The sequence below is a fragment of the Quercus lobata genome, chromosome 2 (genome assembly GCF_001633185.2).
Source record: "Quercus lobata isolate SW786 chromosome 2, ValleyOak3.0 Primary Assembly, whole genome shotgun sequence".
Lineage (NCBI taxonomy): Eukaryota > Viridiplantae > Streptophyta > Magnoliopsida > Fagales > Fagaceae > Quercus > Quercus lobata.
Genome location: NC_044905.1, coordinates 51,103,993 through 51,159,913, shown reverse-complemented (window position 1 = coordinate 51,159,913; position 55,921 = coordinate 51,103,993). Strand labels below are relative to the sequence as shown.

At 35.8% G+C, this 55,921-nt stretch overlaps 2 protein-coding genes across 3 annotated transcripts; both read right to left on the bottom strand.

Annotated features, from left to right (window-relative positions):
• Positions 1-17,540: 17,540 nt before the first annotated feature.
• Positions 17,541-19,584, bottom strand: LOC115975783 (7-deoxyloganetin glucosyltransferase-like). Its single transcript, XM_031096758.1, has 2 exons — positions 18,902-19,584; positions 17,541-18,800 (listed from the first exon to the last, which is right to left on the bottom strand). The coding sequence occupies exons 1-2, from the start codon at positions 19,422-19,424 to the stop codon at positions 17,866-17,868; spliced, it is 1,458 nt and encodes a 485-aa protein (XP_030952618.1). The 5' UTR covers positions 19,425-19,584; the 3' UTR covers positions 17,541-17,865.
• Positions 19,585-37,098: 17,514 nt separating this feature from the next.
• Positions 37,099-52,021, bottom strand: LOC115975782. Of its 2 annotated transcripts, XM_031096757.1 has the most exons (11): positions 51,627-52,021; positions 49,548-49,643; positions 41,188-41,272; positions 39,990-40,111; positions 39,770-39,794; positions 39,590-39,673; positions 39,441-39,470; positions 39,251-39,356; positions 39,049-39,113; positions 37,853-37,891; positions 37,099-37,350 (listed from the first exon to the last, which is right to left on the bottom strand). In XM_031096757.1, the coding sequence occupies exons 1-9, from the start codon at positions 51,714-51,716 to the stop codon at positions 39,050-39,052; spliced, it is 702 nt and encodes a 233-aa protein (XP_030952617.1). In that variant the 5' UTR covers positions 51,717-52,021; the 3' UTR covers positions 37,099-37,350; positions 37,853-37,891; position 39,049. The 2 variants fall into 2 exon arrangements, with proteins under 2 accessions (XP_030952617.1, XP_030952616.1); XM_031096756.1 differs by lacking the exon at positions 37,853-37,891.
• Positions 52,022-55,921: the final 3,900 nt, after the last annotated feature.

Genomic DNA, 55,921 nt, shown 5'->3' with positions numbered 1-55,921 from the left:
ATATGAAGCTAAGCATTTAAGAAAAATTTAGGAAATTTTGGTTCGAGATAAAATTAAAAAGAAACCCAATGAGACTCTGATGGCAAAAGTTTCAAAATTCATCTCACATGGATTGTGCAATATTCTGTTTTGTCTGTTTTTTTATATGTTCAAATATGCAAGAATTTGGAATTTTTTTTCTAAATAACAATAAATATTAAAAAATTTAGTTAGTTGTCACGTTTCAAAACAATGTTGAAAACTAGCATCTCGAGTGTCTAAAACTCGAGTTCCAAGATAAAACTCGAGTTTTTAAGTTTCGATTTGTAAGCGGATGGGTCTAATGTGGAAAAAAATCTACGTGGAAATCGAGTTTTAAAGACTCGATTTCTATAAATTGCATAAAAACGCCACTCTATGACTTTAAAACATCACTATAGGGCTTAAAAACGACACTATAGGGCTCCCAGAACCTAGTATGGGGTGATCACACTTATAAAAAAAAATTGCAGGAAAACGCTGCTATAGGGTTTTAAAACGTCACTATAGGACTTAAAAACGTCACTATAGGGGAAATTTTTTTTGCATGGAACTCAAGTCTTAAAGACTCAAGATCTATGTGGCATTTTCAGTCCAAATCATCCAGCCAAACACTTGCAAAGCGAGTCTTTAGGACTCGGGTTTGAATATGGATCTCAAGTTTCTAAAACTCGAGATGCTATTTTCCTTAAAACTTTGAAACGTTGCCTAACTTACTACATACTTGCCCATCACACTGCTACTCTGCCCATTCCCTCCAAGAATTTGAGCATATGTTGCACAATGATTGTAAATACCCGGCCCACCAAATTGAGACAGAAACCAATTATATCCATCAAAGATCTCATCCATATTCGTATGAATCAATTCGTTAGATTGCATTATCTCCTCATATCTTCTATTAAAATTTCAGTTTTTATTTTTATTTTTCTAACTTTAAAAATATATAAAGACATGAGTTTGTATATTAGATTGTAATTAGCATCTTATTGACATGAAGTCTAATATGTATATCAAGAGCAATGGAAGTATATAATTCAAGAATAATGCTAGAGATACAAAATATTTTACAAATTGCTGATGTGGTGAGTAATTATTGGTAAATAAAAAAATGATATTAATGGTGGGCCTAAATAAAAATTAATAAGAGATAGCCACATCAGCATTTTGTAAAGATGTTGTGTCAGTAGCATTACTCATAATTCAATGATAGAATTTTCAAAATATTAATATAATAAAAAATTAAGAACTAGCATAAATTGCAAATAATTACACCAAATAATCCTAACCCATAAATATATAATCAACTGTTCAGATTCTCTCTCTTGGTTTCATAATTTTTCCACTGTATATAATGGTTCTAAGGAATAGAACGGGGTCAATATGTAGTTTAGTAATTGACAATATAGAAGCAGGGCCTCCATAATTTCGCATGTAAATTTGCTTTCTAAAGTTGTTTTTTATTTTTTAAGAATTAGACATTTTAAAATATTTTGCCGTAATTGCTAGTTTGAAACTATTTACTTTAAATCAAGGGAACAGTTAATATGTGTAGCTATTCATTTTACTTTACACAAAAGTCTAATATGTAAGATGAGATTTAAAGTAATAAAAAGAATCAAATCTTCCAATCCCTTTTCTAAATAAATGAAACACATTTTATTTGACCTTAGTCATCGTTTTGACCTTGATCCGAAATGTTCTTGGGTGTAGGTTTCAAAACCTTCTTACAGAAATTGGTTTAAATTGGACTCGCATATATAGATACATCCCTTCAGTATTCTCTTAACCATGCCAATCATGTCACCTAGCTATAAACCTAATTAGTTCGGCCGAGTCAAGTCAAGCAATCTACTCAACTAGATTATTTAACTCTTCAGTGTGTGATAACGGTAATTGTGTGGTATTGATAAACTCGTCCATATTAGGCAAAGGCGATGGTCCTAATGAACTCGTCAGCCTCACTTGCGTGTTCATAGCCAAACAACAATAGGATAAAGTCGACGGTTCCACCTCAAAGCTGATGGCTTCACCTTGTGGTCAACAAACACCTAAACAAGACGACTAGAATATATAGACGGGATAAGAAGTTGACGGAAGGAAGTTGAAGGGGATAAGCGAACCTTTGACGAGTCTGACATGGCCTTACTTGGCCTCCATGCATGAGTCTATAAGGAAATATTTTTTGCCCCACGATTAACCCTAATCAAGGGAGTCCTATAAGGAAAGGATCCCGTAAGATACGCGAAATAAAGAAGATCTCTCCCACAAGGAAAGATCTTCTAAACCAAGGAACGAATGTCAACCCCATGTTACTATAAAAACCCTAAGACCCTCACAAACTGAGGTACGCATAATTTCTCCAGCTCTGGCACTCTAGAGTTGTGAAAGTTCTCTAACTTAACCTTCGAAAGGTCTTTGGTTGGTACCACACCAGTACTCCCCTAGGGTCTTCTTTGTTTTTGTTTCACAGGTGTTGTCTTGAGCACATGAGGATTATGTGACTTATTGACGATTTTCGGCATTATCAGTTGGTGCTGTCTGTGGGAAATTGCAACTTGTAAGCCATGCTATCGCTTTCTAGACAAAGAGTTGCATGGTACTTACTCGCTTGATGGCGACCACCAACAATGTTCAAGGAGATGAACCACACACAAACGCCCTCGAGAGACAGGTTCAAACTCTCACCACTGCCGTGGAGCGCCTCACCAAGTAAAACTATGATTTGGAAAAGTAGCTGCGCCAAAAGAACGCAGGGCTTAACACTCAGGAGGAGGACCAAGAAGGCACCAACACTGAGAGAAGGGACCAAGAAGGGCCGGAAGGTAGCAACGCCCCAAGCAGACCAGAGCGACAGGACATGAGTTGACCATCCGTCACAGATATGGCTCCACCTCACATAGTCGCAGAGATGCAAATGATGAAGGAATGGATGGACTTTATGATGAATGCCCTCAGAGGACGGGTGTCTAGCGACCTCGATGACCTGGTCCATTGAACTGACTCGCCATTCACGGCGTTCGTCACTTTGTTCCCCTTTCTACCAAACTTCCGTGTGCCACAGTTGGAGACCTACGATGGATTTAAGGATCCCCTAGACCATCTAGAGTCTTTCAAGACCCTGATGCACCTGCAAGGAGTGGCGGATGAGATCATATGCAAGGCCTTCCCCATAACGCTGAAGGGACCCACAAGAGTTTGGTTCAATTGGTTAATGCCCAACTCCATTAGTACCTTCAAGGAGTTAAGCGTCCAATTTGCCTCACACTTTATCAGGGGACATAGGCATAAGAAGTCTACTACATGCTTGATGAACATTAAGTAACGGGAGGATGAGACATTGAGATCTTACATAACTCATTTTAACAAGAAGGCCCTCTTGATCGATGAAACTGACGACAAGATACTCATGGCTGCATTCACAAATGGGCTACAGAAGGGTAAGTTCCTATTTTCTCTATATAAGAACGACCCAAAAACTATGTCGGATGTGCTTTACAGGGTGACTAAGTACATGAACGCGGAAGACACATTGCTGGCCAGAGAAGAGAATCCCAAGAAGAGGGAAAGACAAGAAGACGTATGGCAGGATAGGGGGCGGAAGATGGCTAGGACCAAAGAACGACAAGAGGACAGGCGCTCCAAGCCCCCTACAGGGAGGTTTGTAAGCTTCACCCAACTAACTGCCCCAATCGACCAAGTCTTGATGCAAATCAAGGACGAAGGAGCCTTAATATTTCCTGGCGAGCTGAAGGGAGATCCCAATAAGAGGTCTAGAGACAGGTACTGCCGCTTCCACCGTGACCACGGTCATGACACAGCCGACTGCTGCAACTTGAAGCAACAAATAGAAGCTTTCATCAAATAAGGAAAGTTGCAGAGGTTCGTCAGTAAGGAAAGAGCAGACCCACTACAAGAGTAGGTTCCCTAACGGGAGAACGAGCATCCTAGGCTGCCCACGGGAGAGATAAGAATGATTGTGGGGGGTACTACGGCCTCTGGCTCATCCAAAAACGCCTGTAAGACTTACCTCAGGATGGTTCCGAACGTCCAGTTAACGGGTTTCGTCCCAAAGATGGCGCGGATCGACAACCCCGTCATCAAATTCTCAGAAGAAGATGCTCAACGTCTCCACAACCCGCATGACAACGTACTCATCGTTAACATCCGGGTAGGGGACTACAACACACACCAGGTCCTGGTCGATAACAAAAGCTCTGCTGACATCCTCTACTACCCGACGTACTAGCAAATGAGGATTGACAAAGAACGGCTAGTCCCGACCAACACCCCACTCGTTGGTTTTGAAGGGACTAAAGTATACCCCTTCGGCGTCGTCACACTGCCCATTACGGTTGGTGATTACCCTCAGCAAATCACTAAAAATGTTACATTCCTTGTTGTTGATTGCTTGTCCGCCTATAATGCCATCCTCAGACAACCTACCCTTAACTCGTGGAAGGCCGTATCTTCGACCTACCACCTAATGATCAAATTCCCCACCGAGTACGGAGTAGGAAAAGTACGTGGAGATCAAGTGGCTGCACGTAAATGTTATATCGCAATGTTAGAGATGGACGATCATCTACAGGCAATGAACATAGAAGAGCCACGGACGGTGGCAAAACCCATTAAAAGACTTGAAGAGATACTTCTTGACAACACCAAGCCAGATCGAACAACAAAGATCGACACCCTCGTCGGCCCAACGGTCCACCAAGCACTCGCAACTTTTCTCAAAGAGAACGAGGATGTATTTTCTTGGAGCCATGAAGACATGCCAAGAATTGACCCTTTGGTCATGGTGCACAGGTTGAATGTGTCGTCTTCCTTTCCACCCATCCGTCAGAAGAAGCAGGTGTTCGCCCAAGAATGAGACCGAGCTATAGTGGAAGAAATTCGCAAATTACAAGAGGTAGGCTTCATCAGGGAAGTTTACTACCTCGACTGGCTGGCGAATGTGGTGATTGTCAAAAAGGCCAACAAGAAGTGAAGAATGTGCATGGACTTTACAGACCTAAACAAAGCATGCCCCAAGGATAGCTAGCCCCTCCTGCGGGTTGACATCCTAGTAGACTCCACGTCTCAACACCAGTTACTGAGATTCATGGACACTTTTTCAGGCTATAACCAGATCAAAATGGACGAGGCGAATCAGGAGAAGACTTCATTTGTTACCAGCCAAGACCTCTTCTACTACAAAGTAATGCCATTCAGCCTCAAGAATGCTGGCGTGACATATCAAAGGCTCATGAACAAGATGTTCGTAAACCAGATTGGAAGAAATGTCCAAGTATACATTAACGACATGCTGGTAAAAAGTTGAAGGAAGGACGATCATTTGGATGATCTTAGGGAAACGTTCGACACCCTTTGCTCTTACAACATAAAGCTCAACTCATACAAATGTGCATTTAGGGTAACAGCTAGAAAGTTCCTAGGGTTCATGGTGTCCTAGAGGGGTATTGAGGCTAACCTGGATAAGATTCGGGCCATAGTAGAGATGGTACCCCCAAAGAACGTGAAAGAAGGGCAAAGCCTCAATGGCAAGGTAGTCGCGCTTAATAGATTCGTGTCGAGGGCAACGGATAAGTGTCTATCTTTCTTCTGCACACTGAATAAATCTTTTGAATGGATGATCGAGCATCAGCAAGCATTTGAGGATCTGAAGGCCTACCTCTCTTCACCGCCATTGCTAAGTCCCTCAAAACCAGGGGAAGAATTGTTCCTCTACTTGGCTGTATCCTCGGCTGCCATCAGTGCGGCCTTGATCAAAAAAGAAAATAAGGTGCAGAAACTCGTATACTACATCAGTCGAGCACTTCGAGATGCAGAGGAGAGGTATCCACCGATGAAGAAGCTTGCCTTCACTTTGATTACAGAAGCCCACAAGCTCAAGCCCTACTTCCAAGCTTGTACAGTAGTTATCCTAACCGACAAGCCTTTACGGTGAGCAATGAGCAATCCGAAAGCTGCTAGATGAATGGCACTATGGGCAATTGAGTTGAATGAGTTCGACATACAATATCACCCGCGTACTGCCATTAAGGGGCAGGTGGTCGCTGATTTCATCCCGGAGTTCACTAACGTGGAAGACTAGGGGGCAGAAAAGTATCCTCAGTGGAGTATACACACGAACGAATCATCCAACAGACAGGCTGGGGGAGTGGGTGTTGTACTTCGTTCTCCAAAAGAGGACGAGATCAAATGCATGATTAGCCTTAACTTCCCTACAACTAACAATGAAGCGAAATACAAAACTCTAGTGGCGGGACTAGATCTCACTAAAGTAGTAGGGGCTGTGAGTATGGTTATTCATTGTGACTCCCAGGTCGTTACAAATCAAGTAAATGGAGACTACGGCTGTAAGGGCAAGAGGATGAAGAAGTACCTAGAGCAAGTAAAGAGAAGGGTGGACGACCTATAGGCCAGGATTGTTCAAATCCCCAGAGAGAGAACGAGCAAGCCGACCACCTTGCCAAGGCCGCATCAGCAAAACATATGATCATCCCTAACAAGGTACTCTCCTTTACTTAGTGTTCACCATTAATAGACTCCATTGATGTGTAGGAGATAGGTTCTGAAAGCAACTGGACCACACCAATAGTCTCCTACTTAAAAAACGGCGCATGACTTGACGGAAGGGGAACCGCAAGGAAGTTGAAGGTCCAAGCAGCATGATTCGTTTTGATAAAGGATGTCTTGCACAAAAGAAGCTTCTCCCGCCCGTACCTGAGGTGCTTAAGCCCCGAAGAAGCAGACTATGTTATGAGAGAAGTCCATGAAGGGATCTGTGGGAACCACTCAAGGTTGCGATCGTTGGTGCACAAACTAATTAGAGCTGGATACTACTGGCCTACTATGCAAAAGGATGCCCAGGCTTATGTCAAAGCCTATGACAAATGCCAAAGGTTTAGCAACAACATTAGACAACCGACGGAAGAGCTCACCCCAATGACAGCCCCGTGGCCATTCGCTCAATGGAGACTGGACATCATGAGCCCATTCCCGATAATGATATGACAACTAAAGTTCCTTATAGTCGGCATAGACTATTTCACTAAATGGGTAGAAGTTGAAACCTTGACCACTATAACAGAAACAAACGTGAGAAGTTTCGTCTGGAAAAACATCATCTGTAGGTATGGGATCCTTAGAGTCTTGGTCTTAGATAATGGGAAACAGTTCGACAACGACTCCTTCAGGGATTTTTGCTCACAGTTGGGAATCAAGAACCACTACTCCTCCCCCGCCCACCCTCAAGTCAACGGGTAGGTTGAGGTCACGAACCAATCCTTACTTAAAATCATCAAGACTCGGCTCGAGGGGGAAAAATGTATATGGCCAGAAGAGCTGCCAAGCGTACTATGGGCATATAGGACGACAACCAGAACACCCACAAGGGAGACACCGTTTCGACTAGCTTACGGGAGTGAGGCAGTTATCCCGACTGAGGTCGGACTCACAAGTTATAGGGTGGATAGTTATGACGAAACGAGGAACGACGAGGCCATGCGTCTAAAGCTCAATCTAGTGGATGAAGTCAGGATGATAGTTGAACAAAGACTCGCACGATACCAGGACCTCATGGCCAAGCATTACAACTCCAAAGTCAGGCACAGAGACTTTAAGGTTGGAAACCTCATCTTGAAGAAGGTAATGGGCACCACTAGAGACCCCACCCAAGGAAAGCTCGGTCCTAACTGGGAGGGACCCTACAGAATCACTTCATGGCAGAGGAAAGGCACCTACCACCTGGAGATGCTAGACGGACAGAAGTTGCACCATCCATGGAATACCGAGCATATCAGGAGATATTACCAGTAGATGGCAGCATAAAGAGCGACACTCCTCATTTTCTAGTTTATTTCCTTATTTAATTTTTGCCTATAGTACTTTCTAAGCCCAAAGGGCAAGTTTTTATCTTATTTGAAAAGAAAATTTTTTTTACTTACACACGCATTTATCGCAATAAGAGGAGTTTTTCAGATATAACCTATGTATTTATCTATCTCTACAAAACTACTTTCATTACCAAGTCCACAAGTGTACGAGTTTATTATTAAGTCCACAAGTGGACGAGTTCATCCTAAGAGGATGCCTTAAAATTATCAAGTCCACAAGTAGACGAGTTCATTATTAAGTCCATAAGTGAACGAGTTCATCCTAAGAGGATGCCTTAGAATTATCAAGTCCACAAAATGGACGTATTAAAAATACCAAATCCATAAGTGGACGAGTTCATTATTAAGTCTTTAAGTGGACGAGTTCTTTACCAAGTAAACAAAATGGACGTATTAAAATTACCAAGTCCATAAGTGGATGAGTTCAATGTTAAGCCCAAAAGTGGACGAGTTCTTTACCAAGTCCACAAAGTGGACAAAGTCATTGCTAAGTCCACTAAAGCAGACGAGTTCATGCTAGCTATCTACCAAGAGTGGACGGACATACACATATCAACAAATAAAGATCCACACACATGATGAAAAGTGATGGATATAAAATAATAAATAGAGTAAATCTTTACAAAAAAAAAGGCCTAAAACACAAAGGGGCACTTAGCATTGTTTGAACATTGGACGAAAAGCACATAACAAGATAACATTAAAAATAAAAAAGAGGGAAGCTAGACTAAGGCAGCTAGGGCATCTTGAGGGTTCACGTCATCCCTGGGAGGAGGGTCCTGGGCGTCCTGAGCAGATGGGTTCTCAGTCTTTTGAGCTTTGTTGGACGGGATCAGAGGGGTGACGGGCTTATCCACAGCAGGCTGAGCAAGGACAACACTATCATCTTTTGGATCCAACTCTGACTAAGTGGAGTCGTCGGTCTCCTCAAAGATAGTTTCACCACTAGGTGTCGACGGCAGGGGGTCGTCCATAGTGACCTTTGATAAATCCAAGTGTGGGTAGACGAACTTAACCTGCTTGAAGTAGTCCTCAAACCTATCACCATAGTAAGAGGCATATGAGTCAATAAAAGGTTGTGAAACCTTAAATTCTATCACAGCGTCAGCCCTCATCGTCTCCACCTGCTCAAGGAGAGCCGTAAGCTCTTTCTCCAAGGATGCCTTGGCCTCTTACTCTTTCACCCGTTGACGGGTCTCCTCCTTCAGCTTCTCATTCAACTCCGTCACCTCCTTGTTGAGGGTGCGGAGGGCCTCCTTATACTGATCTTGTTCATTAGTCAGGGTCTCATTGTGTTTCCTAAGATAGCTGATTACCCCCTCCTCAGTGATGCACCTGTCTTGGAGCGCCTTAATGCGTACCAACACCTGAAAATGGAACACAACCATCAGTTTATGAACAAACAATAAAGTAAAGTTGTATTGAGAGAAAGGTGTACCCTGGAGAGATAAAAAAGACCTGACACTTCTAGGTCCTCCGTCTCCTGCTCAGCGCAAGGGTCCACATCCACCTAATCAAAACAATGATGCAGCATATAACTTTTCAAATATATTGCTATACTTTTAGTAGTAAATTAACCTGTGTATAGAAATAAAATTACATTATACATATATTAGCTTATTAGCTTTTGTATGACGATTGCATTATTATATATTTGTTTCTTTAATTTTATCTAATATCGATTAACTTTTCAAGATTAATTTTGTTTCCAATCTGTCCTTCCTGAACTAAAATTTTGGCTCCACCGCCAGCAATACATACCCACAAATAAAACATAAAATTTGAAAACAACGTTACAAGAATGAAACCAAGAGGCAAACCAATTTCAGAGTCTAAACACAAGTAACATTCACATAGACAACTAGCTAGCAGGGTACCTTGTTATTCTTGTTGTTAGGATTTAGGCCCTGGTTGTCACAAAAATTAATGAACTTTTGACCAATTAATTAATTAATTATGCTCTTGATTAAATTTATTAAAATATCAAACAAGCACAAATCATACAGACACCAAAAATGACGACCCAGGAAAACCAATGAAACTTTTTTTTCACACTAAAAAACCTAGAAAGGATTTAACCTAAACAATTCTCAAGGAAACATATCCATTAATAGAATTGAAGTTTGTACAATAGACTTAACTCTAAATCTACTGATACCTTATGTAGTACTTATTGATGTGACCACTTAGCTTTGAATCCACTCTTTTATATGGATTTTTACACACACTGAGAACTTTGTTCAAAGATTTGATTAACAACTGTGGTTAACTAATTGCAACAACTTTGCTTTATAATTGGATATGATGTTTGCATGTACGTAGTCTGTAGTTATAGCTTGAAAAGGGTTTGGAAAAATTCCATATCTATGTATAGAACACTACCCTATTATGTATTCAAAAACGTGCTCTAGGGTTTGTATTTATATGTACTTAAGATCCATCAAAACCTTATATCAACGGCTGAGAAAAGAAGCTGAGATTCAATTCTGCCTAAGTCTCAATTGGTCAAGACTTGCAGTTCAACTGGTCGAATAAGTAAGTGGATTTCGACTTGTCGAGCTTATAGTCATAATGCAGTCTTCCAACTTTATCTTTTCTGCAATATTGAGTCTTCACTTGTTCTGAAATTGATTTTCTTGTTCCAATTTTATGGGTCATACTTGTAAATTAGCATATCTTGACATAGAACACACTTTTCATATATTTGAGTCTTAGTTTTTGGTCTATTGAAGAAGATCTTAAATTTAACAAACAAGGGGTAATATTGAAGATGTAAGAACAGTCAAGGAACTGCTCAAGAAAAGTTGAAATTGCTATATCGATACATGTCGATCTATCAAGATTTAATGAACCTTGATACTTGCTTGACAACACTCAATCTATCGAGCCTCGAGTAGATTGAATTCAAAGTTCTGTTCTTCGTCCATGATGACAAGGATTCCAAGGGATTTGTGTACTAAGGTTCCAGAGTATATAAAGTGCATACTTAATAGCCGTCATCATAGGTATAGAGAAACATAGAGAGATACACACTTAATAGGAGTTGCTGCAACATTATGTTGGGTGCCTTAGAGTCAAGCCTATAGCAAAGGTAAAATAAAATTGTCCAAAATAAAATAATTAATATTTGAAATTACATAGAATTTTTATTATTATATCCCATTGTTAATGTATCTATTAACATCATAAAATACCTAAATGGCCCACAATATCCAAAATACCCTTGCACCTGTTTTTAGCCAAAAAATAGAAAAAATGAATTTGTTTACACTAAAATTGAGAGGGAAAAAATAATTTATCTAATTCTTTGTCCAATATTTATTGTGCCAATAAATATTAAACAAATAAGAGGTAGCTATCAATACTGTATTTTGTCCGGCCTCGATTCACGCGTCAAAACAAATACCAAAATAAAAATAAATAAATAAAAAAGGTACAAAATTACAAGTTTTAAAGCCAAAAATGGTAAAAATAAATACAACATGATTGGATAGTGGATCAAATGGTCACAACATTCAAAAACCCCTTTTATAGCAATTAAGGCCAAAACCCTAACTGGTTATGGTCAAAAAGTTGACTTTTTGATCCAACCATTAGATCAAATTGAATTTTGGACCATCTTGTAGGGCATATTTTTACCTTTGAAATGATAGTTTATGGGCCAAAATTGGAATTAAAATGGATGAGATATCACCAAAATACCAAAAGCCCTAATAAATACTTTATTTTCAGGAAAACAGGCAGTTTTTAGGCCAACTTTGCACAATAAATTGTTCCGATTGGGCAGGAACTAGAGCAATCTGGATGAACCAACTCGAAGAATGAGATCTTTACTACCTTTCATAAAAAGGGCTCGATGATATCTAGCCCAAAATGGAAAATACAAATTTTTTAAGGAAAAAACATTACAAAATTTTTCAACACTGCGTCATCTTCCTTCTGGATGCCATATCTCGACAACCATGGCTCTAAATCTTGCAAGGCCAGAACCATTAGAAACTAGACACCCAGAGCTTTCGAAGCTTATAAATTTTGAAGAAAACGGAGTTAGGCGAAGCCTCCAAACAGCTGCACGAAGATCGGACCAGAAATCGAGAAAAAGACAAAATAGCACGATGAGGTGACAAAAAATATAGGGCTAGGTGTAGTGTATCAGGATACACTCACTAGCATGTGAAGCATGGTAAGGATGCAAGAAACTAGATCTAAGCATACAAGCATGGATCTAAAGAATGAACATCAATCTAAGCATGAAGCATCCAAACATAGCATCACAAAGCAATGGATCTAGAAATCAAATACACAAAAAGCATGTAAAATAGGCAAACAAGCATAAACATGCATATAAGACTTTAATCCAAACCCTTTATTGTACTTGGGTATTTGGATGTGTACCTTGACCAATAGATCAAGATCTAAATCCTACCCATGACAAAAGACACAAGGAAAAGGCATAAATACTTTATTTAAAGCTATAAAGCACTCAAGCGTAGCTTCCAACATGTAGATATGGCACAAACAAGAAATTTAGGCATATCCTAACCTAAGAAGGCTAGGCCAACATCATCAAAGCAATAAGAACATGCTAGAGAGATAGATAAAGAAATAAAATATGCTAGGAAGAAAGAAAAAGCAATAAAACATGTTAGGAATTTTAAATAAAGCAATAAAGAGTTAGAAATTAAATGGGTGTAGATTGTAGCTAAAAAGCTACATCTATACCCTCAAAACCTTAAAACCAAGGAAGATGGACCAAGGAGGAGGAAATGGAAGTAAGAACACTACCTCTTGATTTATGGAAGATGAGAGAATCAAGGATTTATTTGTGTGTTTGGGAGAGAATTTAGGTGAAAGGAGAGAGAGAATTGCTCCAGAAAATTGCTTTGAGCTGCTAAAAATTATTTTTTTGCAATTTTGGGGGTTAGGGATATTTATATATTTTTTTGGTGGCTGTTCGGCTTTCGGCTAGTGTGCACTGGACCCATATGATGATGTCAACAATTCTGTCCTTTTTATTAGCTTTTTTGCTTTCAACTCTGATTACTCATTTGAAGGCCTTCCCAAACTCTGATTGACCTGATATCAGTGGCATTGGAAAGGTACGAATGTCAAGCTTTTAGATCATTTTAATTTTTGAAAATTAGACGGTCTGATCAAAAATTATGGCCTCAAGAATTGAGCTGACATGTCCAGCACGATTTTCAAGATATCTCAACCGTTTTAACTCCGATTTCGAACCATGAGCAGTCATTTAAAAGGAATTCAATATTCTTCACAATGGCATTAGTTTTATCCCATTCTGGTAGTCGAATCAAAATAGGTTTTTGGTCACCTTCGAGAGTAAACTTTAGGTCAAAGTTGATAAAAAGCTCCAATAATCTTGGATTTGATGTAAAAACATGAAAAATGTTGTTTTTGTATGGTTTTGATCAATTTTGACCTTTGATCAACCCTAGGTTGACAAGGGGAATTTTGGTCATTTTGACTTGAAATGTCATTTTAAGTGTTCCGAAGCCCAAACAATTTGAACCACAATGATCTAGATTTTCCCACAGTCCCCTAGTGAAAAAAATGTTGTTTTTGGAATTTTCAGGGTCCAGCAAGCAAATCAAGGGTGGAAAAAAAAATACAATATCAACAGTAGGCATAATCCATCCTATGGTAACAGTCTAGTGCTAGGTGACCAGTCTTTCCACAAATCTAGCACACTAGCCTTTCAGACTTTCCATAGGAATAATTTGGAGAGTATTGATTCCGAGAGAACTATTAGAATACTAAGATTGTCCACTTGGATTACTTGAATCTCTAACTCTTCCTCTATTTCCACTGTTGCCTCTGCCACCTCTACCTCTATTTCCATAGGATTGTTGAGAATAACCAAAGTTACTTGGAGGTCTTGTTGTATTTATAGCCATAGCAAATGTTTCATTGATTTCAAAAGAATCATTCCATGATTCTTCCTTTGTTCCATGCATAGTACCTAACTCATCAAAGCTAAGAGTTGTGCTTCTAGTTCTAATTGCTAATCTAAAGGCATTGTACTCCTTTGGAAGGCCTTCGATTGCAATATGCAAAGTTCATCATCCAAGATCACACCTACAACCATCAATTTATCTCTTACTACCTTGATTTTCTGCAAATACATATCAACATTCTCAAAACCCTTACGAATATTGTGAAGCTCTCCCTTAAGATTCATCATATGAGACCTTGAAATGTGTTAGGAACCTAGAGGTTCCTAATGGGGATGGGTATGAATTGTAAGGGAATTGATGGGAATTGTAGGGAAATTGACTTAATTCAAGGTCGTCACCCTCCATAGAGAAAGAAAGAGATTAAGAGAGAGAGAGAGAGAGAGAGAGAGAGAGATGCACTAATGCACTAAGAAATTGGTTTATTCTTCAATGATATCTAATGTTGAATTACAATCATGTATTTATAGGAGACTAGCACTAATGTCATTGGCCCACATGGCTTAAGATAATTGGCCTGTTAATTCAACATGTGCTCTATGAATTAAGCCATGTGTTAAATGAGCTACATGTGCTCAAATCCTAACTACCTCATCCTAATCCTAATCTCAACCAACTAGCTAACTACCTAACTAAGGGGATTACTAAAATTATTTCATATTCCTAACATTTCCCTCCACTTGAAAACATCTTGCCCACAAGGTGTTGTTGTGAAATGACACCTTCATTAGGGGAAATCGGCTACTAACCCAATATGCCAATGTATCTTGACCGTTGATTACACGAACAGCTCCAAAGCAATTAATCACAACCCATTACATAGGAGCATAACGCAAAGCAATTGTATTAAACTTAACCTTCAGCAATATAGAACTCAATTTCTTATAAAAATTGTGATCATCTCGGCTATGGAATCCATCATTTATCCCACAACTATCACCAAGAAAAGAAGCATCTAGTTCCTTGGCTTTTTGACAGCCACTAATGAGCAAGATGTGGCCCCCATAGCAAAGTCCAAATTCAATGGAATTGCCACCAACATGCATGACTAATAAGTCCACGCCTTCATTCTTGATTACATGAGCAGCCCCATTTGTTGAAGCATGAGTTTGGCCAATGTCAAACACCATTGGATCACTTGTATTCACACCAACAGTGTGTTCTTGCTCCACACCAATAGCAACAGGTTCATGTATTGTGGATTCTTGGTTAGTTGAATCAAAAGATTGTAGCTCCTCTTCCGTCAAATTCTCAAGAACCTCTTGCAATCTTGAGAGCTTTTCATTCATGGCCTTGTTAGATTCAGCCAAGGCCTTGACTTTCTTTGAAACGAGATTTTGAGATTCTGTCAAGGCCTTAACCATCTCTGAAACTTCATTCACCATTTGTTGTAAGTCTTTCAAGATTTCTTACCGGTCATATTCACCCGTCTAAAGATCGACGGCTCTGATACCAAATGTTAGGAACCTAGAGGTTCCTAATGGAGATGGGTATGAATTGTAAGGGAATTGATGGGAATTGTAGGGAAATTGACTTAATTCGAGGTATTTACCCTCCATAGAGAAAAAAAAAAAAAAAAAAAAAAAAAAAGATTAAGAGATAGAGAGAGATGCACTAATGTACTAAAAAATTAGTTTATTCTTCAATGATATTTAATGTTGAATTACAATAATGTATTTATAGAGGACTAGCACTAATGTCATTGGCTCACATGGCTCAAAATAATTGGCTAGTTAATTCAACATGTGCTCTATGAATTAAATCATGTGTTAAATGAGCTACATATGCTCAAATCCTAACTAACTCATCCTTATCCTAATCTCAACTAACTAACTAACTAACTACCTAACTAAAGGGATTACAACAATTATTTCATATTCCAGACAAAATGTAAGAGAAACAATTCTCTAGCACTTTCCACACAGCAATAGCAATAGTACAACCTACTGTGATAGCTAGAATTGATGGTGAGAGAGTAGAACTCATGAATGTCAATAAAGCTTTCTCCTTTGATTTCCAAGTCAGATAGTCTGGATTGACTATTGCAGTGATTGATCCAGAGAGATCTTTGAGAAATTTCTCTGGTATTAATTGCATCTCATCAAGTAGATCAAACATGAAATACATCTCAAGTGCCATGGCAATCTGATGCTTCCAAACTATGTAGTTTATACTGTCCAATTTCACAGTCATCATATTAGCCATATTTGATAGAAGTAGTAGAGGCTGGTTCATCAAGTTCATAGATGAAGAAGTAGTTGAAGGCGCCATTGAAGTATTGGAGGTAGAACTACCAGAGGCTTAGGTTGAAGATGACATATTAGAGCTTCCCAAGATAGGCTCTGATACCATGAAGAAATTGTTGAGTTCTTGAAAATAAACCAATAATGGCAGAATAGTAGAGAGAGAGAGAGATATTTTTCTTATGCAAAAATGTAGTCTGAACTCAATGGATAATATACAACACATCTGTGACTACTTTTACATGACTTAAGACTTCTACCACATGATCTAATTCACCAAAAATTGATTCTGTTAATAATAGAAATGACAGCTAAGCTAACAGATTTTAGTGCCAAAATTTGGAGGGAAAATCTGTTACAAAGTTTGTTATAATTTAGTTTCTCCAAACGGCACCATGTTGAGGACCATATATTCCTATTAGACTTGAGCTAGAGACCGCGTTGTGTGAGTAAGTGATCACAAGCTTGAACTTCAGGAGCTAATGTTTCACGCGTGTCTTCTTTAAACAAAACGCACAGCTTTGGGCAATCCTTTTGTCATAAATGTCGTCGTGTTTGTGTGTCTTCTTACACAGATGAGCTCTATGCTTAAAAATGAGTTGGTGAAATCCTAAACCCACATCCACCGTTAATCAAAATTCAAATTCAATATCAATGAGTGAGTTCCAATTAGCTCAATTAGTAAAGTTTCTGATGGTTGTATAAGAGATCTAGGATTCAATCCCCGCTTATACCAAAAACTAATTGTGTCTTGGTCTGATAATAAAGAGCTATTATCAAGAGCGAACGCCATAAGTTGAAACTCTCTTTCAAAAAAAAATTCAATATCATTGTAGATTAAAATAACTCTAAATTAAACCTAACCAAATCCATAAACTGTCATTAACACCTATAAATACTCATGAATTTCACACTAACAAAGTCCAAAATCGAAAAACTACAATTCACCTGGTAGTTATTTCTCACTTACACAATAAAGAAACAGGTACCTGTCACAGTATTTTTCAAGCAATGATTTCCACTAGTTTATCATTCATTCGTATCCATTCGTTCTGCAATCAGTGCAATGAATGTTAATGCAATGTTTAGTCATACAAGGACGGGAGTGCTTGATTTGATCATCACCTAACAAACAATACATGTGGCGCAATAATAACTTTACAAAAGCAGAACGAGTTTGAGAGGGCTTATAAACAAGTAGCAGACCCATTGAGAACTTAGTTTGAGTACAAACCAGATTTTGTCCGCTCAAAGTAACTGAAAACCACTCAAGGCAGTGAATTTGACTTCACAAGAGAAGGAATGAGTTCGGTAACACCAACTTAATAGGAATTTTTGCGAAATACACAATATAACAACGATCAGAATGAGGATGATTGCAATGCCTACTTAACAAAGCCTACTTGAAGTGAGGATGATGCACTCACAAAAGATATAAATTTCATTGAACAAGAATTCATATACATGGGGACTTAGCCCACAATCTTCTACAAGTTTACATTGATAAGTCTACATCTCTACATAGAGGTCTCTTGATAGAGAAGCTGAATTTGCCATTGCATCTTGGATGTTGGATGGTCAAGGGCCCTTTCTTGTAGAATGAAGTTTTCTATTTATAGGCAATAGATGATAGTTATTTCTAGCCAAACTTAATATAAACAAACTTAATAGCGGGTACCTTATTATTGTCACTTCAAAAAGAAAAAAAAAAAATTCTTCTAAATATATTTAGCCCTTTGATAAAAGAACTTCACTCACCAGATTGTTAAAGTTAATGGATGAAGATCCAAGTGGACAAGTGGCCTCTTCAGCAATTTTTTTCCACTCCATTGCATTTTTCTTCATTTTCTTACCCTTTTCTGTTTCCATTAATTCCCTCACAATCTTCTCTACTTTCTCTCTTTTGACATCATTATCAATTTCCATGCCAACGCCCCATTCATTGCAAGTATACTTGCAATTTGTTTGTTGATCAAACAAAAATGGCCAACAAAGCATTGGTACTCCTGCATACACACTTTCAATGGTTGAATTCCATCCGCTATGGGTTAAGAACCCTCCCACTGCAGGGTGGTTCAACACTTCCTCTTGAGGGCACCAACTAGCTATGAAGCCTCTTTCTTTTCTTTCTACCTCAAACTCAGGTGGCAAAATGGTTGATTCTCCAACAACTAAATCAGACCTAATTATCCACAAAAAGGGGTGCTTACTATTTGAAAGTCCACAACCAAACTCAATCAATTGTTTTCGTGTCATAACAGTTACGCTACCAAAATTCACATATATTACTGAGTTGGGTGATTTAGAGTTAAGCCAATCGAGACACTCAGTTTCTTCTTTCCATAAATTGTACCCAATTGATTTCAAAAGGTCATTGGGTAAGTGATTGATTAGTAGTGGTTGAAGAGGGCCAATGGCATATACATGAGTAAACATGGTTGAAAGAGCATCCAATACCTCTTTTTCTAATGCGTTGAACGTGTGAATAACAATTCCCGAAGCTTTAGGAGCTCTTTCTGCTGCTTCGATCACAAGTTTAAAGGCAGCATCATTTGGATCTATGGTTTGAACGAAACTTGGGAGATCCCTTAGACGGATGTTTTTCATACCTGGAATCCAGTCTATCACTCTGTCCAAATACCCATTTGTGAGGTAACTCTCATCTGCAAAATCAATGAATGATTTTAGCTTAAAAATTTGTGATTAGTTGTAACAAAATAATGCAATATTTCAGTAGGGAATTGCGTTTTTTTTTTTTTTAAACCTTTAAGTGGTATGATTCCTTTGTCTTTGAGAGAAGGAAGCTGCATAAAACCCATTAAGCTACAAGCAGAAATAGTGAAGAACATTACAATAGGAATTCCAAGTTCTTGAGCAGAAGTAATGGTGAATGGCATGAAACCATCTGAGATAATACAAGTCACTGGAGGATTCTTTGAAGTTGCACCATTGAGTTTTACAAGGAGATCAGAAAATGGTGCCAAAAAGTTTTTCATAATGGAATCACAAAGAAAATGGATATCTTGGGTAGCGTTGAGGTCCGATGGAGGGAGGCCGTCAGGAATGGTTTCAAATCGGAAGTCAGACAAGCCATCTAAGGAGTTGGGACCTCTAGATTGCAAAAAACGTTGGTGGTTGAACTCAGTGTTGACAAAGGTAATGTGAAAACCTTTATGGTGGAGAAGCTTTGAAAGTTTTAGCATTGCCTTTATGTGGCTTTGAGCTGGGGATGGAATACAAACTGCATGAGACTTATCAGTTACTACTGCCTTATTGGAAGAATCCATTTCCTTCTTTTTTTTATGTGTGTTTGTGCACCCAGATGTGCACTTTCATTGATGCATATAAAAGGTTTCACTTGTCAATCTTAGCTATTTCGTTTGGCCAAGATTTAACGAGGATAAGAAGCGATTTCTCCACTTGTAGAAGAAAAAAAATCAAAACAAAAACAACAATAAAATATTCTCAGGATATGTATCTGTAACACCAGTCATTTTATTTGTCTTGTAATGGATTTTTAGTTTACATTGTTCAATTTGCATTTTCCTAAACAAGTGACATTTGGAGCCGGCTGATATATTCTCTTCATCTCGTACTTAAACGCACTATTTACTATAGGTAATCATGTAAACAGCGGTGGTGGCTCCAAGATTTTTATTTTATTTTTAAGAGGTTAATAAAAAGATGAATTTTAGATAGAAGCTTAATCTTGTGGTCTATGACTATGAGGTTTCCTTATTACAAATTTGTTCATGTTGGGTTAAAATGAATTTACCCCTTAGCAAATTAATTAATTACCTAAATTAATTAATTAATCAAATTACATGCAATAACGTGGTAGCACAAAAAAATTACCAAATAAACAAATCACCAAATAACTAAATGCAGTGGAAATTAAATTTGACACAGGTGATTTGTTTACGAATAGGGAAAACCACCGAGGCAAAACCCCACCAGGTGAATTTAAGGTCACCACTCTCGAGATTCTACTATTATCAATCACAATCGGTTACAAGTAAAAGGAATCCCAATACCCAATACCAACCTACAATTAAATCCTTACCCCAATGCCAAATTGGACTTCTATTGTAGCGGCAATCTCTCCGTTCAATGCGCAAATCTCAGTACGTGACTATCCAATGATGCACGGATCCTAGTACGTGACTAACACACCAACTTTAGAAAGATTTTTGGCTGCAAAGTTCTTCAATTCATCAATAGTAAAGATCAAGAAGCTCCCTGGTCACAAAACCCTTGGCGTAAAGAAGCAATAGCTTCTATAAAGAATATGATGAACTAGAGAAATTTCTTCATCTGGTCACAATATGCATGGATTATTCTTTTGCAACACCATGCATCACCTTGTGACGACTCATAAAATAATCCTTATATATGTCTAGGGTTGAGAGAAACAAGGACGGAGCCAGAGCTTAAAGTTAGGGGGGCCAATTTTACTGTTAGTTGCGTGTGGTGGTTCTAGCTTCCGGCTTAGTTGCTTAACAGCTAATGAGGTTTTTTTTTTTTTTTTAAATTTTTTTATGTGTCCATCCAAGTATGGACAAAATTATTTTGTTTAAAATTTTTTAAAGGGTCAAGTTGTTTGTTTTAGGTAAAATTGGTTGATTGAGTTTAATTGTTTTTAGCTTTACTATTGGTAATTTTTGTTGTTGAATAATTTTTTTGGGCTTGTTTATTTTGCTTTAGATTTTAGATCTAGCCTTTAAAAGGAGGAAAATGCTAGAATTACAAACTTTTTTTTACAAATTATTAATGTGATAAGTGGTTATTTGTAAGTTAAAATGCGATGTAAGTGATGAGCCCAAATGCAAACCAATAAAAGTTTACTACCACAACAGTTTGTAAAAATGTTATAGAAAATTTTGTGGCTAGAGTAGTACTCCTAAAAGAATCAATGATAATATTAAGGGAGGTAAAGTGTGATTTTATAGAACAAAATTGCTAAAATTGGTGACTATGTATATATTAATTATAAAAAATAAAAAATAAAATAGGGGGGGCCGTTGCCCTCCCTATTTTCCCTCCGTCCTTGGTGAGAAAAGAAACCCTACACAAATACTCAAGGATATGAGTGTAATTAGATATGGAAAACCTGATTTCGTAATTCTCAACACATACAGCTTGTATCAAGCTTCTATCGAGTTTCAGCAGTAATTCTCGATAGAAAGGATTCTGTCGAGACTTCTGTCGAGCTTTAATGAACAGCACTTCCTTCACTTGTTTCTTGGTCAGATTTGCATAACTTCAATACTGAACTTGAACTCTTGTTTCTTGAAGTACTAAATTCATCCTAGATCTACCCAATTACAAGCAAAGTGCGTTTTGTTAAAAGATTAGCCAATTACATAATTATGTCCCTAACAGGCCATAGTACTAGTAAGAAAATAAAAAATAAATTATTAGTTCATTTAGCGTATTGTTTCATAATACAAACATACTAATTATTGTTACTAAAATCACCTGGATAGCTATGTCAACCTTACCTAAATTTAAAATTTTAAAAGAAAAAAGAAAAAAAAAAAAGAAAGGGCAAAACTTACAGTACCTTATGTCCAGTACCTTAAATTCCCGTAATATTAAGACATGTAGCTACTTAACTAGAGACACTAAACAGTGTTGAAATTTCACATGGACTGAGAAAACCCAACCCAACAACTCTTTCTCTTTCACTTCGATTGAACTCAAAAAACAAAACTCTCTCAATCCACTCCTCTCTTTGCTAGAAATCAAGCACCCATACCCTCTTGAGCAGCCGTGTGTGCCTTTGATTGTAGCAAACTATGGAACTCATCGTATCCACCAGCAGTAGTAGAATTTTCATACACCCAATTGCTTGGCTTATGAAAATCTATCTTTCGAAAGAGATAAAATGGCCATTAGTCTTGAAAATATACCTTTAGAAAGAGATTTGATGGCTCATTCTTCCAATTGATAACACATTGACCAAACATTGCGACCATAGTTTGGAATGTGTCAACAAAAACCATGGACAGCAAATCTTGGGACAAAATTGGCCAATGCCCTTTTCGCCCAAATTATATAGCCTTATGCCCCCCTTCCCAAACTAATTAGGGAAATGCCCCTCTTTTGTAACTCGATTTTCTCAAAATCAAGTTTAAAACAAAAAAAAAAAACAAAAAAATTCCTAGAGCCCTATAGTGGCGTTTTAAGGAGCCTATAGTGACGTTTTAAGGAGCCTATAGTGACATTTTAAGGACCTATAGTGGCGTTTTGGAACTCGATCTCCATGAAATCGAGTTATAGGCAATTTTTTTTACCTATAACTCGAGTTCATGGAGGCCGAGTTCCAAAACACCACTATAGGTCCTTAAAACGTCACTATAGGCTCCTTAAAAACGCCACTATAAGGTTTAACTCGATTTTGAGTAAATCAAGTTTTAAAAGAGAGGCATTTCCGTAATTAGTTTGGGAATGGGGGCATAAGGCTATATAATTTGGGTGAAAAGGGCATTGGCCAATTTTGTCCGCAAATCTTGATATACTCTCTCCTCCAACTCATTGAAGTTGCAGGGGGAAAAAAAAAAAAAACAAAGACCCTAAATTGGATAAATTACTGAAGTGGGTTTGCATAACCTCCATTTACCACCATTAATTTGTCTAGCGCAACACTAATTCTTGACTACTCTCATCTAACCTAAAAAAATTAATCTTCAAACCCAAAACTTGTGTATTTGCATAACCTCCCAAAACTTGTGTATAATGGAGAAAATTCATTCTCTGATTCGAATTCCAAGCCCAACACCAGTCCTATCAAGGCAAGTCTATCAAAATTGTTTGATTTCTCTTCAAAAGGGTATAGGTGCTTGATTTCTAGCAAAGATGGTTAAGAGAGTTTCACTTCTTGAGTCCAATAAAAGTGAAACAGAAAACGCTACTATCTTCGTCACAATGTTTGAAAGAGGATGAGTGTGTATCTAAGATTTGCCCAAAAAGAAAGAGCTGCAGAAAGTGAAAATTCATAACATACTTCAGCTATAGTTGGAGAGTGAAATTGCGATTTACAATACAAGAAACTGCTAGTGGAGATAGAAATATAGAAAGAAAGAAAGTGGTTCACAAAGGAGAAACGCAAAATCTCAAATAGCAATTAACAAACTGACAACATCAATGAAAGCAAAACCACCCTATACTGTGAGCAAAGCATTCACTCGAAACCACTAGATCAAACACTTGGGGGCCAACTTTGCTCAATAAAGTCCAAGCCGTACATCATCAGTTGACACTTGATAGTTCAAACTTCAAGATGATGTACCGCACTGATAAGACACTCCCAAAATCCGTAGCCAGGGAGTATCCTTTCTTTTTTATAATCTAGGTACGGCCCGGACACGGTCAGAACACGCTGGTACGTCCGAGACACAGATTTCGGCTGGAAAAATCATACTAACCGAAGCAAAAAAAAAAAACCCCTCAACTTTCAGATCTAAAAATTTGAATTGCCTCTTCTCTCAGGAACTTACTTGCTTAAGGTCATAAATGTTGTCATCATTGTCAGCATCTTGCCGCTATCTCCACCATGGTGGCGCCACGTTGTTGCTGATTCGCTGTAACGTCTACTACACCGATCTCCTCCCCCATTCTTCTTCTTGCTTCACTAAGCGTTGTTTGAATTTTTTTTGCATTTAACATTATTTTTGAAATATTTTAATTAGTTTTCATGTTTGCAAAACTATATAGCAAACTAGTTTCTCGAGACTCTAAAACTCGAGTTTAGAGGATGAACTCGAGTTTCTAAGACTCGAATTGCATGTGATGGCAGTCTGATGTGGAAAAAAATCCACATGAAAATCGGGTATTTAAAACTCGAGTTCTTATTCTCCACATTCCACGAACAAGTCTATTTCTTCTTCTTCCTCCGTTCTCTTCTTCTTCTTTCCAAATATGATTCTTCTTCTTCTGGCCCGATCTGGTCCTTTGTTCTTCTTCCTCTCCTCCTCTTCTTCTTCTTCTTCCTTCCTGATGTGCTCCTCTGTTCTCTATTCTCTGTTCTCTGTTCCTCTGTTCTAGATCTGATTTGATTTGTTTCACTATAGAAATCAAGTCCTATGGACACGGATTTACTTCTTACAAACTCGAGTCTATAAGACTCGAGATCTATGTGGCAAAAAAACCCCAGATCAGCAAGTAGAACTCAAGTCTTTGAGACTCGATATTTAGATGAAAATCGAGCCTTTAAAACTCAAGATGCTAGTTTGCAGTATTGTTTCTAACGTATGTAAACTTATTATATTCTTTCCCTCACTAATGCTATCCTGAAAATTACCTCAGCGTTGTTTCCTCCTTTTTAGTTTCTTCCGTTGCTTTTTCATTTTGGTCTTAGTCTTTTGTGTGTTGCTTTTTAATTTTCACATGACCCACGTGTTTTCTATTCAATTCAATTTCTTTTTTCTTTTTCTTGTTTACGTAGTAGAGGTGGGTAGAGGAAAAATGGGGGTTAGCTAAGCTACACCTGTTCCCGTATAGGGCACTCAGGTTAAGACCCGCGAGCCAAACCTTATGGATGCCCACCAATGAAGGACTGCTGGTAGCGGGACTCGACCCTAGGTAGATTAGACGAACTGCCCGAACCTTACCAATTGAACCATCCCCCGTTGGCATTCAATTTCAACTTTTATGCTCTGAAGGATGTCACGTGAATAGCTATGAGCCTATGACTCTTTAATAAAACCATTTTGTATATTATTATTATTTTTAAACTTTAAACTAAAAATATGTCTATTGTGTATTATATTACTTTTAATGCCTATGACTCTTCTTTGATTTTATTGTTCTTCTCTGCTGTTCTTATTTAATTTAAATTCTTAAATGAATATAAATTTTCAAAAATATATAAAATTAATCAATTAATTATTAGCCATATCCCAGACATGTCGTACTCTTTTTTTTTTTTTTTTTAAATTGCCGTACTCCCGTACCCGTGTTAGTATTTGTGCAACTTAGATCAATTCATAATCACGCAAAACCAATCTATTCTCTTATCTTCCATTGTTGCTTTAAGTATTTGTCTATGGTAGTATTTCTATGGAAAAAAAAAAAACCATTTGAATAAAGAGAGAGATTATACCAAAATCAGTGTCACCAGTAGATCAATCGTCGTTGGTCTTCACCATTGGGCACCATGCTTGACCGTTTGGCGTCACCACCATGAAATCGAAATTACCAATCTCTTCTGTTAGGGATTTATTTTTATTATTTTTTACCTAAGAAATCACGGGCTAGAGATTATTATTATTATTATTATTATTTTACCAAACACGTGAGCTTACTCACTAAGTAGGTTTTTTTTTTTTTTTTTTTATTTAGGTAATGCTGACATGGCAGTGTGGTAGTCTAACGTGGCATTAAACCAATAGTTTATTTTGATGGTTAGCCAACATTTTTTATCAATTATTTATCCATAGAGACCATTTTGATATAGTACCAAAAGGTTAAGTACCAAATTAACACATTTGAAATGTCAGAAACCAAATTGATATACAGCGTAAAAATTAGAGACTAAATATATAATTTTCCCTTTTATTTTTCATAAAAAGATAGTACTAAGAGAGATCTTGTGGTTGTGAGTTCTAATTAGCGGTGCTTGTAACTTTGCAGTTGCAACAAATATCATCTGTTTCTCTCTGTTTCTCAATTTTTCTCTTTTCTATTATTGTTTCAAACTTTCTCTTATTTTATTACTTTAATATCAGCAATCCCAGCTTTCACTTTTATCTCTCATCAGTTCCTTTTTGCTTTTTCATTTTGTTTGTAGAATGAAATTGTAAAATTTCATATACTTGCGTGTTTTTTTTTTTATCTTCTTTTTGTAACTTCGATATGTTGAAATTATCTTTTTATTACATTTTGTATAATTTAAGTTCCCTGATGGCTAAGCTAAAAGGGAAAAGAAAAATTCTTACTGACCTGTTTGGATTGAGTCGTACTGCTTCTTCAAGAAATGGGCCGCTTGGCCTATGAACGAAAGAATTCTTTTTGCTTTAGTTTAATTTAGGACAAGTGATAACGCATATAAATAAATAAATATATATATATATATAGGCAAAACTGAGAGAAAATCTAATTAAATTCTAAATTGAAGTCTAATTTTTCGCCACATGTCTCATCTTATTTTTAAATTTGTGTGTCAAGTGAATTATTAGGTGCAAAAATCAAAGTGTCTAAATTTAATTAGATTTTATATTGAATTTTAATTGGAGTTCATGCCATGTGTCTCATCTAATTTTTTTTTTTTTTTTTTTAATTTTTGGGGCAAAATTTGTGTGTTAAGTGAATTATTAGGTGCAAAAATCAAATAGTTTAAATTCAATTAGATTCTAAATTGGATTTTAATTGGAGTTTAATTTTACGCATCTAAATTTTTAATTTTTGTGGCAAGTGAATTATTGAGTGCAAAACCCGAAGAGACTAGATCCAATGAGGTTCTAATTTATAAATAAATATATATATATATATATATATAGATATAATTTTGATTGTTTTTAAATGTACTCGTGTATATGCACGGAGTTACACATTGGAACAATAATAAAGAAAAGGGTAAAACTTAGATACAGTACCTTATATACAGTTCCTTAGGTACCCCTTCTAAATTACTGCCACCTGTCTAGTTTAGTAACTTAGCTAACGTCTGTTAACACTGTCTCATTCTTTTTCTTTCTTTCTTTCTTTTTTCTTTTCTTTTCTTGGCCTGCTAGCAAACTGTGGGAGGGAGGGAGCTGAACACAATGTAAAGCCCAAAGGCCCAGTCCAAGGATTGGAAAAGGCCCATCCATACACCAATCTAGACCTGACACGTGGACTAAGCCCGAGGAGGGAAGGCATGAAGACCATGCTGATTCAAACTTAACATGTGAATAGAAGTCTAAGGATGAGAAACAGACGGAATCACCGTCCGAGGAGTCCAAGGAATGAATGCACCTCAGGAATGCCTCAATTGGCCACCTGCACCAAAAAGTAGGGCACTTTAGAAGACTTCAAAGATGTGCATGTGAAGAAGAGAGGAAATATCTGGGGAAAGTAGCCATCACCTTTGCATTCAATACACTGCACCAACTGAGCTGGCTGCATTTATGAGGAAAAGACACCTGAACAATAATTCCATAGCTCACAACACTCTATACCACCTCTAGAAGGGTTATGATGGGATAAGCATCCCAACTACAACTTTGAGGCATACAGGTGGAGGGCTCAGATGTATTAGGGGAGACTATATAAAGGAAAGGAACCCCTCTAGGAAAGGTGTGGAGAAACAGAAATAAAACTAGAGATAAGAGTTTATCAACTTCTATGAAGAAGATAGCAAACAATATATGAACAATCCTTCCTCGGACAAGCCCGAGGAAGAGTATACTTAACTTGTGCTTCTTTCATCATATTATGAGTCATTACTTTGTTAATTTCATGCTTGGATCTTACATAACATTATAGTTGACTTAGAAAGCCTTCTCTCTTACAAATTAATTGTGTTGGGGCAAAAATACTGAGTTCCACTATTCTAAGTGGGCTTGAGCCATTTTTTGAGCTCTTACACAAACCTATTTAGAATCTTAGATCTCTTACCTTCCTCACACTAGATGGCTATTATTGTGAGATTTTATAATCTAAAATAGCAAAGAAGAACTCAATGTGTACAAAAATCAAATTTTCCCTCTCAATAATGCTATGTTCCAAATGACGGCAAAACAAAAGATGGTCAATCTATGGAAATTTCTGACAAGACAATGACTAGGAGCACATGCACTCAAAAGATGCACCAACTAATTTCATTTTTCTAGATGGACTAAGTGAGTCCGTAGATTGATTGGTAGGGAAAAAAAAATTGACTTTTGCTTTTGAATTTCTTTCAAAGCCAAATCTTGACATCAATAGTCCAAATTGGGCTTCCTGCGTGGAGTTTGGCAGCGAAGTGGTCGTTGGGTTTGGGTAGGAGTATGGCTATGCAGTGGTTTTGTTTGGGTATGTATGGGTCGGCTTTTGGCGTTAACTCAACTTCAAACCCAGTATTTTTTTACGTTTAATTTTGGAATTTAAAATTTTCTGTATGGCTATTGATAAATATTCAAGCATCAAACAAAATGGAAGAATGAAGAAATTTGAAGCTCTTAGATTTTCTCTTAGGCTAGGGAAAAATAGAAGAAGAAAGAAACAAAGGAGAGGCAATGTTAACGGTGGTTAGCAGAGTTATTAAAAACTAGATAGGTGACAGTAATTTAGAAGGGATACTTAAGAAACTGAATATAAGATATTCTACTTAAGTTTTGCCCTAAATGAAAACATCCGCAAAGACTTTGGTCAAATTCCAAACCTAAATCCACAGTCAATCAAAATCCAATATAAAGCATGTAGATTAAAATTTCTCTAAATTAAACCTTACAAACCAAATTCGTATACTGTCATTTACACCTATAAATACTCATAAACATCTCACACACACACACACAAAGTTTTAGTATCCAAAAACTCCAACACATCTGATAATTATTTCACACCAACACAATAAAGAAACAAGTACCTGGCTCTCATAGTCTTTTCCAAGCAATGCTTACCACTAGTTTATCAAATCATTTGTATCCATTCATTCTGCAATGAACGTTAACGCAATGTTTAGTCATACAAGGACGGGAGTTCTTGATTTGATCATCACCTAACAATACATGTGGCACAATAAAAATATCAACCGGTCAACTCTCTCTCTCTCTCTCTCTCTCTCTCTCTCTCTCTCTCTCTATATATATATATATATATATATATTCTTTTTTAAAGTAAGTGATAGACAACTAGCTAGCAAGTACATTGTTATTCTTGTTGTTAAGGTTTTAGCAGGGGCGGAGCCAAAAATTTTTGTTTAGAAGGGCTAAGTTGTGGCACTAATATATATCAAGACAACTCCCACACACATATATACACACATGCGCTTTTTTATTACATATACACATATATATACACACACTTTTTTATTTGATAAGTTATATATATGCACACACCCAACAAAAAAAAAAAAACTTAGTACTTTCAGTCAAAATTATGTTTGATGGTGATCTTTCATAAAATAAAATTCATTTTTACCATTTTCATGGTGAAATTTTTAAAGAGTTTCATTTTCAATACAAATCATCAACTTGTAAAAAAATCTTTCAACTAAACTAATGAAATTTTCAAAAATATGAATGATCTAAAACTTGGAGGAATAAGTTAAGCAACAAACAAATTTGAAGCTATCTTGCTCTAACCCATTATTTGGCAACTAAAGAGACATTTCATGTGTAATTTTAGTGACAAGATTTTTTTCAATGAGTCAGTAACTTGTTAATCGCCACATAACAGGTTGAAAAAGATAGATTCAAACATGTTTGGTGCCAAACTTTTTCAAATATTTAACAAATATAAGAGCATATTTTATAATAAAAAACTAGAATTGTGAAAAACAAAGTTATATCTCTATAACTTTAAGACCAATTATTTTTTTAAGAGCATTATTGAATTAATTCAAATATTTGGAGGGGCCAACTTTAATTTTTGTATACTAAATTTTGAAAACATTAAAATAATTATATATATTAAAAAAATCAAAATTTGGGGGGGGGGGGGGCATGGCCCCCCACCCTATTACAGTGCTCTGCCCCTGTGTTTTAGGCCCTAGTTGTCATAAAATTAATCAGCTTTTGACCAATTAATTAATTACTTATGCTCTTGATTAAATTTATTAACATATCAAACAAGCACAAATCGTATAGACACCAGAAATGATGATCCAGGAAAACCAATGAAATTGTTTTTACACTAAAAACCCTAGAGGGGATTTCACCTAAAAAATACTCAAGGCAACATATCCATTAATAGAATTGAAGTTTGTACAATAGACTTAGCTTCAAATCTACTGCTACCTTATATAGTACTTATAGACGTGGCCGCACGTAGCTCTGAATCCACAAACTCTTCTATTATGGGCTGTTACACACGAATTCTCCTATTCATGACTCCGAGAACTCTATTGAAAAATTTGATCAACAACTTTGGTTAACTAATTGTAGCAACTTTGCTTTATAACTGGATCTGAGGTTTGCACGTAGTCTCTAGTTATAACTTCAAAAGGGTTTGGAAAAACTCTAGATCTATGTACAAAACACTAACCTATTATGTATTCAAAAATGTGCTTGGGGTTGTATTTATATGTAATTGGGATCCATCAACACCCTAGACCAAACGGTTGAGATTCAATTCCGTCTGAGTCTTGATTTGTCAATACTTGTAGTTCGACTAGTCGAAGTAAGTGGATTTTGACCTGTCGAGCTTATTGTGATAATGTAGTCTTCTAGCTTTATCTTTTTTGCAATATTAAGTCTTCACCTATTCTAAACTTGATTTTCTTGTTCCAATTGTATGGGTCATATATGTAAATTGGCATATGTCGAAACAAAACACATTTTTCATGTATTTGATTCTTAGTTTCTAGTGTGTTGAAGAAGATCTTAAAACAAGTGGTAATATTAAAGATTCAAGAACACTCAAGGAACTGCAGATACCGATACATGTTGATTTATCGACATTTAATGAACCTCGATACTTGCTCGACAACTCTCAATCTATTGAGCCTTAAGTAAATTTAATTCCAAGTTCCGTTTTCGGTCCATGATGACAAGGCTTCCTAAGGATTTGTGTATTAGGATTCCAGAGCATATAAAAGGCATATTAATAGCTGTTATTAGAGGTACAGAGAAACACAGAGAGAAACATGCTTGATAGGAGTTGATGCAACATTTTGTTCGATGACTTAGAGTCAAGCCTAAAGAAAAGGTAAAACAAAACTCTTGAAAATATAATAATTAATATTTGAAATTACACAAACTTTTTGTTTATTATGTCCCGTTGTTAATGTATCTATTAACACCATAAAATATCTTAATGGCCCACAAGGTGAGTGTATTGGTCCCCAAATATTTCCTTGAATTATTTCTAAGAAAGATGAAGATTCAGCAACTATCTTTTATTATGATGACTTGATAATTAGTTTACCTTGAGAACATGCACTATACAAATAATCACTTATTAAAAGAATCTTTTGTTTCTTTATGGGGTGTCCATAAGAGTTCTCAATGATTCTGTGCATCCTTATTGACCCGGACGTCCAAGAAAATCATGCCAAAGCATAAAAATCTTTGGGTCAAGCACTTCCGGTGCACTACAACATTTACTTCGATTGTTCTTAATGCAGTATAATTTAACCCATAAAAGAAAATAGACAGTTTTTATAGTACGAGCTTTTGACTCAAAACCATTGAAGTAATATAAAGATCTTTATTTTTAATTGCCTACATTATTTATTTATTTATTTAAAGGTAAAGTAATCATGTATTCAATAATGTAGATTTAGAGATAGGAAACATAGTGACTTATCTTTGTATGGTTTGTAGCTCCAGCTGTATAGTGTCAATCAGTTGATAGTATTCCAACAGAATGACTCCAACAGTGGAAAGGCAATTTGCCATGATAACTTCAAGATTGAAGGGGAAAAATTTGTGCAACTGGAGGGAGAGAGAGTATGTCTAGCTGTGTGTAGAGACTAGTTAATTTTGTCCCTTTTATCATGCACTTAAATGAATTTCCCATTGATAATGCGCTTTTAGTTATTGTGAAGCTGTGAATAGCCTTCCATGGGAAGGGCTTTTGCAAGATAGATTTGTGCCTTCCATGAGAAGGGAATTTGTAAGAAGTATTTGTGCCTTTTAGGAGAAGGGCTTTAGTATCAGAAGTTTATGCCTTCCATGAGAAGGGCTTTTAATATGAGTGTTTGATATCTCTTGAGAAGTATAGAGATGGTAAAAGATATAGATGTTTTGTGAGATGTAGTATTTGTAATTTGTAAGATACATGAAAGTATGAGAGATATGGAGGTTAAAGATAGTAAAGATATGAGATTATAGCAACTAGAGAAGTTATAGTGATTACTTGTGTTGCTTTCCAAGGGGAAATATTTTGTAAGAGAAGTGAAGAGGGAGATGTAATTAGAGGATATGGGCAGCAAGATAGATGTATCTGAATATGAAGAGTGAGAGAATAAGTATAAGAAGAGTAATGGTGCTGTAGTTTGACTAGCAATGTTGCTGAGATATTTTGCTAGAGGATGATAAAGGCTTATGAGTAGTGATATAAGGGGCAGTTGTGAGCTAAGGGCTAAAGAGCTTAGTTTGTAATTTGGAAGCTAAGAACTCATAAGCTCAAAACTTTATTAAGAGCTTAAGAAGATAATTAGAGGGAGAGGGAAAATAGAGAAGTTTATGAGAGAGTTGTTCTTCTCTATTGGTGTGTCTTGGTGTGTTGATGAGGGATTCTATTTATAGCTGAGTTTAAGGGGGTACTTAGCAAAGAATCTCAGCCAAAATCTGTCCCAATCAGGATTAAATCTTTGGAAAATCAATCTTGGATTTGGCCGAAAATGGTATTTCAGCTTTAAGGGGTTTTTGCAGTTTTGGTAATATCAGCTGGAGGAAAGACCAAAAAAAAAAAGAAAGGATTTTAGCAATAAAAAAATAGTTTCTTTGGTTGGTTTTGGTTTTTAGTCAAATAAAGAAATTTTGTAATGTTAAGGATGTTGGGTCAGCTATCATAGTTTTTCTAAAAAAGCTGTCAACAGCTATCATAAGATAGCTGTTGTTTGGGGCTGAAGTAGATGAAATCACCTGAATGATGTTAAGTTGCTAGAGAGAATATTCAGCATTTATTTCATGAATTTGGCTGAAAATAGAATGATTTCTTTTAAGGATTTCTTGCAATTTTGGGTATAGCAATTGTACGTGCAAGTTAGAATTAAGTTTATTTATGTGAGTGAAATAAGTTATCTAACAGTACATTTACATGAGAAAGCTCAAGATGATGCAAGCTTTGACATGACACTTAAACAAGAAATAAAGAAATTCATGGTAGGACATGAAAAAGACACACTTTTAAACAAGAAGAAGAAACTAATTAAGAAAACAACACAGGATGTACATGGAAACCCCTAGAGAAGGGATAAAAACCCATGATTTGAGCAAGAACAAAACGTTCTTGCTCGGCTTAGCTTGTATTATGTATTGGAAAAGAGATCAGTTTACAATGAAGTTGCCTTTCTCTCCTACCAACTCTTTACTTTCATCTCAAAATATCTAGTTGGGTTCTTGCCCTAATAACACAACTACATGTTCCTTTTATACTCTAAGGAACATGGCTGGATACAAGGACAAGTGTCAAGTCATCATATTTTCTCTTTTGGATCTTTTCACACCTGTGATATTATCTGCTAACTAAGGGATAAGAACTACGCCAACGTGGCACTGGGACCCGTGGGTAGGTAGCTTTGCCACTACTTGCGAGACAAGTCTTGGACATTGAGAGGGACATCAAAAGCACTGTGATTGGTACACGTGTTTCCAAGGTGACTTATGGTGCACTCAACCAATAAGGGGTGTCCTCATAGCCTCTAACCTTAGAAGGTCACTATCTCCCTTTTTGTGAGTGCTTGAGTACCATGTCAAGTGTAAATCTTACTTCCTTCCCAAGGCAATCACGCTTTTAGCACTGACCAAGACAAAAATCTCTTAGCCATCACCTACTCTCCCTTGCCTCATAGCTGCTCCACGTGTAAAGTCCAAATTCAACCACTTACACATTCCCTCATGCCTTAGTGGTGTTATGTACAGCATCTGGCTACTAGTATTGAGTATTAAATGCCTGTTAATGTCACTTTCAGCCAAGTGTCAAATACTGAACACACTGTTGGTGTTCTACTAAAAATGTTTCATCTTTTGGGTATTTATATTTTTGATGCAAGATTCTATTACAATACATTTTTATTAAGTAGTAGAATGATTGATTCATAGTTAATGAAACTTTAGAGATCTAGTCAAGGTTTCATTGTATTGTGACTTAATCTTGGTGAGCAAGAAGAGCATTTAATGTTCTACTCTGGCAACTAGCGAGGGAATATTTCACCTGATTATGGCAAATGGTAGCTGTGTATTAAAGATATTATGAATATTTTATATTTGAAGATTAAAGATAGCTAATCAGATTTAGCCATGTGTTTGAGTTGGATTCTACCTGAAAAAAGTATTATAATTTATGTAGAATAATATGATTAGGTTTTCAAATTTGTATAGTAACAGTTGGAGATTGAATGAATAGTTATTTGAATAGCATTTAGATGGCTAGAGTTTTTGAATAGTTGTTATATGATGAATATTAAGTTTTAGGAAAAGAGTAATGGGGAGTTTTATCATTTTAAGTGTTATGTGATAAGAGAGGCTTACCACATGTTACCCACTACACACTAACTCGTCAAAGTTTAAAGAGTTGGAGAAAACACGCCAAACAACATGTTTCTTTTATCAACTTTAAAAGGTGGGGGCTTTACTGAACATGCCTCTAGGCCCTTCAAACCACGACTCACAAAGTTTCCCTAAAGAAACTCATGAGATTGGATCATAAGCCGAAGATGAGATGACGTACCTTGGACTTTGTCGTCAATTTGTGTAAATATGGACTTTTATTGGAGAAGCCGCTTTTCTTGAATATGAGAAAGATAATATGGGCTGTGAGCTTTGATTCATCACTTGAGCCCAATCCGTGTATTGATGTTGATGATGTCGTGGAATATAAGCCCAATTGATAAAGAGGAAATGTGGACCATGAATCCCCCTCTTGAAGTGAAGATGGTGTGGGTCATTTGAGCCCAATTCATGAAGATGGCATGTATAGTGGATTTCAAAATTTAGGTTTTTAATTTTTTTAAATTAAAAAAAGGCTCCCACAAATAAATTAAGAGCATAAAGGGAATGTTAATAAATTAATGATATTTGACTTTTCAAACAAGACATAATTTTGGGACATCCCAAAATGGAATATAGACCAAACAATTTGGGACGGAGAGAGTATTTTCTACTTATCATTATTTTTTTGGGATTAACTTTGTAGGGATGAAGGTTTTTTTTGTACATGATGACTTGGAGTTGGAGAAGCCAACTGTAGAGAATTTTTGTAGATATGTTGTTGACTTAATCATGGAGAGGACCAGATTGGGAATGGTTAGGTACTTGGGTTTATGCTATCTGTTGACCTGTTGGTTACTAGCTGCTAGCCTGATGCTTCTATTTTTGTTTAGTTCTCTCACCTTTTTTTTTTTTTTTTTGGTTTACTAGTGCACCCAAGTGACAACACAATCACACAAGCACTGAACACACTTGCAAATTATTAGACTATTAGTCTTAGAAGACTAGACTGCCTCCTATTTTCTTGGTGAAAATTTTGTAATGTGTAGTGTACCAATTGTATATTCTGGTCCTACATCCATTTTGTATACTGTGTAATGCTTCTTAAGCACTACTTGACTCCTTTGTAGTGCTACTCTACTACTCCTCCCTATGATTGTGCTACTGTTTATATATGATATTACTAGAAGACTGCTAGAAATACTAATGTTAGTGTTGCTACCTTGCTGGAATTCACTCATTTGATAGAATGAGTAGTACTTGTATATTCGATATATCAATCTTACTACGATTGAAACTTGATACTTTATCATCGTGTATTTTGATTTGGAATGTTGTGATAGGTTGAGTTTTATTAATGTGTGTTAGTGTATTTTATTTAATAGGTTAAGATTAGTCTTATTATGGTTGGAACTTAATACTTTGTCATTGTGTATATGATTTGGAATGTTGTGATAGGTTGAGATTTTATTTTATTTTATATTTTTTTTTCAGGTAAAAGATCGAAGTACATTGATAAACAAAATAACTTATTACAAGGTAAAGCTCGTGGCAAGAAGGGTGATAATGGAAACTTCCAAACAATAGCTGGTCTAGTCACAATACGAGGAAAAAACAAAAAAACAAAAAGAAAGAAAGAAAGGAGTGATATGTTTAGTGTGTTTAATTTGGGAGAAAATGGGCTTTTGCCCTTACTTTTTAAAATATCTAACACAATGTCCCTGTTTTGAAACTATAGTGCACTGTGTCCTTACCTTGATTTTCTAAAAATCGAGTTCTAAGTAAGTTTTAATCATTTGACGGGTGCTCCTCTAGCATGGCAAAAACTTACCTAGGGAACTCGATTTTTAGAAAATCGAGTTCTAAGTAAGTTTCAACCATCTGATGGGTGCTCTTTCGGCATGGCAAAAACTTACCTAGAACTCGATAATCATAAAATTGAGTTCTATGGGAAACTCGAAATCGAGTTTCAAAATAGAGACACCATGCTTAATAGTTTTAAAACATGGACAATTTACAGAATATTTTTAAAAATAAGAGCAAAAGCCCATTTTCCCTGTTTAATTTGACAAGTTGGCATTTATAGTGTTTAATGTGACATTTATAGTGTTTAATGTGACAAGATTTTATTTTCATGTTTGACATGTTGAGATTTTGAGATTCTATGATTCATATATTTTACTGTGTTTCAGATTTTATAATTCATATTATTTATAAATCATATTTTTATAAGGATTTAATGTTAAGCCCAACATGCATAAAGAATAACCCAACTATTAAGGAAAAAAAGCCCAAATGGCTTTAAAAAATAAGCCCTTTGTAAAGAAAGATACAGTAAAAAGAAAAAAGTCAAAATGGGCTCAAAATGCCTTTCCTAGAGGCCCAATAGCCCAAAATTTAGAAATTTTTTTAAAGAAGCCAACCCATATAACCAAACTAACAGTAACGAGCCGCTAAGATTAAACCAATTCTTATCCTCTAGAAGTGAGGTGCAATTAAGCATGAGGTGAAACTGCATCCTATAGGTGTGGTGCAAAAAACCTCCTCAAAACCGACCACACGGCACTGCATACAAGCCTGACTATATCATAGTAGTTTGAATTTTTATTTTTGCGAAAATAGAAGTTTGAATTTTAGATCAGTTGAACCATATGTCATTTGGTTCTATAACTTTTCCGCCTATGTAAAACACCTGTATATTTCCTCCTTTAAAGAACTATCATATACATAAATATGACCCTCACCAAAATAAGGGTTAAAAGAATAAAGCCATGGAAGCAGGAGTGGCAAGGCCACGCTCTCAGAGTATCAAATGAATCAAGAAGTGATGGTTTACAAATAGTATACACAACCATCAAAGAATTGAAAAATTTTTCGAAACTGCTGGTGTTCTTTTCAATATCAAGAAGAATTTCAACCGGAGTCTCTGAACCTGGAAAAAGTAGATGATAAGCAAATAAAACATGTCAATTTCCCAAATCAACTTTTCAATAAGAATAAGCATCAAATTCAACATGATTTTAAATCAGCTATAGTCTGCCACTGTATAACTTAAACACATCCCATTTATTGCACAAAGAAGGGTTAGTAGGGTCTGCACAACTTATGTTTTCCACCAGCTTTAAGTTGCTTTGCATAAGGGTGATAGTGTTTGATATGAATCGTGTATGCAACACAAACACCACATAATTTTTTGTAAGTTTTTATTTAGTGTAAATAGGGTTCGTGTTAAAGCAGATCAACCCACTTCAACATGATTCCTAAGTGAGTCAAATGTGTCAATTTCATGTTAGGGTTGAGGGGTTTTAACAACATTAAATTAATTGTGTTTGAGTTGACCCATTTAGTCAATCACTCTTACATATAGGTTGTCTTTGTTACAATATTTCAAATATAGATAGGAATCAGAAACAAAAAGAAAAAAAGCAGATTACCATTGCTACATCACATGTGAAGGGACATCCAATATCATCCTGTAAACCAAAAATCTAAGAATAGGAATGGCGAAATGCCTAAAGCAAGCTAGACATAAAATCATGTGCAGTATCATAATTAAAATACTTATACTTTACTCTAGTTTTAATCTCAACAATTCACTTTTTATCAGGAACACTATTAATTTCAAAATAAGATGATTAACAATACAAACCAAAACAACAACAGTGTTGTTGCAAAACTATGGGATTGGCTATGGATCTTCAACAAATTAATCAGGGGTCATTCACATGTATCCTTCTCCACCATTCTATCCTATTCAAAATCATGCTCTTTCCCACCTCCATAATTAGCACCCAAAAAAAAAAGGACTACCACGTATACTAACAGAATATTAATTTTTGCATACGACAGTTAATTAACAAAAACATGACTGTTTCAAAATCAGATCAGCTAAATCAAATTAGTTTAGAGCAAATTTTTATCCAGGATAATAATTGCACTGCTGAAATCAATGCTATAGATATATTGATAATAAGGGAGGTGCCATGCATCACCTGTGATACATATTACGAAGATACATAATGAGTACTCCCTCCATATCAAAATAGATGAGAGTTTATCGATACCACAAATTTAACGAAATAATTGTAACAATCTTCCTAAACTACTCTTAAATGGCCAAGAAAAGTGGATTCAATTTTGAAAAAAGATGCAAGCATTTTTACTTCTTTTTTCTTCAACTATCAAAAGAAATGAACATTAGAAGTTAAATGGCTAAATGTTTTTCATTTTTGGTAAAACTCAGATATTTTGGAACAATCCAAAAAGTAAAGCACCTCATCTATCTCAGGACCACGAGTGTAGCTTTAAGGCAATCCTTGAGAACTCATCAATAATCATGTTTCTATATAGCATTGAAATTTTGCCCACTTAATTTTCATAGCATTTTAAAGTTCTCTTTTTTATAATTTTTCAACAGACGAAAAATTGCTTGCAACTTTTTAGCATGGGCTTAGTCTGCAGTATTTCTGATCATCTTATTTTGTTTCCATTGACTACATTTTAAATTACGGATTTGTGCCTTCAAATGCAATGCAAGTACATTTAATTTATTTCCATGAGAGTATGCAGTCTGTGCCTAATTATACATGTACATATTTAAAAATCAGATAGCATCAGAAGCAGGTTGTACCTCATGATAAGATGACGAGTCCAAGATACATGGATAAACAAAGAAATATAAATGATATCATTCCCCTGCAAATAGAACTCATAAAAATAAGAAACTGAGAATAAAATATTAACATTTAATCAAGATTACTTGTGCATCCCAGACAATGATCCCTGAGAGATAATGATCCATGCTCTTTCCCTTTTATGCTAAAAAAAATTACCAAATTACTCCCCATGCAACCCCATTACACGGGCATGGGCAAACTTCTGCAAACTTCTCAGCATCACTGGAGTTGACTCTTCGAGATATTAGATCATCATAAATATCTGAGCCAACAAGATTCATATTATATGACATTTGAAATTCAAATAACAGCATTTGATTTACTAAAGAAGAGTAAATGAATATACCATAAACAGAAAACAAACTGTTCATGACACCTGCAATATGCCAAATTAGAAGTAAGCCACTCTTGTCCATCCACCCAAAAAAATAAAAGATATTAATTAGGGACAATTTCATTTTTAGAAAGTAAAAATATGAGAGGATAAGAGTATACCAATGAAGAGAATTGCATAGCGAAGAATATGGACTGTTGTTTTTTCTTGCAGAAGCCATATTATAGCAAGGAAAATAATGAATCCTGGGATATTCAGTTAATAAATGTAAAAATGTGAGCATAGAAGCCTGCAGATATCATTAAATTAAATCCTCCTAGAAAGATCATTAAGGTACTCACCAATACAAAGCCCTCGAAGTGTCCACTGTTGAACAACAGCAACAGCAAGTAAGAGTACAGAAATTAAAATCTTTACAGGTCTATTTAAGGAAAATGAAAAGAACGGGAAAAAAATTACTAACAAACAGTAGAATACAATTATCCAGGACTTATATAGTGTATGGTTGAATGGAACCCTAGATATATCCAGGAGTTACATCTGCATTTATAACTGTCTTACATTTTTAGCAATAAAGAGCACAACCAGCAGAGCCAATATAAGACAACCAGCAGCAATTCTAGCAGTCAAGATATTTGTAGATGCGAGTATCAAGGCCATTCCCCAGAATGATGACCCAAGATCTGGAAGACAAAAAAGAAAAAAGAAAAAAAAAAAACAGATAAAAGCAATTATACAGACTATGGTTGTCACCAAGAGTTCATATGAGTCATATCAAATTGAAGACCACACAATCAGAAGAGGATATAAAAGAGGCAGCACAGGCCCATCATGTTAATAATAAAATCTAATGTTTGAGTCTTCATGGTGTCTCTTTGACAGCTATGAATGCATGAAAACTTATCACTACAAGCACTTCCATAAAGGGGTGATGTTCCTTGCCATACGACATTTTAGATGGTGATATAACTGGAGGGTGATTAAGTTTAAATTTCTGGTATGGTACCTTAGTATTACACCCTATCACTATTCATGCTAAATATTTGGAATTTTAAAGGAAGAGAAAAAAGATGTAGGAAAGGACTTATTAACTCTTTAGGGAATATTCTGTAATGACATCTTGTTTGAAATTTTCCATGTGGATTGAAATCAGATTTTTTGAGCCATTCCAGGGAATTTGACAATAATTTTAATCTCTTAAATGAAAATGTTGTAAAGTGTGCTTGAATGTGTCCTCAGTTGGAAAGAAGCCCATATTATGAGGGCTCAAATTACAGCTCTTAGTAAGATCACAAATTTTGTGCTAAGAAATTATTTTGAGCTTGTTTCCTCTGTTTGTCCAGCCCCACTTTTTTTTCCTTTCTAATTTTCACTCCCTTAAACCTACTTGTTAGGCTGACATCTCTCTTCCTCCCCTTTTTTTTTTCTCTTCCAATTTCTTTCTTTAATGAAACCATACCCCCTGTAGGTTAGATCAGATGTAGTGACATACAATTGAACAAATGTGCAGCAAAACCTAAAAGGTCCACAACTCTGCATTTGAATTTAAAGTGGACAAAGTGAGGTTCAAAAAGAGGAGAGAGAAAAAGATTCAAATGTATGCATGTGTACTTATCACTCACACGCACACATTCACACTGACCCTTTACTTCAATCCCTATCAATGTCTCATATCCATGTCCAATCAACATAGTAGGAACTAGGAAGAATAAGAATGCTTTGGAATGAGAAATGAGGTTTTCAGGGAGAAAAGTATTACATCCTGCAGGTAAGATCACCCAATATATCCCACCACGTGTTTGTGTTACTCCACCTTCATTTGCATGAACCTTGATCCCCTCCACCTGTATATTGAATTAGATGACAAATATATGATTGAGCATAAACCATCGCAAAAAGCAGGGAAGTATATGATGCAGATACGTTAAGGAAGAATAAAATATTTTAATATTTTACGTTGTTTTCTTTTTTCATAGTTGAATTAGGGTTTTAATTGTTTTTCTTTTTCAAGTTAAATTGTTTTTCCTTTTTCAAGTAAACGTAGGTTTATTATGTCTTTTCCTAAAAGGAGTAGGAGAAATTCTATTCCTATAAATACTCTTTATAGAGAGGTTGATTATTGTTATGTGTTGATTAATAAAAGCTTGTTAGAGAGGTTTTCTCTATTATTTTGCCTACTAGCCTAATATTCTTATAGAACTTAGGTTTCGTGGAAGAGTTGTAGTAATTGTGTGTTACAGATTCTGCTTCTACACGCCTACGCTGCATCAGTATATTTCAAGTGGCATGCAATAGCATCAAGAGTTCTTTTAAAACTTGGCCTTAAAAATCAGTCATTTGTACTTCAAACTGAGCAATCATCATTACAAGGTGCAAAAACCTTTGTAAAATTTGAATGTATAGAGTCATACAGAATTCCCTGTCCATATTTTTTAAAACAAGCAGCATGAACTTCATGGATAATAAAATTTAAGATTTTGATCCAAGACAAGCCACCAATATGTAGACTTGTAAAATAAATAAATAAAAATAGAAGAGTTGCCAAAATGGTAAAAAGGTGGTGTAAAGAATGCCTTTCTCTATGGTGACCTCCTTGAAGAAGTATATATGAAGCAACCAGCTCAGTTTGTTCCTCAGAGGGAGAATCAAGGCAGTGTTTACAAGTTGAAGAAAACATTATATGGTCTCAAGCAGTCACCGAGAGCATGATTTTGGAAGTTTTCTAAAGTTGTTACAAATTTTGGTTTCCACCATTGTTTTTTATTTTTGATAAATAGTTTCCGCCATTGTTAGACAAATCATTTTCTATTCCACTTAAACACTGATGTTGGATACATATTACTTGTGTTTTATGTGGATTAAATAGTAATTACTAGAGATGACTCTGAAGGCATCATTGGATTGAAACTATTCTTGCAACCACACTTTATACCAAGTCCCTTCACAAACTTCGTATTTATTGGGGATTGAAGTTTTGCAAGGCCTAGACAACACATTAACTTATCTCAAAGGAAGTATGTACTTGATATTCTCAAGGAAATAGGACTTCTGGGTTCTCGTCCTATTGTCACTCCTATTGATCCTAATAAAAAACTCTTGTGAAAAGAAGGCCTCGTTTCATATCCTAGATCCTAGTTGATACTGTTAAATGGTTGGGAAGCTCAACTATCTCACCATCACAAGACCATATATCTCATATGCAATTAGTGTGGTGAGTCAAGGACTCAAGGCCCATTTGGTAAGGGAGTTTAAACCACAATTTTAAGTGTTTTAAGTGCTGAAAATTGTGGACCCAAAAAAAAAAAAGAAAGCGTTTGGTAAGAGTGTTTGAAGCAATTTAGAGTGTTTAAACATTGTATTTCAAGAACCCCTCAAGAAGTGTTTTCAAGTAATAGCTTTAAGTGGCATTGTTGTAATTATTTTGGAAACCATGGGACCCACATGATGTTGACAACATATAAAACACATTTTTTCTTAAAAACACACTCATACCAAACACTCAATTGTGTCACATTTGAAAATATGTTATTAGAAATATAGTACCAAACACTTTTATTTTTTTGCATTATAAGTATTTTAAATACATGTTTTCACAATATTTTTAAACCAAAGTTTTTACATCATTTTGAATACCAATACCTAAACTCTCTTACCAAATGGACCCTCAATTTCTAAAACCCCTAAGGGCCCATTTTGTAAGAGAACTTAGGTATTAGTTTTCAAAATGATGTAAAAATAGTGGTTTAAAAAGTGTTGTAAAAAAACATATTTAAAGTACTCATAATGCAAAAAAAAATATATATATATATATATATATTTATTTAGTACCATGTTTTTAATAACATATTTTCAAATGTGACACAATTGAGTGTTTGGTATGAGCATGGTTGTCAAAATCGCGATCTGGATCGTAAGATCGCACAATTTTACGATCCCAGCTCACCAAAACGTTTAGAATCGCACTAGAATTGTAAAAATGGTAGGATCATATATAAGACTGTATAGGATTGTAGAATCGTATGAGATCTTACCGATCCTACCAAAACATCAGTTTTTGGTTTTTGTTTTTTTTTTTTTTAAGGGATAAATTATTGGTTTTGATGAAACAAAGGTTTTTATTTTTCTATGTTGTGATGGTATGGTTTTTTTTTTATTAAATTATGTTAATCTAAGCAAACGTTTTCTAGTTTTTAGTTCACTTGTAATAAAAATGAAGAAAAGCTTCATCATTTCTAAATGAAGAATTTATACTGGCTTTGCTACATTTTAAGCTATAATATTGTTAAATTTGTTTAATCAATATACTAATTTGTATTATAATATTACTAAAATGTTTTTCTTATATATAATTTTATTAGTATGCTTGTATTTGTATATTGATTGATTGATTTTTTTGAGCACACTCTGTAATTGTTGCTAAGCAGTATAACTTAAATAGTTGAGTGTGAAGTTATATCTTAATCTCTTTTGCAGCTCTAGTATACAAATATAGAATATCTACATAGATGATAAAATGATTGATGATAATTAGGATGGTGGTCATAAGAATCTTATAATGAGAATAATTAAATGTTTACTTCACTTTAATATTAATCTTGCTTTTGGATGTTATATTTTAGTTAGCTAGTTTCTATTTGATAACTTGTTTTGGATTTTAAACTTGGAACTTGAAACTTAGAACTTGGAAAATATTTCCATATTGTTGATAAATATTTTGGTATTTGGTTGCTAATTAAACATTTATTGAACTTTTTAGATACATTGGATCAAAATGTAAATATATTTGTTTTGTTTGTATAGATGTAGCGATATATGATATGCAAATTACATCATATAATGCAAATCTTTTTTTTTTTATGGATAAATTCACAATTTATGTGATTATTCAACATACAAAGTCATTATCAATGTGTTTTTTGCTTTAATTATAAAAATATGTAAGATTTTACGATCTACGATCCGATCCTACAATCCACGATCCCACCCATCTCTTATGATCCTACGTAAAATCCTGATTTTAACAACCTTGGGTATGAGTGTATTTTTAAGAAAAAATGTATTTTATCTGTTATCAACATCATATGGATCCCACGGTTTTCAAAATAATTACAATAATACCACTCAAAACTGTTACTTGAAAATTGAAAACACCTCTTAAGGTGTTCTCAAAGTATAGTGTTTAAAAACTCTAAATTGAGAACTATGACCTGAGAAGCATGGACGCGGCGCCAAAGGAGCCGCATTTGCGTCCGACGTGGCGCAACACGCGAGGGACGTTGCTGCCCGTGCGTCGGGCCGCGTCCTACCACGTGTTTTTTTTTTTTAGCCGACTCGCGCCGATGCGGCTCAGACTTGGGCCGATTTGCGCTAAATCAGGCCGACTCGGGCCGTATTGGACATATTGGGCGAAACCACCGAAATGGCCGATTCAGGCCGAAACTCAAAAAAAAAAAAAAAAAAAAAAAAAAAAAAAAAAAAAAAAAAAGGTGCAAAACGCACTGTTTGAACTTAATAACAAATCCTACTTCAGCTCACTTCATCCAAACACCAAACTTCAGCTCTCTCTCACTCCGTCACTTGTCTCTCACTCTTTCTGTGCTCTCTGCCTCTCTGTCTCTGCTCTCCGTCTCCCCTGTGGCTGTGAGACACTTAGCCACTTAGTCACTTCATTCAAATTTCAGCTCTCTCTCACGCATTCTCAACTTAGGTATTGATATAAAGCTTTCAATCTTAATTTGATTTGTGATTTGTGAATCTGTGAATCTGTGATTTGTGAATCTTAGTTTTCAATCTTTGTTTTATTTAGTTAATAGTTATTACTTATTACTCATTGTGATTTGTCAATCTTGTGGGTTGTATTTAATTTATGAACATCATGTTTTAATTATTTTCTACTATTGCTCTTAAATTTGGTATATGTTTATATAATGTGAAAAAGTATGCTTAGCAATATATTAAAAATATAAATAAAAATATTTTTAATAATTTTTTAATCGTCGAGTCCCGCCGCACCTGCACCCACCTTTTTCAAAAATTGTCCAGTCCCGCACCCGCACCCAAGTCCCGAAATGCACCCATGCTTCATAGACTATGACTCAAATGCTCTTTGTTAACCTCTCATACCAAACATGTTTTTTTTTTTTTTTTTTTGGAGCCACAGTTTTCAATGTTTAAACTCTAAAACTATTGTTAACTCTCTAACAAAACAGGCCCTAAGACTCTCACATAGGAATGTTGCCATTCAAATTGTTAAATATTTGAAGATAGCCCTAAGTCAAGGTATATTTTTTAAAAAGAATGGTCATCTTAGGGTGGAAGGCTTCAATAATGCAAACTAGGTCGAATCACCTTCAGATAGAAGGTACACAACACGGTATTGCACCTTCTTGGGCAGAAATCTTGTAACATGGAGAAGTAAGAAGTAAAATGTAGTTGCTCGATCAAGTGTGGAAGAAAAATACAAGGTTACTGGCTATCACTAATGAGCTAACTTGGTACACCACTTTCTTCAAGAATTAGACTTCACAGTTTCAACTCCTATTCCACTATCTTAGAGATAATCAAGCCACTATATTCACTGCATCCAATCCTGTATTCCTTGAAGGACTAAGAACATTGAAGTAGATTTCCATTGTGGGATAAGATTCCAAGTGGGACCATTGATACTCCGTTTGTGAAGTTTGAAGACCAACTTGCTGATATTTTTACAAGAGCATTATGTAGGAGTCAACAAAAGTCTATCTCTTCCAAGTGAGGTTTATATAACATACATGCTCCAGCTTGAGGGGGAGTGTTAGAGAGTTATTGAGAGATAATATTGTTTGTACATTTGTGCTATATGAGTGGTACTTTTCTAGAAGAGTGGAATATTTGAGTGATGAGGTGTCCCAGGTGAAGAGCCCCTATCAGCTGTTACCATCAGAATATTCCCCATCTTATCCTGACTACCCCTTTCCTGTGCAATATCATCATCATGTATTCATTTTCCTTAAACCTCTATCAATTTATTTTTTTAATAAGTATTTTCAGCAGAACAGCTAATTACTTTAGTCATATTAAGAAAAGCTGAACACATGGGTGTTGGTACTCTGGCAAGAATATAAACCACTCTACAATGACCACCAGAGAACAGAAAACGAAATCTAAGTTGAGACACAGAACATGTGGTCTAGTCTTTGCCACATGAAGCAAGAAAGGATGGGGAAATGGAAGAGGGCAGGGGGGTATTGGGTATAGTGACAGTACAAGCCTGGAATAGAGCTGCGTTTTTTAGGCCATGATGGGGTGCCGCTCCCACAGGCAAGTTTTTACAGACTGAGTAGGTACTGGGTTTTAAAATGATGTTCACGAAGGGAAGCCAGCAGATTTGAAAATGGAGGGCTGATACGCTTAACCATGATAAGGGAGAAGTAATTTCATTAATAAAGCTGCCTTTGCAAATATTGTTGATAAGTTACAAAGAACACAAGAAAATATTGGGCAATTTCTTCTAGAAGATATATTATCCTCCCCTCCCCTCAGTTCTGTCCCTGAAAAGTTATTCATTTCACAAGTTAGTGGAATATGTCATAATTAAATACTCAGGATGCAAGATTGTAGGGCATACTACTTGAAAAAAGAAACTTTGTAGCTGGAGCATTGGCTCTTAAGGAGAGGTTCCAGTTCAAAGGAAGGCTCGGTAGCAGGTAGAATACAACTCCTAAGAGTGCATTGGTGACAAATATAGACAATTTGTATGAAGAGGATATAGGAGGCTTTGGAGTTGTTACTGGAAATTCAATAAGGGAGCCTCTTTTCTGCAACTTTTGCATAGCCTGAGACTTCTATTTGAGTTCTCCACAGTTTAGCTTGGTTTGCAGATTGCCAGGCAAAGTGCCACTGAGGGGCCTGTTGTTTTCTTTAGCCAAGACAAGGAATTAAATTCTTAGTCTCATTAATGACCATATTAAGGCCAAAGTTTGCATTTAGAAACCAAAGTCGACAACTCATAACTTGATGGCCCTAGTTAGAACTTAGAAGCATTCTGCAGTTAGCTGACAACTCTGAACTTCATGCATATAAGCACATATAAAGAGAGGGAAACGCAGAGGCACATCTTTTTTTCACTTTTTGCAACTCAATGTAATAACATAGGATGAGTTTTTTATCCTTTTTTTTGGCTTAAAAAATTTATAGTCAGAATCAGGATGTCATCCAGTACACAATATGTGTACTGATATTGACAGCCTCAAACCAAATTACAGCAAATGAGAAAATCTAAAAAAGTGGACTAGGAATGGCATGGTAACACAACCATTCAATCAAATAGGACACGCGAAAGAATCAACTTGAGCTCCATTTCTGTCGTGCTTCGTTCTAAATCTTCAAAGGCTCACTCAATACATTTCTTCCAAATGTTCTACATAAGTCATAATGGGACAGCTCCCCAAATGACACCAGAACCACATTTGGCAAATCCCCTATTACAGCACACCAACAACTCAATCACTTTTTGTGGCATCACCCATTGCACCCCCCAAAAAATAGAAAACTAGAGAACACAGCTCCCTAGCAAACTCACAATGAAGCAGTAGCAGGTGGTCAACTCTCTCCCCACTTTTCTCAGTCTATTTTAGTTTTATCTTTAATTAAATTTTCCTCTGACCAAGAAACAGGAAGCGTAGTATAACACAGGAGTCAATGGGAACAGTGGGTGAATCCTCTCAATGTAGCTTAAAGTTGTGAACAAATTATCCAATTTAACCATTTGAATTGTACTTAGACAATGCCAATGAGCTCTAACTCAAAAGGCACCTCCTCCCCATGTCAAAGTAAGGTAGTGCATTCAAAATCCACTGGATGAGTGTTTAATTATCAATTAAAAAATTAGGCTTAGATTATGAACAAGTAAAGATTATAAAGGTTAGCCACAAGTTTTAGGCTTTTAGAGGCAGACAAAGGCCCTGCATTACCTGATACACGATTCTGGCAGGTGGAGTCGTGTATCCATGGTTTACTCCCAAGAGGTGGGTCCAAAGGGCCTTGCCTTGGTGAGGTTCCACGTCATCCAAAAAAAATAAAAATAAAAATAGCGGCAAACAAAAAATCAAGATTCGTTATGTTAGGAATCAAAGGCCGCTAATAAATAATACTCCTAGAATCACTCTAAAGCCAACACAGCAATGCACAATTTCCAACTAACAACAATTTCAGGGAATTTGTCTATATGTGTGTTGTGGTGGGTTTAGGGCTTGAAGAATTTGAAGATAGGGTCATGGGGTTGTTGTGATAGGAATTAAAAGATGGTTTGATGAGTTATTTGATGGTTATTTGTTAGAAGAAAGCATGTGGGATTTACAATTTTTGGTAGGTAGAAGAAAGAGCTTGAGGTTGCATGGAGGAAAAAGAGAGAACTTTATTGTGTTTACAGGTTGCATGAACAGCACCCATGAACAGTATCACAAGAAAGAGAGAAGAAAAAAGGAAAAAAGAACACATAAAGTCCAATATGCCGAAATCCTCAAAAACACTCAATATTTTTATTAATCAACTTCTCTCTCTTTAAGTATATTGATCACAATTATATATATAAGGACTCTTTCTTGTACTAGTACTACTATGATTCCTAGTTTAGTAAACTAAAAACCCAATAAAATACTAACTTGGACTCAAAGAAAGTAAAATCTAAGATATTTAGGACCCCCTAGAAAATTCTAGGCTCAACTAAACTACCAAAATAATTTGCAGGGATTGCAGAAATTATAGATTTCCTGTAAATATAAAATTGACCATAACTTATTTAATAAAAACCCAAATTAAAAAACTGTTTTAACCTACAAGTATAACAAGACCTTTAAAACCACATAATTTTCACTTCAATTGGACTTCACACATGAGCACCGTAAAATAAATCTTGCATAGTTGTGAAGTAGTAACAAATTAATCTTCAATGGCTGCATCAAATTTAAGTACTAAAAAATATTTCTAAATCAAGGTTTCATATCTGATCGGAAGAGGTGAGACATAATGCTTATTAAGATTTGAGAGAACATATAATTTCTTATTTAAGTATGCAAGGTTTCATTCGAGCCATCTGAACATATGATCAAAGCATAACAAGTTCTACAAAAAGCTTCTTACCCGGCCACACGTGAGTATGCAAGCAACTGCATGACTTGCTTCATGAAGGAACACAGTGATGAGCTTAAAGGGCGTCAATAGTACTGTCCTCCATAGCTATAACAATGGAAACAAAACTTCTTCATCAAAATACTAGTGGATCAAACAAAGGCCAGCATATTAAAACTCAATAAGAACTATAAAAAGATTAACAATTTTTTCAGCAAGATTAATATAGTGCATATACCCAAATAGAATATGTTGGAAATTCTCTCAAATTCCTAATTTGACTCAGTTATTCATTTTGAGTGAGGAAGGAAAAATAATTTTTTGTCAAGCTTGTTAAAGAAGTAATTTTGTATCCCTTCTCCACCAATGAATAAGAGTTGGTGCCTTCTATATTTGCTATACTATAAAGGGCTCAGTAGTTTTGGCTCAAGATGACCATCCCATATTGATGCAGATTGGTCAAGGAAGAATAAAATATTTTAATATTTTATGTTATTTTCTTTTTCCTAGTTGAATTAGGATTTTAATTTTTTTTCTTTTCCTAGTTAAATTGCTTTTTTTTGCTTAAGTAGAAGTAGGTTTTATAATATCTTTTCCTAAAAGGAGTAGGAGAAATTTTATTCCTATAAATACTCTTTATAGAGAGCTTGATTGTTATTGTTATGTGTTGATTAATAAAAGCTTGTTAGAGAGGTTTTCTCTATTATTTTGCCTACTAGCCTAGTGTTCTTGTAGAACTTAAGTTTCGTGGAAGAGTTATAGTAATTGTGTGTTACAGATTCTGCTTTTACACGCCTACGCTGCATCACATATGGGGAATAATATGGTAGTTCTATTGTGACTGAAAGATGCCTACGTTGAAGCATACACATTTTGTTGTGTTTAGTTTTTGGAGATACCATATGTGAGTCAAGAGTTTGTTTCTAAGTTGGTATCAAGAGTTTGTTTTTGGTGTATTGGGATTTGGATTAGTTTGTGTGGATTATGTAGGTTGGTTTGAGTTTGTGAATGATTGTGAGTATGGTTAGTGAGAGTTCACTTTAGTAATTTATTTCATAGATACTGGCTATTGGTTGCCATTGATTGTGCATGTAGTTATGAAGTTGGCGAAAACATGTTAAAATTTGTGTCTTTTGGGGATGTTTTTAATTTCAACTAGTACTAAATTACAACAAAATGGTAACAAAGAAAGTTTTTTTCCCCTTCTACAATATACATTAAAAGACATTTTTGAAAGTAAACTCAAAGTCATCTCAAGGAGTTCCTTTTAACCTAATCTTGTGTAAGATGTGCTTGTGGTACGTTTAAGCTTGTATTAGGTTGATTGATGACAAAGGCAATTTGGGTTGAGGAATAGGTGAGATCTTTTGAGTTCTGTAGAAGAGATATGATGGACGATCCCTTTTCCACTTTGGATTAACTATAAACAATATTAGTTTAGAGTTTAGACACCACAACAATATCGAATTTCTAAGTACTAATCATACCAACCTTCTCTTATCATATTATTTACCAAGCAAAGCCATAACTTTTTATCCCCACCATTCTAAACATCCAAACATAGACCCAATTTCCACTATGCTAATTAGTAAAATCACCGCGACAATACTTTATTCAAAATCATTTGCAACAACCTTAATCTTACACTGCTCAATTTCATATTGAAATTGAGTCAACCCTTTTCCTCTTTGGATCAACTATAAACAATATTACCTTAGACACCACTACAATATCAATTTCCCAAGTACTAATCATATCAGCCTTGAATCTTACCAAGTTATTTACCAAATAAAGCCATAACTCTTTACCCCACTATTCTAAACATCTAAACCTAGACCCAATTTCCAATATGCTAATTAGCAAAATCTACATGACAATGCTTTAGTCAAAATAATCAATATCTCGAGCATTAACAAATCTCCCTCAATTGAGGCCAATACAACTACCTGGCTGAGTTGACCAATGCTGTTTGTTCTTCAAAACGACCATACATAACAAACCCAATTTTACATTTTCTGTTTTCCTTTCTCGAGAATCAAACAAACTCTAAGCCAAGAAAAAAAAAATGTAAGAGAGTAAAACAAAGCGTACCGCGAGGATTACAACGGTGAAGACACCAATGGTGGCCAAGAACACGACTTGGTCGTGCTGGCAACAGTTCTTGAGCTCCCAATTCGGCATTATCTCTCTGCTTTCAACTAAGCCAAAGACCAAGACAACACTAGAACAACAAACAAAAAAAGAACGAGTTGGGTTTGGGAGCTAAGAAAGGGAGAGAAGAAGTGTAGAAAGAGAAAAAAGAGAAACTGCCAAGAACGTGAGACAGAGAGTTGTTATTGGTCTTGTTTGGACTGTGTCTGAATTTGGTGGGTGGGAAAGTTGTAGAATAGAAATGTCAATGACCCAGACCCAGTTACAGTTACGTGTTGGAGAGAGAGTTTGGTTTTATCATTTATCAACTCATTTCGGGTAAAAGACGTGTTGCTGATTCTTGCTGTTCTTTTGTGGAGTTTTTTTATACTTTTTTTATATCACTTTGTGAACACATTGCTTTTTAAGGTTTTCTCACTTTTCTGTAGATGAGTTGTCTTTTTCTTTTCTTTTTTTTTTTTAAAAAAAACATTTTTCCTACTTAAAAATTTTAAGGTTCTTTATTCGATAGGAAAAAGTAGGGAAAAAATTCAATAATTTACTGATAACAAAAAAAAAAAGTCTTTTTTTTTAATTTAAAGACAAAAAATGTAGAATTTTCAATAATTTAAGGGACGAAAACAAGTTTTTTAAAGTTTTAAGAACAAAAATGAAATTTTATGTAAATTTTAGGTAGGGCTGTAAATAAATCAAATCGATTATGAATAACTCGGGCTTGACTCGATAAAAATCTTGTTTATGTTTATTTGTTTATAAATAAACCAAGCTTGAGCCTTAGTTTTAGGTTTGTTTAATAAACAAGCTGAGCCCAAGCAAAAAAATTTGTTCACGAACAAGCTTGTGAGCTATTAGGCTTAATACACAATAATTCAAGTATAAACTCATTTATAAGTTTATATGTGTTAGCTAAACATACTCATTAAACATATCTTAATAATGACATGGCCAACATAAGATCACTACCTATATTACCTTAATTTTTTCCTTCCCTTTAAACTGATCAAGAACCATTTTAGACTATAGTTACATTTAAAAATAAATAAATAATTAAGTAAGCCACATATGATCCTTCCATATCAATCATCTAAAGTAAAGTTATGAAACATGTTAGTATTTTCTCATTCATAATAATTACAAATATGTATTTTTCTAATCCTTCACCATTTAACGTGAATGTAAAAATTGTATTGTGAACAATTGCTGAAACTGTAGATAAGGAATGCTGAATGAATGAATTTAATTATGTAAATTATTAATTTGAATAATAACTAATCATAAGTAAGACTAGATCTAGATGCATGATAAAATGAGTATACTATTTTCTTTTTCTTTTTTCTTAATTTTAGAGATTTAAGTATTTAATAATGTAATTTTTTTTAAATCTCAATCTCAAAAACTTGACTTGAGCTCGAGTTTGAGCTTGATATTAAGCATGATTTTAGCTTGACTAATTAATCAAATCAAGCCAAGCCAAGCTCAAACTTTTTAGCTTTCCCACAAGGTCAAGCTCAAACACTATTTTTAGGCTTGTCACAAGCTCAAACCAAGCTCGAGTTTTTGATTTTTCCTAACAAGCCAAACTTGAATATGCACTACTCGACAAAGTTCGGCTCATTTACAGCCCTAATTTTAGGGGAGAAAAAAAGGGTTAAATGTTGGGTTTTTTGTTGTTGTTGTTGTTGTTGTTGTTGAGGAAATTGTGTTTGTTGATTTGGTTTGGGGTGATCTTTGTCATTTTGGGTCCAGAGCCGGTGGGTGTGGTGGGTTTAACACTATATTTTATTAGCATCCAATTGAAACACATCATATGTAAGAGGAAATTTTACATTTAACATGATTTTTGAAACATTTTCGTTAGTAAGCACGTTTTTGAAATTATTTTGTAAACTAGCATCTCGAGTCTATGAGACTCGAGTTCAGTGACAAAACTTGAGCCTTTGAGACTCAAGTTCTAGTGCTGGCATACGCTGATGTGAGACAATTTGTCCTCATGAAACTCGAGTCTCTCAGACTCAAGTTCTATGGAGAAGAAAGAAGAAGAAGAAGGATGAAGAAGATTTGGAGAATAGATGTAGAGATTGAAGAAGAAGGAGAACTTTGGAGAACAGAAGAGGAAGAAGAAGAAGAAGAAAAAGAAGATAGGGTAGTTTCAAGGCTTGAGATGCTAGTTTGCTAAATAGTTTTGCAAAGTTGACAACTAACTAAAATGTTCCAAAAATAATGCTAAATGCGAAAAAAATAAAATAAAATAAATAAATAAATAAATCCCCATATGTCAATTCATTAGTGAAGTGTCCAACTCCCCCTCATCTTCAATAATTGAAATCAAAATAGGGATTCAAGAGGCCAAAAAAGAAAAGAAACATGGATTAAATAGGAGTTAGAAAGATAATATCTTTTAAAGGATTGATTATCTTTATATTAGCAGATTAATACTTCAAACAGAAAATTTTCAAGGGATAAAGATATTCAATATTTTATTTTATTTAAAACCCTCAGACTTTGACCTTAACTTTAATTAAATCATGAAGATTCAATTGCACTAATATTAATTTTAGAGTTTAATGTGAATTATACCTCGTATTTTGGCTCCAAAACCTGCTTAAAAAAGGACTAAATCAAAATCAGGCAAAAAAAGAATCTCAAGATTTAATAAATTCAGGGCTTTGCTATGCAATTACCCTTTAAAGAATGCACTCCAAACCTTATCCCAAAAGCTTCCGAGCACAACAGATTCTTCTGATAAAATGCTAAATTCAATAGAATTTAGTTTTATATATATATATATATATATATATATTCGATAACATTTAATATCCCTAGACATATTACATAAAAAATAAAAATAATAATAAAATTTAAAAAAATAAATAAAAAATCGCCTGCACCTGATGCGAGTTTAAGTACCTGTCAATGCCACAAGGATGATAGATAAAAGTACTAGATTAATTACTGATGAGGATAAAAGGAGAGCCTAACCACACGGACATAAAACTGACGGTTTAATACATTTCCTTTGGGCATAACAGACGGTGCTCATGCTGACGGCATAGGGTCGGCTGACTCCATGGTTGACGGCTCCAAGGCTGACGGCATAACAAGCTGACGGTCATAGGGTCGGCTGACTTCATGGTTGACGGCTCCAAGGCTGACGGCATAACAAAGGTGAAGGAGGTAAATTGAAGCCGACGGACCGGGCATAAGTTTACTTACTTCCCACGCTAGATAATATTCAAAGGATCCCCATAAGGAAAAGATCTCGTAAAATACGCTCAAAATGACTCCTATAAGGAAAGGACTTCTACTCCAAGGTAAAGAGGTCAACCTTCTACTAGTATAAAAACTCAAGCACCCTCACAAACTAAGGTACGCATAATTTACCCTCTCTAGCACTCTGGAGCAGTGAGAATAGTTCTAACTTGACCTTCGGAGGGTGTTTGGCCGGTACCACACCGGTACTCTCTGCTAGGTTACTCCTTTTCGTTGTGCAGGTGCCATTTGCGATCGTACGAGGAACGTGTGACTCACTGGTGGTATTATTTGGCGCCATCTGTGGGGAACGTAGCACATTCTCGCTTCCTAGACAAAAGAGTTACATGGTACTCACTCGCTCAATGGCGACTACCAACGACGTTCAAGAAGAAGAAGCCCCTACGACTGCTCTTGAAAGACAGGTGAGGACACTCGCCGCTGCCGTAGAGCGCCTCACCAAACAAAACCACGACCTAGAAGAGCAACTGAAACAGAAGAATGCAGCCCCCAACAACCAAGGAGCAGATCAAGAAGGAACCAGTGCCGACAGGAGAAATCAGGAAGGGCCCCAAGCCAGCAACGCCCCGAGCAAACCAGAGCGGCAGAACACGAGCATCCCCTCCCTCGCAGAAACTGCTCCGCCACTTGTTATCGCGGAGATGCAGGCCATGAAGGAACAAATGAAGGTTATGATGAATGCTCTTAAGGGACGAGTATCAAGCGACCTGGACGACCTTGTCAATCGAACTGACTCGCCGTTCACCGCCACCGTCAACTCCTACCCCTTACCAAGTAAGTTCCGCATGCCACAGATAGACAGTTATGACGGGGTCAAGGACCCGCTGGACCACCTGGAGACCTTCAAGACCCTAATGCACCTTCAAGGAGTAGCGGACGCCATCATGTGTAGGGCCTTCCCTACAACACTGAAGGGCGCAGCGAGAATTTGGTTCAGCCGACTGACACCAAACTCCATCAGCACC

Coding starts and splice junctions, on each gene's coding strand:
- LOC115975783 (XM_031096758.1), bottom strand. CDS start 19,424: ATGGATTCTTCCAATAAGGCAGTAGTAACTGATAAGTCTCATGCAGTT. Junction 18,801..18,901: donor AGGAATCATACCACTTAAAG/GTTTAAAAAAAA, acceptor TTGATTTTGCAG/ATGAGAGTTACCTCACAAAT.
- LOC115975782 (XM_031096757.1), bottom strand. CDS start 51,716: ATGCCGAATTGGGAGCTCAAGAACTGTTGCCAGCACGACCAAGTCGTG. Junction 49,644..51,626: donor TCACCGTTGTAATCCTCGCG/GTACGCTTTGTT, acceptor CCATTGTTATAG/CTATGGAGGACAGTACTATT. Junction 39,674..39,769: donor ACTTCGAGGGCTTTGTATTG/GTGAGTACCTTA, acceptor TGAATATCCCAG/GATTCATTATTTTCCTTGCT.